Genomic DNA, 72089 nt, shown 5'->3' with positions numbered 1-72089 from the left:
TAACAACAGCGCTTATAATAAACAGCGTGCTATCGACCGTTGATGTGGATGCTAATATAATCATTCTTGGTATGTTTATAGTTATCGTTCTTGGTGTTAACAGGCTTTAGGTGTTTCAGAATCTACTCAAAGCTTTATCAAAGGCTATTTTTAATCTTTGTTAAAGAACATTAATTATATGGTTAAGAAAATGGTTAGAATAATAGTTTAATCTAATTTAAAGAAAACGTTAAACCTATCAGTTTATATACAGCTACAGTATATAATGCATATAACTAGATAAAGTGAAGTGACATTCAGCCAAGTATGGTGACCCATACTCGGAATTCGTGCTCTGCATTTAACCCATCCAACGTGCACACACACAGCAGTGAACACACACACACACAGCAGTGAACACACACACACCGTGAACACACACCCGGAGCAGTGGGCAGCCATGCTGCAGCGCCCGGGGAGCAGTTGGGGGTTCGGTGCCTTGCTCAAGGTCACCTCAGTCGTGGTATTGAGGGTGGAGAGAGCGCTGGACATTCACTCCCCCCACCTACAATTCCTGCTGGCCCGAGACTCGAACCCGCAACCTTTGGATTACAAGTCCGACTCTCAAACCATTAGGCCACGACTTCCCCCATAATGCACTTGCTCCCCCCCCAGCCCCCGCCCCGCTCTTTAAATAGAAAGGTGCTGTATGTCTCTGTGCACTCCCATTGGGAGTCGCCCAAATGTGTCGCTGCTCATTTTCGTTTAAGCTCACCCCAACTTGGTTTCTCATGTCGTCAACAGTATCTTTTGGTTTATGTCATCAGAATCTGGCGGTTTATATTGAAATTAATGATTCCCGGTTACTTTGATGCTGCAGTCGCTGTCAGTGCGAACCCTGTAACATGTGGATCATTGTTTTGTACATTTGCACAGCTTTAATTTTCCTGTTTCTGCTCTCTCATGGCACATTGTGACAAATTCTGATTGAGTTGGGCCCAAAGCAACATGTGCCAGAGGCTTGGATGACTAACTTTGCCCTGCCTGCTTTGTTTTCCAAACAGCTCTGTGGGATTTTAAGAGCTGACAGTTGCCTACCATGACGCTGTCTGGGATGGTTTGATGCTAATCTTACAAAGCGAATAATTGTAATATAGACATTGTCTTTTTGACCCATTTGATTACATTTACGTAACCCATTACATTAATCATAGAAGCACAGGTTTTAAAATGTCGGCCAACCTGTTTTATTTCTGGTAGTATATTTTTGGCCTTGTCATACTTAACTGGAGCTAGATTAGATAGATTAATGGAATCTTTAGATCTGTTAAAGTGGTATACAATACATAAATATAAAAAACAGTTAAATTAATTTACACTACAGCAGCATGACATAGTCATAAGTGTTTATAAGCTATACTAGAACTGCTCCTGTTTGTTTAGAGTGTGTGTCTGTGTACATGTGATGGAGGGGTGGAGTGATGATGGTGAAAAGATAGGGCATAGAGTCCTAGATACTTCGGCAGTATATTAGTGTTTTTTTTTTCCTTGATTTAAAAAAACGTGTTGTACTTAACTTACCAGTAAGGTATTAAAGGAACACTCCACTTTTTTTTTTTTTTTTAGAAATAGGCTAATTTTTCAACTCCCCAAGAGTGAAACAGTTGAGTTTTACCGTTTTCGAATCCGTTTAGCCGATCTCCGGGTCTGGCAGTAGCATAGCTTAGCATAGATCATTGAATTGGATTAGACCCATTAGCATCTCGCTCAAAAAATGACTAGAGTTTCAATAATTTTCCTATTTAAAGTCTTCTGTAGTTACATCGTGTACTAAGACTGATGGAAAATGAAAAGTTGCGATTTTCTAGGCTGATATGGCTAGGATCTATACTCTCATTCCGGCGTAATAATCAAGGAAATTTGCTGCCGTACTGTGGGTGCAGCAGGCGCAGTGATATTACGCAGCGCCTGAAAGTAGTCCCCAGCTAGGTAACTAGTTATGATATAGTTGGGGACTGCTTTCAGGCGCTGCGTAATATCACTGCGCCTGCTGCACACACGGTACGGTATTCGGTATTATTACGCCAGAACGAGAGTATAGTTCCTAGCCATATAAGCCTAGAAAATCGCAACTTTTCATTATCCGTCGGTCTTAGTGCACGATGTAACTACAGAAGACTCAAGCTTTAAATAGGAAAATTATCGAAACTCTTTAGTCATTTTTGATGACCAAATGCTAATGGTCTAATCCGATTCAATGATCTATGCTAAGCTAAAAGTGTTACCGCCAGACACGGAGATCAGCTGAATGGATTCAAAAACGGTAAAACTCAACTGTTTATCTCTAGGGGAGTTGTAAAATGAGCCTATTTCCAAAAAATGTGGAGTGTTCCTTTAAGCCATGCTATATTGTGAATGTAACATAATTGAATTAAGGACACAATTTAGTGATATTTTTTTTCAAAAACATTATTTTATCAAGCAAATTGAGTGTAATATAGAATAAAAATATACAGTAGACCCTGTCAGAGCTCCTGTTCACCTCTCTTTGTGTCGCTCCTGTCCATTAAAGCCGAATTTATTAATAAAAAAAAAAAAAATGAAGATAAATTTGCTTTCCAAAAAGGTGCTATGGGTCACTGTAAAAAAAATAAAAGAATAAAAAAACAGTATAACACTATAGTGATAATAACAATACTATAATATGCTGGTAATTGTTCAATGACAGATTTCCTTCCCATATACGGTAAAAAACTCAATCTAACAAGACATGTTTAGTAACCTACTGTTAACTGTACAGACTTTGGAAGAATTTAATAGTAACAATATACCAGTTAATGATATATATATTTTTTTTTTTTTTACTGTAAATTGAAGTTCAGTCTGTGAAACCTAAAATAATGCTACTGTAAATTATACAGCACAAGCTGTGGGAACTACAGCTGCCTTTTTTTACGGTAAATTTTGTGGATAAATGCTTTGGTGAACGGATGTTGTATCATCATTGCTGTCACTGTTGTCACTATATTATAGATTTTACACTGGGACAGGAACTGTGCTTTTTGTGTTTGAGGTATAAAGAAAACCAAAAGCAAGATTTTTTTATGGTTTTATTAAATTTTTGAAGGTGCTGTAAACTCAATCTTTAATATCTTCATAATATAATAATGTGGGATTTTGCACATGATGTAACTTGCCTTGTTTTATTATAAATAATAATAATAATTTAATTCCAACAAATTTAGCATCAGTAGAGAAACTGCATTCATTGTCTGCCATATTTTTTTACGGACACACCCCAACTCAGAAACTTAAAATAATCCTGTTAACTCATAAACACAATCTTTCTGACATGACTTGAACGCACCATTGCCTCTCAAGGTTTTGTCGCAATACAATTACATTGCTATTGTCCTCCTTTTTGTTTTTTAGAAGAATCAAATATTTGTTGGTACTTGCTGTAATTTAATTGCTTTAAATGTAGCGTAATAGGAAGCAGTTTGAGATCTGTGGGCCATCAGCACTCATTTGTGTCAGTGTATCTCCCTTTCAGCTTGATTCCAGTGAACAGGTGCTTCCCAGATCCTCTTATCAAGCCGTTTGCTCACAGAGGTCATCATCTGGTTTAGGAACTTGGGTCAGCCTGCAGTTTTGTGATCTATATGTGTTCTGTTATTTTGTAAAACCAACAAAATAAAGGTATTTGATAGCGCTTGGAACCTGTGGCTTCCACCGCTGAGAACAGGCAGCTCTTATTCGCAGCTATTTGCTCCAGCTGGTTGAATACGTGATGTGATTCCCAGCACTGCATAATGTCGCTGGAAGTTTCCACAGGCTCTGTGTACTCTCAGCCAAGAATATCTGATGTTTGGTGTGAAAGCAAGGGCTGTCTCCGGAGGGGGGCCAGGACGCACACATATATATATATATATATATATATATATATATATATATATATATATATATATATATATATATATATACACACACACATTGACAGACTCCCACATGAACAGGCGCTGCCGAGATGTGTAATTAAGCAGTTGCTTTTGAGAGAAAATGAGAAATGGGACACACAATTCATGATGAAGATGGTTCTCATGACAAGGTTAGATGATTGAAGACACTGTAAAAAAAAAAAAAAACGGCTGTTCGGAAGTGTCTTTTTTTTTTTTTACCCAATTGGGCTGTTATATGCCCAAGGCTCAATTAGTGATCAAGCTGACACGGGGACGATTTAAAGCTGTTTGTTTTATTTTCAAGGCCAGCTTATGTTTGGCTATTGTCACAGGGCGCAGGTGCCCACGGCAAATAGTCATCTGTTGCTCAGCTTTATCGTAAAGAACAGAGGGTTAGCCGAGGATTTGACTGCGTAGTTGCCTAATATGACACACTTTACATTTTTCATTTTGCACCGCATGCAACTCATTCTCACTCTTTTTTTCTTTTTTTTTTCTCGTTGATGGCTTTCTAGATTTGTTCTGTAATATTATATGCACACTTTTATGGAGTATGATGTGTTTTTAGTTATGCTCTCGGTCAGCCAGGTCTTTTGCTTTGTAAATTCTAGCCATCATCTTAACTCTCTATAATCTTCTTTAAAATCTCCTATGATTGCGTGGGCTTCAGGCTGCCTCAGAACAATCATCCACCCCACAGTGCATTAAACTTCCTCTATTCTTGGGGATCTTTGTGGTTTGGTACAAAGAAAAATGGTTTTTGGTGTTAGACTCTAGAATATGAAAATGGTAATTCTCTCATCATTTAGAGGCTGTTCACCCACAATGTGTTTTTGCATTTCACTGTGTTGCTTTTCCTTTGTTTTTCTATGTAAAGTTGTGCAGCATGGATGCCTTTGACCATTGAGTTCGAACTTGGCATCTTTTGCAGAAGAGATGATTTTACAAAAGGAGATGTTTTGCAGTATGTGCAAGATGCTCTTTTCCATACAATAAAACTAAATAGGGATAGACACTATAAATCTAAGTACTGTAACAGAAAATCGATAAATGCATTTTGTGATATATTCCCTGGCCGCTGTATGTGACCAGCATGACATTTATTTTTTGCAGTCAAATGGGTTTTGAAACACAGCTGAGAAAATGACCACATTGTCATAGATTAATTATCCTTTGTTATGGACATTTTTAAATATAAGCATAAATTGGCATATGCTATTGGCATACATTGGCATATTTGATCAGTCAGATAGTAGTAATACATATGCTTGTGTTGAAATAGGTTACATTACATATATTAAAACCTATTTTTCGGTACAAATAGGCTTGCTAAATCCTTTGTTCTTTAGGTTGCTGTCTTAAGGGTTTGTATTACCCTACAATTTTGAGATCTGAGGTTGTATTTTTTTTCCCTTTGCAATGGCACAGTGCTGTAATATTACCGCAGTAATGCGAAAAGAAATTCACTCTAGCTGCCTTCTTTCCATTTGCTTATTGCATTTTATAGTGGACTCAGTTTCAAATAGATACGCTTATCTCAGGTATCTTGATTCAGTGATGTCTGGAGATAGACCCTTCAATGTCCTTCAGTTGGAAACCATGTACCTTTTCAATGTTATTTTGTCATATTGATAGTTCTCCAATGTGAAAGGGTCTACGACAGAGGCATGACCATGACAGCCATGGTTATGTTATGCCATCTATCTGAACGAGAGCTCTTTCTACACTTTAATTACTTTATCAGCAGAGTCAGTTGCGCTCCCCTGTGGAAAGTTTCCATACCCCCTGCCTCCCCAACCGTGTGGAAAGGCCAGATTAATAGGCTTTAGAGTGATTTGATGTGGAAGGCTTTGAAATACCTTGTGCTGCGACAAAAAAACACCATGTCAAGCCTCTGCCTCCCATTCTCCCCCTGTCCCCCTTTTCATTAGTTTAGCCATGACATTTTGGATTAATGTCGTTCCTGAAAAATGCCACACTTAATCACTCACATCAGGGTGTTCCATCAAGGTCCCTTTCTGAAAAGCTCACAGCAGACTTTTTCCATATCGCTTGAACTATGATGACCTGGAAACATGTCCCTGGTGGGTAAAGGCCTTTGAGTCGGCAAGCCCTGTACACAGTCTAATTATAGTTAAACCCGAAATAGCTCTCGCATGAAGGAGGGGCAAATGCTCATTAACACTTTTTTAATAAGACGTGGTGTATAGAATGCAGCTCGTTCGGCATTTGTCAATGATGGCTTCAGTTCCTTATGGAGTTGGTTCTTCATCAAAGGGCTCTCAGCGGAGTGCACTGTGCAGTAATTCTGAAGCCGGCCTTTGGCCTGCTCTAGGGTTCTGAATCAGTGAGCCAGCCCTGTGCTGTGGCATAAGTCCCCTGCATGAGCACACGGCCTCTCTAAGCTGAGGGGGATGAGTGGTGCTCTGAAGATCCCAGCAGATGCCAGATCGTGACTGAGCACGAGCAGATTGTACCGTTAATCACGGCACCTTCCAGTTCAGATGGAAGCTGCGTTATGTTGGAGCTCAGGTTAGTTATTTATATAAATAGCCAGATGGACCCGGTTGCATCATGTATGTAGCAGTGAGCAAGTTGCTTCTCTAACTGTGTGGCTGTGTTATTCCTTAGGAGGCCTTTTGATTAAAATATTTAAAAAGGTGGCATATTTGGTGTTAATGCCAACAACGGTAGTTTTGAAAAAAGAGTTAGGATTAATTTAAAGGCTTACTCCACCTCAAAATGAAAATTTTGTCATTAATCACTTACCCCCATGTCGTCGGAACATAATTTAAGATAGGCCTATTTTAGATGAAAACCGGGAGGCTTGTGACTGTCCCGTTGACTGCCAAGTAATTACACTATCAAGGCCCAGAAAAGCATGAAAAGCATCGTCAGGATAGTCCATCTGCCATCAGTGGTTCAATCTGAATTTTATGATGTGATGAGAATACTTTTTGTACGCGAAGAAAATAAAAATAACCACTTTTTTCCAACAATTCGTCTCCTTTCTGTCTCTCCGCATCACTGTAGCCCCATTTTGGAGATCATCCACTGAACTCAAACTGTGTAGACTCCTCTGTATCAGCCACAACACAAGGATACGTATTCTACGTGTATTTACGCTTTGATTTGAACGAAAATAGAGCATCCTTGTGTGAAAAAAAAAAAAAAAAAAAGAGATTTTTATTTTCTTTGCATGCAAAAAGTATTCTCATCGTATCATTAAATTCAGATTGAACCACTGATGGCAGATGGACTATCCTGACGATGCTTTTCATACTTTTCTGTGCCTTGACAGTGTAATTACTTGGCAGTCAACAGGACAGTCACAAGCCTCCCAGTTTTCATCTAAAATATCTTAAATTGTGTTCCAAAGACGAACAAAGCTTTTACAGGTTTGGAATGACATGGGGGTAAGTGATTAATGACAAAATTTTCACTCTTTAATAAATGAATGGGGATAAAATTCACACACAATTCTGGCATGCAATGCATAACATAACATATCACAACACAGACAACACATAACACAATACATATGTTACAAGGGCTGCTGTACTGGACATGGATCGTTTTTCCATGTAAACGTGTACTAGATAGATGCATTTGACTGTTGTGCACTAAGAGCATTCTGAAAACTCAAGATAAAAGAAAAAAAAGTTAGTTTCGACCGTGATGTTTTTCCATTCCAGTGCCCTGCGTCTCACATGCTGTGTGAACACTTCTCATTAAAAGTGATAGTTCACCCAAAAGTATGTCTGTTATCATTTACTTGCACTTAAGTCATTCGAAACCTGAATGACACAGATGTTTTAAACTGTTTTTGGACCCAAATGAACTGTGATTGAAAGGACAAAATATTTTGCAAAATGTTCTTCAAGATATCTTTTGTATTTCACAGAAGAACGCAAGTCACACAGATTTAAAACTTCTTTGTTTTGTAGTGAACTATCCCTGTATTGGAGCAGACGTTTGAAGGTAACTCTATTGCCCCCTTAAGTGCTGAGGTTTGTTATCATCATGGTAACGCAAGAGCACACCTCAAGTATGCACAATAGGATTGCACTCTTGTAATGCTTTGGCCAAACATTTGCGTCTTTGTTGACGTACTTGCATAGAATGTCTTTCTGACCTTCAAAAAACAGGAAGACCTAGATTCTGCTATTGTTTGCTTTTGGTGGACAATAGAACGAAGAGTCTTGAACCTGAGATGTATGTTTATTAATACAAGTCTCAGTTTTGAGATCAGATGACCTCTGGTCCAGTTCAAACACACGATTGTGCTCAATCATCAGGTAAAGGGGAATATCCTAATCCATTTAAGGTATGAACACTCTTTATCATTTATCAGCCTTATTCGTCCCAACAGTTATGGTTTGCAGTCTTTTAATAATTTTTTTTTCTCCCCCAAATAATCCTAGATTATCTGGTACATCATGACATTAGTATTGCCAAAGCTATGATTTTTTTTTCCCAGGGATCACACAGACTGAAAGTCCCTTTGGCTAATGGCAAATGCATGTCTGCAAATTGTTTAATTATTTGTATCTGGGTAAAAACATTGTTCAAGCTGTGTTTTTCAGGTTCTGTATGAGCCATTTAAAAAAGTCTTGTGCATGGTTTGAGTTTGTTTTGTTGGTCATTGGTACCTCTGGATTTATATTGTTAGGTTACGTCATTGTCAAGTTAAATCTGCATTGCAAGTGTAAGCCGTTGTGCTTTCTCTGTCAGTTTTTCAATCTTTGTGTTCATAAATCATGTCAAACATTAGACTTGTCACATTAGATATTAGCCACATGATCGAGAGGTCAAGTCAGTAGCGAGCACCAAATTGGATTTATATTTTGGTCTAGAGACTCTTTTGAGCCTTTCATTTGTGACTTCCTTTCAACAGGATATAGTTTTTGAGAGGAACAAAAGCTCAACAGCTTGAACTCTATTGTAGATGAAAGGGATACTCCCGCAGAGCCGAGGGATATGAGAAATGCCATCATAGTTGTTTTTTCTTGATACTCATCCTCCTTTTCTCCTCTCACAGGATCGTCCCCGTTCATTCGATGGCTTCAACATGCATTCTCTGGAGAACTCTTTGATTGACATCATGAGGGCTGAGCAAGACACTCTGAAAGGTAAGATAAGAGTCCACGAAATGAGATTGTGTGTCAAAGTACCATATTGATGGCCAAAAACCTTTGTCCTTCAGCAGTTAGATTCATGCGGCTGCTCACGTGCATTAAGTTGCGTTGCTCTCTCTGTAATCAAATGAAAGCTGTACCTGGCTTGTACTCCAGCAAGGGGTCATCCACACAGAACATGCTTTTTCATTCTACTGCACTGCTTTTCAATTGGTGTTTTATGTAAACATGTGCTAAACGATCACGTTCGACCGTTGCGGTTGGTTTCGTGTTTGTAGTGCTCAAGTTATAGTTAATCTTAAAAAAAAAAAAAAAAGGCTAGAGACCCTTTTTTTTTTAATTTCACATTTTTGAATGCAGTAATATGTTCTGTGGAAATGGCTCCTAATAGTACCATCATGAGTTTGCTGATTTGATGTAGCTCCTGTTCTGTGTCCGGTGTCCCATTTTCGTGAAAGTTGGTTGGTTATTGCATCACTTTTATATTCCTCTTTTGAGGCAGCTGACAACTGATCGCAAGGCATAGTCCTGGAGGCCTCACCTTTGATAGCAGTTGTAAATGCATACATATGACAATTAATGAGCCCATGACGTTATTCCAAGCGTTTATTAGAGCATGTTCTGGAGCAGACAGTAGATTTAATCTTTTTTTTATGGTCACTGCTGCTGGCTACGGCCGCCTGTTATTTCCCAATTGAGCAGAACAGAATTATATTGAAAAAAAAAAGGTAAACGGACATTAAAACATTCTCTTTGCAGTCTTTTTACTTTGCACTATCCAGTTGCATTTTGCACCCTTTTCCTGTGTACTTCTGTAGATTTCTTTAACATCAGATGTGGTGTTACATTTTTGGTGTGAGAGTGAGCAGCTGTAAAAAGCTGCCCATTAGCGCTGAATCATTGCACACCCACGTACGCGTATGCACACACACACACACACACACAAACAGAGCAAGAAGAGAGATAAAGCTCTGTGTTGACCTACAAATAGCTGTGTCTGTGCAGCAGAGCCTAACCAGAGCTCCTTCCACAGCACTAAGCTACACTAGTCTTTACAAACACGTCAGCCTGGTTTTGTGAGATTGTTGACTTTCATTATGTGAACTCTCAAATTTGTAATCTGTGGCTCAAATCAATACGTTTCAGTGGAAACTCTTCCATTTTGTTTGCTTATTTATTTTTTTGTCATAAGTGTGATTCTGGACCTCAAAACCAGTCTTGCGTAGCACGGGTATATTTCTGGCAATAACCAAAAATACATTGTATGGGTCAAAATTATAGATTTTTTTTAATGCCAAAAATCATTAAGATATTACGTAAAGATCATGTTCCATGAGGATATTTTGTAAATTTCCCGCTGTAAATATATCAAAACTTAATTTTTGACTAGTAATATGTATTGCTTCATTTGGACAACTTTAAAGGTGATTTTCTCAAAATTTTGATTCTTTTTTTTTGCACCCTAAGATCTCACATTTTCAACTAGTTGTATCTCAGACAAATATTGTTACTATCCTAACAAACCATACATCAACTATATATTCAGATGACATATAAATCTCAATTTTGAATTTTTTTTTTTTGTGTTTTGTGGTCCAGGGTCACATATGTTAATAAGTATTATTACCTGCAATAAGGTAATCACTGCCATAGTCAACATGCAATCAAAATTGACCCTAATTCATTAGTGCATGGTAGTATACATGGTAGTTTTTTTTAGTATACATTTCATGTGTATTTTTAACTGCACGTTGTCATATGAACGGCAGTCAGCGCTGATTTAAGTTTCACAAACCTTGAAACTTGAAATTTTGAGCACTGATTGTTCAGTAGGTGAGTCAGATGTTGAACTGCTTGATGGTTTCTGTGTGTTCATTCATTGAACACAGTCTGACAGACTGATTTAAATCAGTAACTCGTGAGTTTGTGGGTGCTTTCGAATTGAATTTTTGTGTATCGGATTGTACTGTTCTCGCTGTATCTTTGTTTTTGCATACAGCCCACAAGGATGACTCGGTTCACTTGTTTTCTTGCTATTCTTGCTCGTACATTTTCTTTTCTCTCATCACATTTATTTCAGGCTGTAAGCTTACAACTTTGATAAAATATAATTTTGTTCTCCATAGCTCTGCAGATTCATGCACTTCATCTTTACTTTAAACGGAAGCATTTGATGTCACATGGTACACTTTCATGTTTTAGATTTCCACACATTTGGACCGTGATTAATGCAACCCCAAAATGGTTGGATGGTTTCTTGGAATCAAAGCTGCTCACCCCCATATACATAATAACCAAATTAGAACAACCCTCAGGGTCAGCTTCTCTCTAGCAGAGCATAATTTGACCACCAGAACCAGAAGGGTGACCCAGCAGACACCACCCCAGTGTGGCAGAGATGACCAAACAAGAGACGGGGAAGAGAAGTAGTCCAGTGTACAAGTTGCTTTGAATAGCTTCCAGCATTGTCCTTTGCCTGTAAAAGAGCTCTCTGTTCTTGCTAAAGCAACAAAATGGTGTGCTGGCCCTGGCCACCAGGCTGCTCTCAGAGTGAACAGTTGAAGGAGGGGGCTGCCAGAGCCATGTTAACACCACATAAAGAAACAATCCATACCAGCTGTGCTGGTTGTACTTGATGTTTCCTCTCATTCTTCTACTAGAAGCTGTTTTACACCCAAAAACCTATAGACCCAATTTCTGATGACGCACAACTGTGAACACATGCAAGTCTTGATGTCCATGAACAAATGACTCTTGAGAGTTTGTGATTTGAATCTGACTCCCTCCATCAGTTCACAGTTGACACCCTCACTGAAGCACGTGGCATTTTCAAAATGATCCGAGAACTGTGATGTAGACTATAGAATTATGAGACATACATCAGTCTATTCACTGACTAGTTGTCTATGTGAGTTGAGACATGCAAAATTTGAGGGATACATTTATGACCTTTTTTGTCTCTTGAGTGATTTAACTGTAATTTGTCTACTAGAAAACTTAACATATAGCATACATTCAAGTGGCTGCATAATCGTTGAAACTGGAGACCTGTTACTCTACTGTGTATTAATACAAATCACGTGTGGATACATATGTGCTGTATGTCATTCCAACTATCCAGCTGATTTATACCCTCCTCTCTCGAAGGTCGCCTCGGATTCACCCATACAGGAGGAGACAGCCCCTTGCCCATAAATGGTACGCACATGCATTTTATTGGTTTAATGTTCTGGTGGCTGGACAGGCCCAAGCTGTGTGTTGAAATAATCAGCAAGATGAACTTTGGGGCGAATTGTCTCACTGGTTCCTTTTAGCTGTAACATTCTCTTTGAATGCATTTGAAACATGGGATAATGCAAATATATATAAATGTATACAAATTAGACAAATATAGGATGTAGTTAAATGTAGAGAATGTAGTTATATCATAATATAGGTGTGCATGATCTTGTACTGTTGTGCAAAAAAAAAAAATCCTCTTTTTAGGATGGAATGAACATGGTTTATGAGGATATGTACAAAACCCACAGCTTCTGAGTCAGATGGTGATGAAAGTAAAACTGGCCCTGTTTTCATAGCTTGTTTTAAATCGTTCAGAGGTTTGAGAAGAAAGAACAGTTTCACTTACTCATAGGGCTAGCTAAATATATATATAATATATATATATATAATATTTTCTGAATGAGATGAAATTGTAGCTGCATAGCCATTGATTGAATTGATTGAAAGTTTATTTCGAACATGTAAATAAATAGTCAAAATAAAACAATAGCCCCACACATATGTAGCCTACGCAACCCAGGCAACGATTAGTTCTGTGAAACAAAGCAAAACCAATGTCGCGAGCGGCGCGACAAAATAATATAGAAGTCATTATAATCATGCTGTCTACACTGGATGCTGCGCGGCGCGACAAATCTCCCACAGAAAACTGCTGCCGCGTTCTGTTTATGAAGTGCTGACACAAATTTCAAAGGATTTTCAACGGCCGCTTTATCGCGTCCAGTGTAGGCAGACATTAGCTGTTACTCACCTATCGAGAAGAACCAAAGCAATCTCGGAGTCCGATCGCAGGCTTTCCGCTCCTTGAGTTCTCTCCAGCACTGGAAAGCTGATCCGATATTAACACGGGTCCTACTTCTTGCCTTATTGTTCCGCAGACATTTTCCTCTCTTGTTTTTTATCCATCTCTATCTTTCTGTCGCTTGGCTGTTCACTGATTGCTCTCTCCTAGGGCAGTCGCGATTTGTCGATTCGTCGCGACTAGTCGATTATTAAAAATCGTCGACTTCATTTTGCTCGCGTCGACTAACCGGCAACATACCGGAAGTGGCGCATTTCACGGACGAGAATCCATAAAACACATTATTGTACTATTTTCCAAGGCTGCATGATATATTAAACCCATTTAAAAATCATAATTAAGCATAATTGTGAACTCACAAACGCTACGATTTAATTAAATAATTGTATGCGATGCAGTTCACATAGTATATATCCGTTCACAGTAGCTCCACAGAAACTATCATTTACATGTGGAGCGTCTCATACTCATCTCTGCATGTTGTTGTGAGTTTGGGTTTATTATAATGTTCATCTGGGAACGCAATGCGCGCCATTTCATCAGATTTGTAAGGTAAATCATTTATAAATCTACACAAACACAGGAGAATACATCGAGATTTCAAAATAAAAGCTCAAACCCTCACTCTGAGTTTACACGGTTTGATGTCCACATATTCATTTAATTACAGTGACTATAGCATTTCTATCCTAAAGAAATGGTCAAATATTAAAGATTAAGTGTATGTTTGATTTGGTGCTTGGTCAATATTAAACAGTAATGTGTAAAAATAATCGTCAGGCCGTCGGCGCCCCTGCAGGCCTTTGTTGTTATGCGTAATCTACATTAACTCTATTGTTTATAATACATTATGTATTTGAACAGTTTTGTTCAATAAAACCATATGATTTCTTGCTTTTGATACTTTATTTGAACTAATTATTATTGCATCATTGCTATTATATATGCACTTTAAGTAATTTTAAAGGCTATTGTTCACTTAAATCCATTTTTATTACCACAAAAAAAATATTATAATTATAGGGCCCTATGAAATCCGTTTTATTTCCAAATTCATTTTTTTTTTTTTTTTTTTTTAATTAATCAAAAAGCCTGTCTAATTAATTGAGTTTTACAGTTTTATCTTTACCAAATTCTGTTTTCCATTATTTTCTGGATTCCATTTGAATCGTTCCATTAAATATTTATAATAAAAAGCATATCCAATTAATTCATTTTATATATATAAAAAAGTGTTTTTTCAGAAATACTGCAGATTTACATTTTTCACCTAAATAAATTCTGGTAAATAATATTTCTGCTAAATACTCTTTTAAAAAGTGTTTTTTGATTATAATTTTATTATTATTAGACTAGAGCGTGTGGATATGTTGTCATTCTTACACTATAATACTGAACTTTCAGTGATTTGGACTTTGAGATGGACACTTGCTTCTTGCACTCTGTTGCACTTCACTTTTGCTTCAAAAAAGGATTTCATAGAAATTTAGATTTCATTTGGTTTAATAAAATATTTTTAAGTAAAATTGTTGTTGTTTTTTTGCGGGAAATTAGTCGTTTAGATTAATCGATTAATCAAAAAATTAGTCGTTAGATTAATCGAAATAAAAATAGTCGTTAGTGACAGCCCTACTCTCTCCTCCACATCATGAGTCGACACGCTCCTTACTGCTGGCTACAAGTTTTTGGTACTCGGCCCCGACTCCGTTTTCTAAAGCGTTTTTGAAAAATTATATACCCCTCCTTTAAATATTATCTTCTTTTTTCATGCACCAATATAACATGTATTTTAATAAACAGCAGTATTTATCTTCAATATGTTTTTACAAAAACATAAAATACCACACAGAGATTTGATTTAAATGAAACCGATAGCTTGAATGGTTTCACTTGATGTTTAGATCAGAAATGCTATCACACATGCTAATACTCACTTTCTATCATTATAGTAGTGAAAAATATTTATTTTGAAAATATAGTTGAGATGTGGTGAGTAGACTGTTGATAATTGGCAAGGGTTGTTAGTGAATGTGCTCAGAATTCAGACCCGTTTGGACAGGTAGGTTGAATCAAACATGAGTGTCCTTAAAAATACATTCCACCAGTCTTCTATGAGTCACTGAGCCAAGAAAATCTAGGCCGTTTAGTTGCACAGATTAGTTTGAGTCTCGTTAACAGTGTTTAAGCACTTGTCCAACAAATCCAGGTAATTGTGTTAACTGTACTTTTTGAAAGATTTAGATTATAATCATACAGCTCTGAAATGGTACATACTTTTCAACATATTTTTAAAGTGTAAAATTACTTTAGTCAGAGAATTCACATTTTCATTGGGGATGTGTTACTTTACTTGTGATCATCTTATTTTACACGCAGCAAGGAATTATGGGAGGCGACGAGGTAAAGACAACTTTTAACAAATCCAAATGAGAAAAATAAAAGACTGTCAAACTATCATAATTATGGGTGGAATAATCCAGCATCTGCATGACATGTTTTGGGGCATTGTTAATTGTTTGCATGCATACGTGCAGCCTTCATTTCCATTTGTGTATCGATTATGTGCCTCTTTCCAGCTGTACTTCAGAGATTTTTATTTTATTTTATAATTTTTTTTGGTGAAGAGTAAATTTGATTGCAGCTTTTCTGTGGTCAGGGCAACCGTACACACACACACACACATCCAGGCCACAGTTGTGGCTAACTCCCTTACATAAAGTCTTGTAAAGCAGCTCAGGCCTGTGTTCTGTCACGTCAGGAGGAAATTTGCTGGAGTGGCTTGAGCCAGAGGACTAATACTACATCCTCCAGCCCTCGCCCTATGCTATTACTGCAGCTTTAGTGCAGAGCTACATGATCATGTGCTGGATGTTAACACTTACATTAAGAGATATTTTACAAAATATTCTCTTAGATAACCTAATTGTAGAAATGAGATTTATAGGCACAATGCAAAGCAGAGATCCCCGTTAAGATCTGCAACACAGCTTAATGCTTAAGTATAAAATTGGCCCGTGAACATACCATCCTACTTTCACACAGATATTTTAAAAATGGTAAAGTAGTTTTTAGTTTAGGAAACTAGATGTTCAAAATTAACTAATATAATATGGCAATTTAGCCTGAAATTTTAATCTAATGTAAATTTTTGTATTTAACAATGGGGTATGAAGTACTGTTAAATAAAGTACTGTTCAAAAGTTTGGCTTCAATAAGATTTATTCATTTTTTTTTTAAATAAAAGAGATTAATCCTTTTATTTAGCAAGGATGCCTCAAATTGATATAAAGACATTCATAATATTTATATTTCAATCAAATGCTGTTCTTTTGAGCATTCAATTTATAGAATCCTGAACAACATCACATTGTTCACAAAAATATTAAGTAGCATAACTCTTTTCAGCATTGAATAGTAATTTTGAGCACAAAATCATGACGTTAGAATGAGTTCTGAAAGATCATGTGACACTGTAGACTGGAGGTAGTCACCACAGACATTACATTAAATGTACATAAAAAAAGAAGTTACCTTAAATTATAATTCTATTTCACATTACTGTTTTACTGTATTTTTGATCAAATGCATGCAGACTTGGTGAGCACGAGATTTTTATTTTTTATATATTTTTTAAATCTTACCAAGCCTAAACATTTGAACGGTAGTGTAATTATCCATGCTTTAACACAACTCTCTGTGTAGAATATGAAAATAACCTATTTCATCATTGGGCCAAAACTGTGGGCTATAATTTGTTTGATTACAGGACAACAGTAGCCATAATTCAGAAATCCCTATGCTTTCGAAATTGCACAACCAAGATGATGCTATTGTCTGTCTTAGTATTTCTTGGGCTCAGAATAATCCATCAGTGTACTTCATTTTACTCTGTGGTGCAGGAATATAGTTTCAACGCCAAGAAAGGCACATATAATAACTCCTGCCTTCTTCCATTTCCTCAGGACACTCATCCCTGTTCCCGATGGAAGATGGCTTCCCAGACGAGGAGAGAGGCGATCAGAGCCTGCCTGGCCTGGGTTCCCCCCACTGCTTCCCTCACCAGAACGGAGAGAGGGTGGAGCGCTATTCTCGCAAAGTCTTTGTGGGTGGCCTCCCCCCTGACATAGACGAAGGTATTGCACAGTTTAGGGTGACCTCTACGCCGCTGCTTATAAAAACAAAAACAGGTTTCAAGGTTCATTCTTGGCTTTGGAACTGTGTCCACGATAGCCACTAGCTCTTATCTGCAATATTATCTTTCCTAGATGAGATAACTGCTAGTTTTCGCCGTTTTGGGCACCTGTTTGTGGACTGGCCTCACAAAGCAGAGAGCAAGTCATACTTCCCCCCGAAAGGTGAGCTAAGAGTATTAGTTGACCATTTTAAAGGCCATTTTAAACCATAATTTTCATAGTTTACACATTCCAATATTTTAGTTGTGGCTGGCTTGATCACCGTGAGAGTGCTTGAGTACTGAATTAAAGGGATAGTTCACCCGAAAATGACAATTCTGTGATGAAAATGAAACTAGTGACAAACCCATAAGACTTTTGTTCATCTTGGAAGTGAAGGAGACCTGAGAGATTTTTCTCTGCATTGGAAGTCTGTTCCACTTTAAAAAGTAATCCATACGAATCGAGCTGAAGAGACACCATCACTTTATATCTGTTATGCTCGACCAGTAAATCAATTTTATATGTGAATAAAAGCCTAAATTTAATTTGTTTGGCATATAAAAAAACGATCTGTCTCTTCACTTGAATTGAACTGCTCAGTTCATATGGATTACTTTTGTGGTGTCTTTATGAACTTTTTGAAGCTTGACAGTTTTGGTGGAATGGACTTTCAATACGACAGAAATCTCTGAAGTTTCATTAAATGTATTTTTGGGTGAACTATCCCTTGGGGTAGGTGCTGTCGGTTATGTTAAAAGACAGGAGTTGTTTTGGTATTGTCTTTTTTTTTTTATAAAAAAATTTAATGTACCATTTAGTACTTTTGCCAGTCCTACTGCTTGCTAACTCTGAAATAAATTTTTCCAAAGGTTACGCTTTCCTCTTGTTTCAAGATGAGAGCTCTGTTCAAGCCCTTATCGATGCCTGCATCGAGGAGGATGGAAAACTCTACTTATGCGTTTCCAGCCCCACCATTAAAGACAAACCTGTAAGGATCAATTACACTACTGCACCTCAGTTTTTATAGTGGATTTTCTTTCTTTTTTGTCTTTAACAGCTGCGTTTTCAAATCAAGCATTATTTGTCCTTGTTTATTCTGTGAAGACCTGCTATTTGCAGCAGATTTGAACTCTGAAAAAACTAGCTATCTGTTGTGGATTATTTATTCATTTATTTTGTTGACGTGTGGTTTTGTAACAGGTCCAGATTCGCCCATGGAATCTTAATGATAGTGATTTTGTGATGGATGGATCACAGCCCCTGGACCCGAGAAAGACCATATTTGTGGGTGGGGTGCCACGTCCGCTTCGTGCAGGTACGAGTATTTTTTTTAGTGACTGGGTGAGATTAAATACTTAATTATTTCAAAACTGTTTTAGAGTAGCTAGGGTTATTTTGTGCCAGAACAAGTCAATCCAGCTGCACTGGAATTCTATCTACTAAGAGCTATCTTAGTTGCTCCCCTACCATCTTCCTTGCTAGCAAAAATATTTTTATTGTACCTTTAGTAGTTATTAGGAGACCAAAAACTAACTTTGTTGTGACATATTTAAGAAGTACTGCTCTTTAAGTAACTTTGTTAATATGTTGTTTGTATGGCTACTTGATCAGAAGGGTGGCAAAACTGTAACTTGTTAATAGTTTGTAGCTTGACTAACTATTTTCACAGTAGCTTTTCAAAAATGTATCGGGAGTTGCCATTTTATCATGAAAGAGGTAGAAAGAATTATGCAGTCTGGTGTGTTTCTAAACTTTTAAGCATTAAATATATTGTCTTTCTGACAGTGGAGCTGGCGATGATCATGGACAGGCTGTATGGTGGCGTGTGCTACGCAGGCATCGACACAGACCCAGAGCTGAAGTACCCCAAGGGAGCAGGGCGGGTCGCCTTCTCTAATCAGCAGAGCTACATTGCTGCTATCAGTGCTCGTTTTGTACAACTGCAGCATGGAGAAATCGATAAACGGGTCAGTGCTGACTTCCACAAAAAATACACATGCACACTCCCCTTCCATGAAATGGCATTGATCCAGCAAGCCTCAAAAACACAAAAAAAAAGCAGAGTTTTGGACTATGCTCTAACCCTAGTTCTGACATTGCAACATGTTTTTGGCTGATGAACAAATGAATGTTTTGCATAGTTACAATTTAAATGAGTTTCTTTAATGCAGGACTTATTAAGAAACAAGAAAGATAGGTTTTTGGAGGTCAAAGTATTCAGGTTGTGGTTCTCAATAGTAAAATCCCATGAGCTCACTAAAAGAAAGACATTTTATTTGCCTTTAATATTTAAAAATATTACGATATTTGCTATTTTACTTTTTTACTGTTTTACGAATAATAGGAATTACTGAGAACTTGAATAGAAACTGTCCGTACTTACGAAAATACTGTCACAGTGCAAAAACACACGTGTAACAGTCTGCTGATATTTCTCGATCCAGGTGGAAGTGAAGCCATACGTCCTGGATGACCAGCTGTGCGATGAATGTCAGGGGACTCGCTGCGGAGGCAAGTTCGCTCCTTTCTTCTGCGCTAACGTGACCTGTCTCCAGTATTACTGTGAATACTGCTGGGCGGCCATCCACTCACGTGCCGGCCGGGAGTTCCACAAGCCTCTGGTCAAGGAAGGTGGCGACAGACCTCGTCACATCTCCTTCCGCTGGAACTAAAGCTGGTAGGCCAGGAGAAGACAGAGCGAAAGAGAGGAGGGGGAGAGTAGCCTAGGAGGAGTCGCAAAATCATCATCTAAATAAATGCACTTTTCTGTTGCTGGTTCCTTTTTAGTTTAATTTAAAACAGACAGACAAAAAAATATGATTTTAATTTGTCATATAATATATTAAAAAAATGGATGTGTATCCAAAAAAAGATTCAGGAAGAAAAAGAAAATGTCTAATCCATCTCTCTATTTTTTTATAACTCCATTATATTTCATTTTCACGTGCACAGAGATGTGAATATATTGAGTATTAGTATAATTTGTCAGTAAGTATCTGCATGACTTTAGAATTGGCTTTTTGTTAACATTGCGATTGGAAGTATTACGTCCTATTTTAATTGAATCGGAAAGGCGAAGGAGCAAACGTGAAAAGAAAAGGTGCGGGAAGAGTGCACTTATTTCTTTGCTACCCAGAATGCAGATGTGTGGTCTAAGATCTCAGTTGTTAACCAAAGCTTGGGATTTGAGAACAGAAGTGAATTCTCTCGACGCTCTGTTTCTTTTTCTTTTCTTTTCTTTTTCTTTGTATACTTTGTAATTTAAGACCATGCTAATCTTTAATGTTTCTTGAAGACAACAACTGATTCCACAACAGCTGTCTGGATTTGATCTCCATTGTGACATGCAAGAAAACTAATACCTCAAGCTTAGCTGCTAGTTTAAGTCGAATATATATATTTAAAACAAAAAAAACACAAAAAAAAATCAAGCTGGTCTCACCGTTTCCCCCAGGACCACAGAAAAAGGAAATGACATCAGCAAACGGCACATTGAGAAAATCTGCTCTGTCACTTCCTGATTTGAATTCGAGATTCAGCATCCTAGTGGGGAATGTATGTTGTTAAAGTTGCAGTAGTCTGCCTGCAAGCTGGTTCAAATGCAAGGAACTTGATTTCGTTTCTGGTCCAGCTTAGCAAGAAGCAGCCGTCGTTCTCTCAGGCTGTTAGCGGCAAGCCTTCGTTTTCATTTTTAACTCGCAATATGTGTCTCCTAAGCCTTTCCCCAGCCCCCAGAAGCCTAAAACACCAAAAAGAGGTGTACGTACAAGCAGAACAGCAGTGAAAGCTACTTAGAAGGGAGGAAGAACGATCGAACAATGTACCTCCTGTCCTGCAGCAGCCGTGCCCGCTCAGCCTGAGTGTGAAGCATAACTGAAGGTAGTCCATGCATCTCTCCGCTCACTCGGCCCCTTCCCCCAGCGCTCACCTGAAACATAAGAGGTTTTACTTTCAGACATTAGGGAACCAAAGATGGCTGTGTAGTAGCTAGCGAATCTATGAATGTTTCCTTTCTTTTGCCCTGCAGAATTCATTTTGGCTGATTATTTCTGCCCCCCAACCCGACCCAGTCCTCATCCCATTCAGTATAAAGACCAGATGGGCTCCAGCAAACCAAAGATTGGCCTTGAATCGATCAGCATGCAGTTAAAGTCCTAGTAACACTAGTGAAAACCACTGAACCTTTTTCGCAAGTCTACCCGCTTTAGAGTCGCACGGTCAGGAGTTTACGCCAGTCATCAGGATATCCAATTCGGTAGATTTCCGGCATTTAAATCGACTAGCGCAAAAAAAGTCAGGGAGTTAGTGATCAATTAAGACTTGATACACTAGTGAGAAATTTATCAGCTGTTCTCACCGTCACTTGAGCTGGTGGGTGTGGTGGTTGAACATTTACGAACTTAAACACTTTTTGAAGAATTTACTGTTAATGAAATGGCAAAAAAAGATTATTTTATACATGGCCTGCTGATTTTTGGTACAGTGTTTTCTAGCTAAATTATTTTGTCATGCACATATAAACATTTATTATGCACTACTTTTCTAAATACTTTTTTTTTTTTTTTTTTTCAACAGTCATTTTAGGCACATTTTTCACAAAATGGAAAAAAAAACCCTCCTTTTTGCAATACCTCAATTTTTCACATTGTGAAAGGTAGCTTTTGTACTTTTGTTACTGAGAGATCTGCATATATGGAAATTTTTTTTTTTTTAAGAGAAAACAAAGTTGAGTGAATTTAATATATATTATTTTCAATTATGCTTTTTATACATTTCAGTGCTGAGGAATCTTTAGAACTAAGCACGCACTTGTGTTGACGCGACAAATCTGCAGAGGAGAGATCAGAGTGTATATTGCTTAAGGTCTTGTACACTAGATTTTAATGGCAACCCTAGATTCGGATATGATCTGACAGCAGCATGGTAAGAACACGTTGTCGTTCATGTTAATATTGCGCAAAATGGCTAAAAGATAACCTCGTCTTTTTGGTTTCCTCTCCGTAGCTGGAATTTAAACTTATAATATAAGGAGAATGCTGGTTCATGTTTAGGCTGATCCTCGTATCACAAGAATGGATGTTTGATGTTTAGATATTTTAACATTTGAAAATATATATTCTTGAACTGCCAACTAGTTCCTATTGTAATCCTTAGCATGCATGATGAGAAAAAAAAGACGTACATGAATTAGCTATTGAAATTAATTGTTGTGGTTGTGCACCAGATGTTTCTAAACCTTTAATTTAAGGCCACCCCACACCCTGCACCCTTCCCATGTTATTCTCTATGCCTTCCCCATAATCCAGTATCGATAGGATGCACGGAGGGAAAAAAAAAATACACAGACACACGAACACACACACACACACACACGCACGCACGTGAAAAGAGAACTCTAAATGCCATTGGATGAATTTGCAGTGCAGGACGAAAGCATCTTCTTTAGCACGCTGTTGAAAAGACTTGAGAACTTCATCCCCACTGTCTGTTTGAAGTAAATCAAAACCCGTTTGGAGGAAGGGGAACTTAAGACTTGAATGTGGTAAATGTTGCAAGTTAACTTCGAGTTGTTATGTGCAATACTTTTTTTGAACTTTTTCCAGATAAAGACTCTTTGCAATGTAATTCTTTAATGCCATTTTTAATTGCCGACATTTAAAGAAGATGTTAATGTTTTTCACAGTCATTTTCTACTGTTATTGTAATCCTTTTCATGCTGGTGTTTGTAAAAAAGAAAAGAAATCAAACTATTTGTACTAATATAAATAATTGAAGTTATTTTTAAAACATTAAAGGTTTTGTGCTCATTTGCTTATTTTGTTTATTTCAAGCTACTGTGATTGATTGCATTGTAATTATTAGGTCAACAATGTATTTAGCTGTTTATTGGTCTATTTTTAATTGGAATGTATAATTAATTTTTATAATTTTGATCAGATTTTTGTTATATTTTTGAGGTGAAGCTTTTAATATGTTAAAGTGTCTAGTTTTTACTAATTGCTATATTGTGCTCCACAATATATGGTTCACATTTTCTGAAGGAAAATAAATATTTAAATATCTGTCTGTTAACGATGTTACTTAATGGCAAAATTTCAATAGTTTTTAACTGTGTATGGGAAGGTTGTTGTATTTATTAATAGCATTTTTTACTTAAGATATCACCTTAATTTTTATTGTCATTTCACTTTATAAGTTCCTATTTTTGTATTTTTCTTTCGAATTAAGTTATGTTATACGAAATGTCCATATTCTAGGAGTTGGTCTGTAAGTGCTAGTGAAACAAAAAGAAAAATCTAATGTTATTTAATTGTTTGCAGCCAACTATTTATAACAATATGCATAATTTTTCAATATTTGTAATGTGAAATGTTGAATGAATAAAACTTAACTGTGACAAGACGCTGGCTCTCTTGTATTTCTTGCGTTATTGGTGCCTGAAATAGTCTGGTTCTCTAGATATTCTCTGTATGCGCTTCACTTGTAGATTCTGGCAGATGCTACTCTGAATGCATTTGAATTTTTTTTCTGTGGCTCACAGCTCAAATGAATCATAATGACATGTAGGAATTCTGCTGTGGAATCCAAGCTCTGGATTTTCTGCCAGTTTTAGACTGACTTTTGCTATAATCACATTGCGAAAAAAACACATTTGCATTGCTTTAGAAAGCTGGGTGTATTTCTTTTGTTCTTATATCATGAGGTTTTATGTTCTCATTTATTGTGCTCTCATTGGCACCATCTGCTGTCTCTGAATGGTTCTATTGGAAATTCAGTTCTTTGTTACTTGATCTTGTAAGTGCTTTATTTGCTCTTTGGATTACATTTCTTTGTCTAAGTCATTTGTTTCAAATCCATTTTTTTAACGCTACTTTTCATATTCACATAAACCGTATTTGACACCCATTTCGCAGTGTCTTGTCTTCAATGATCAATTCTACGGTATTCTCAAAACAAAGTCATCTCGATGAGAGAAACAGAACAGATTTAAGATGTTTAGAGAGAAATCAAAAGCAGATGTCAGACTGAGGAGACATATACACTCGATAGCCCAATTTTTCAATTCCGTGAACACAAATCTGATTTTATCATTAACCACTAATTCAATTCTTGGCTTCTTTCACTCGATACTCCACAGGAGATCAGCAATTTCTTTGCTTTATAATTTTACCGGTCATGTTTTCATCAACTGTAATAGATCAGTGTGGCACTGTTTCAGTGAAACTTCTTTGTCTAAATTTCACAGTGGTCGATGCCATCTAGCTGAGGTAATGAAGATGATCCACCCTAATAAAACAGTGAACATGCCTCAGTTGTTCCCTGATATCTCTCCAGCTACGGGATCTGTAGAATAATAGAAGAGTGAGATGAGATCATCCTCATCTCAGACTCTGGAAACAAAGGTTGAGTACTGTGTGTAGTCAGGTCACAGTCTAATTATTTATTTCCCATGAGGCTGCGGGACAGGAAATGTAGGACATGGTGGTTCACTGGTGACAGGTTTCAATCACAAAACTCATTTGTAATTATTTGGATGATAAACAGATTGATTATCGGTTGAAGCTGTGCATGACGTGTGCATTGCCACACCCTTTTGCAGGAATTACACGATGAGTAAGCTTGCATATTTTTTGCTGGCATCCCAAAGAAGCACAACATACTATTAAAAAAAATCATTAGTACAGAAAGGCTAAAATACTTTAATGACTAAATCTACTTCAATGTAAACTGAATGTAATATTTTCAGAAACCTAATTGCATGTTATTTGCATTTAAATAAAAATGTATTATAGTTTACCTTTATATTAAATGGAAATTGCAGAACTTGAAATGAAAATTGAATTACACTACAAAGACATCCAATATAGTTAAATGCACTTCTTTTTTGTTTTCCAAGGGATAGTGTGTGTGTGTAGTTCATGTAGCTACAATATAACAAATGTGTGTGTAAAATCACTGTTGGTGTCGCACCCCATCCACCTTCAATCATTTTTAAATTGGGATGGGTGCCTTAAGTGCATGACCAGATGTATAATTATTAGTTCAATGGCAGGCATTGTAAACATATAATGCTTCACGCCCCCTCATGGCTGGAGATAAAATAGAGTAGGCCCTATGTATGCAAATCCGTTAGTAGCTTATTTTAGTTAGTAAAACACAGTTGCTTTGTTGGCGCATGGCGATTTTATTTGGCACTAGCCATGAAACAAATTAAACACAATATATAAGAATTCTATTCTTTATTCTCATTTAGGCTACTACGCTATATATAACTATAAATATATAATTAATTATCCTATAACTACAAATACATGTTAACTGGTTTAAATTGGTGGGCTTGCACAACATATAGCTATTGTGAGCAAATACTATTCTAACAGTTGTGTTTCTAAAATTGATTAGTGACAAATCAGTTCAGTTTTGTATTTTGTTTGGCAACTAAAGATCTTCTTGTTCGAACCTATAGACCAATTAATTTATTATGATATTATTGCATGCAGTTGTTTAATTAGCATTGGTGTCTTTTATCGTAATGATGTTGGCACATAAATATCCCCAAATAATAATAATAGGTACACTTTATTTTGATAGTCCACTTTAGACATTCCAACCATAACTTTGCAACTACATGTCAACTGCCACTCCGACTCTACAGCATGACTTCACGATTCAGTTGGGCTCATCAATGATTACACCATCAATTTCGGTCAGAAATCTTGGTGTAATCTTTGATGACCAGCTGACCTTCAAAGAGCACATTGCAAAGACTGCTCGATCCTGCAGGTTTGCACTACACAAAATCAGAAAGATCAGGCCCTTTCTGACAGAGCATGCTGCTCAACTTCTTGTCCAGGCCCTTGTCGTTTCTAGGCTGGACTACTGCAATGCTCTTCTAGCTGGTCTGCCATCAAACACAATAAAACCTCTACAAATGATTCAGAATGCAGCGGCACGACTGGTCTTTAACGAGCCCAAAAGAGCCCATGTTACACCTCTCTTCATCTCCTTGCACTGGCTACCAGTGGAAGCTCGCATCAAGTTCAAGACACTGATGCTTGCATACAGAACGACCACAGGCTCAGCACCCTCCTACTTCCACTCACTATTACGAATCTACATCCCCTCCAGAAGTCTGAGATCTGCTAGTGAGCGACGCCTTGTGGTACCATCACAGAGAGGCTCAAAATCACTCTCCAGAACATTCTCGTTCACCATTCCTGGCTGGTGGAATAATCTTCCCACCCCTATCCAGAACGCCGGATCCCTGGCAATCTTCAAGCAACAACTGAAAACTCATCTCTTTCGGCACTACTTGACTTCATCCTAAACTCTGCCAAATTACTAAATGTAAACGTCAACTATCAGTCATCAGAGTATTAGTAGACTGTCAGCTTAATAACTTCTAACACTTTATTTTGATAGGTCCACAATATACTGACTATGAGAAACTTTGCAAATATATGTCAACTTATTCTACTAACCCTAAACCTACCCTACTGAGAGTTAGTTGACATGTAGTTGCAAATTAATGGCATTAGTTGACAATTAAAAAGGTTAAGTTAGTCGAATGTCTAAAGTGTACTATCGAAATAAAGTGTAACCTAATAATAATTTTTGTTGGTGGTGAAAATAAGCCACAAAAAAGCTGTCTAAAACTCCCTTACCCGTGTTAAAATCACTGAAATGCTCAGACCCCAGTGGTCTATTGTTTATATGCCTAAAACAGAAATGCACAATGATAAAATGTTTTATTTAGGCCTAATTTAACATAGATTTTTAACATTACAATTAGTTATTTGTAAGTATCACATAGACAATTCCGGTACATCATTTATTATCCCGCAAGAATTAATATAAAACAGACGTTCTTTTTATTTGAATCGGAACTATGGCCTGTTATAAAGACTGTTCTTTTCATACTACTTTATTTGACATTAAATGTTGGTATGTACCCTAAATGAAAATGCTACTGCACTTCTCTCAGTTTTTCACTAGATGGCAAACAAGTCAGCTGGTGTGGGTAGGTATTGAGCTTCAGGCTTTGTAAGGGTCGGGCAAAACAAATGTATGGTTTCTTGTAGATCCCCCCTAGTGGCTTGAGTGTAAGTGAGGGTTTGGATGCTGCGTGAGGCCGTCAGTATCTGCATCTCTCGCATCAGCGCCACACACACACACACACGCACGCACACACACACACACACACACACACAGCATCTCCATCTCGACGCTCCACCTGCCTTCATCAACAAGCCGAATTTAAACTGTCTTTGAGCCCGTTTAAAGCGTGAAAGTTGACCGCGTTCGGTGAGTCCGTGTTTAAAAGCATCTTTTCATCTGGTGCGTGTTGTGTTTGGGTGGGAGATCAATTGTTGTGACTGGTAAACCAGCCATAAGAGGGGCGCGGATGCTTTATTTGCTCTGTGGCTGATGTTTCGGCACCTGGATTTTAGACAATATAGTTCTGCTGTGCTGTGCCTTTTCTCTTTCATCTTAAAGATCAATGCACAATCCTGTACTTTTATTTCCAAGCGCAATGTTTGCGTATTTTAAAGGATTCGGTTTGACACCAAGAGGGGTTTATCTAATGCTTTGATTTAAAAGGTGTGATGTAGCTCTGTATGATGTGTCAGAGGTGTATAGATTTTTTTGTTTTATTATTAAAGGTGGTCGATATTTGACTTGGAGCCAGGTTGGAATATTTTCAAATGCTATTTTACAAGTGTTTTTTAAAAATCCTCTACATTTATAGGCTGGTGAAAAGTGAAATAATCTTTTAAAGATGGTTAAACTGGGGAGTAATCTACAAGACAAAGGAGCAAAAGCTGTTAGCGTTGAGGACGGCTTTCAAAACGTCCCCCTCATCACGCCCTTGGATGTTACTAATCTTCAGTACCAAGCCCCAGACAAGGTAAGGAACATTGTTCTTCAGATCTTATATAATAGAACATTACCATGCCTCTTGTCAGGTCAGAAAAAAATATAACCTTCACCTATTGTCATAGCAAAATGTCAAATGGTACTGATGCCTAGACAGCATAATGTTGTATTAACCCTTAACTTAAATTGTCAGGCTTCTTTTTTTTATTACATTATCCTTTCATTTTATCTATGGATTATGTTCTTGTTTTTTTATTTAATATGATAAGCTTTCACTGTTTTCCCCAAACATGTCAGTACAATCTTATGCTTTTAAGGTTGGGTTGCCAACCAGTGTGCTTTAGGGTGCGAGCTGTGACACTTTCTGTGAGTGGTGCTTCAGCCCTCATTTGGGATTCTGCTGAGGAAGGCGCAATCATTCTTTGCACCTGCTAACTGAAGTGGCCTGTCACTCTGCCCAAACCTGTGCACAAACCAGTCATAAAAAGCAACGCTATCATATTTTAAGGAACGCGCAGCCCTCCACGCAAGCCTAAGCACCCCACGTCCATCTCCTTCCCAATCCTTTATTGGCCTGCATGACAAAGAGAAAAAGCCGGTTTATCTTTTATCTCAGATGTCATATGGAGGCTGCATACTCTGTTTAATGCCAGCTCAGAGGTGAAGAGGATGTGTTGGATTATTAACGTGTCTTTGTCACCTGGTGAGCCTTTTTTCTTCTATTGTGAAAACTAGAGGCACTCAGAGGCTATGCAATTTAGGGTTTTATGTATACTTGATCAAATGTTGCATAATGAAAATTATTGTAAATATAGTATTTATCATTTTGCAGCTTCACATTTTAGCTCCAATTGTGAGTGGTAGGCAATAATTACTATATGAAGAGGATAAAAGCAAAAAACACTGGTTTTCTAAACATTATATATTTCTAAAAGTTGCTGAAGAGATCTTGGATATGGTCAGTTAATATTTATTTCCAAAGACGTGTGCTCTGAGGCCTTGCAGGACAATGATCCTGCCCTGCTTACATGATAATACTTCAATATAGTTCTTATTTAATTAACAAAAATGGGATTGTAATCATGAAATTTTCTTGTAAAATGACAGAGATTAGTAATTTAACAGAAAGGCCCCGAGCCTCAATCGGAAGGAGGACTGAATTGGTTTTGTACAAATTATTTGAAAGTATTTAGCTCAAGTATGCCCAATTATATTTTGAAAAGAAGATCACTAATTATAGCTTCATGTATAATGTCAGTCAGTTCAAGAGTGTATTCAAAGACTGTTGATAAGTCTAATGATAAGCACATACAATTTTTTAATTGTAAATAATTAATAATGCTGAATCCAGTGCGTGAATTAAATGACCAACTTAATAATTCTGTGATTGTAAGAATCAAAATAAATAAATGAATAAAAAAATGAATAATTTGTTTGCATGGTCGAAAGCAAAGTAGAATTATTTTAAGAAGAGAATCATAGCATCTGAAGTTGCTGTAATCCATGCACTTGATGAAATTCTGTCACCTAAACTTGGACAATGTAATAACCATGAATTTTTCATGCTGACATTAAAGTGTTTAAGCAGGACAAGGATCAGCCCTGCGGGAAATCATTATCTTTCTCTAGAGGTCTGCAGATAGCAATCAGGCAGTAATGACTGCAAATTATTTGAAAGCTGTTTTAGCATTATTTTACATAAGCCAAGTTAAGAACACAATCTTTGAAGATTTAGGTTTATTTACTGTAATGAGGTGTTAATGAACACAATAATGAGTTTTTGTTAGTTGTTTGACACCATAACTGAAGAACAAAAAATATGGATTTCATTTTCTGATATTTGAGATGTTAGGTTGCAAGGATTGCAGCTAGTTTTGGGAGCACTGCAGATGCTCTTTTCATTTTTATTTTCAGCTTTTAAGTCTGTTTTCCCAGGGGGACTTACATATGGAAGCATTTGGCCAGGTTGTCTTGTTGTTATGCAGAATCTCGAAACCACTCCATTATCATCGGACTATCAAATTCATCATCTGCTAATTGCATGCAAATCACAAGCTGCATGTCATCACCATCTCATCATTATTCAGAGAATTTTTCAATGAAATAGGTTGTCATATCAGCACATCAGTACAACACTTATATTGGAGAGGATCAATCTAGTCCGATCCAGAGTAGTCCCTGGTGTTGACACTATCGATGGCTTGAATCAGCAGCAAAAAAGACAATGCGCAACCTTGCCTGGAGGCAGAGGTTGCATTCTGGGGGAGTGGAAAAACGAAATATCAATCCCAGCGATAACAGAGCAAATGGAAGCAGAAATGGAAAGAAATGGAAGCAGACAAGATGGTTATTCATGGGGAAAATGAAATGTCAGAGGGTTTGGGAAGGAGACAGATAAGCAGTAATTGCAGAGTTCATGACAAATGGTTGAGCTTCATCCAGTGGTCTACAGGGCATTAGACGTGACCAACCTCAGGGATTCTAGAAAACAAGGTGACAGGAACTGAGGTCAATACTGAGACGTAATCATCTAGAGGTGTCATTCCTCCATCTGTTACCACACATCTCACCTTCAGCGAGGGTTGGGCAAAATTCAAAGTTTCGAATTTGTACCCTCTCAATTCATTAGTTGGAATTTAAATTGAATGACAGGATGAGGAATTCACTAAATTGCAATTCAAGATATATATATATATATATATATATATGTATATGTATATATATATATGGCCTATGCAACTCAAATCCGCTCGAAATTTGAACACTTGAGTTGAAATTCAATTTTTATAAACCCTACCTAAACCACATACTCATGTGCTTTGAAACCAGATTAAAATTAGATTTTTGATAATCGGTTTGTATTTCAAGTAGGTTTTTTCATCGTCTGGGATGTAATGTGGTCTACCCTGTCAGATTTGCCATGACAGAGTGCCGTTGTGGGAATAGGCTTTGATTTTGGTAAGGCCAATTATGACAACTTTACTGGAAGTCCTGCTTACCTCAGCATGTCTGTGAGATCAGTGATTTTGAGCAGTTTAAAAACCAACATGAAGTTTTATCACGAGGAAGGCCTAACATGATTATGGTTATTATTGATTGGAAGTTACTGGCTTTATGGCGCAGTTATCAAACCCTCATGGAATTTACTGTTTACATTAAGTCAAAGTGTTGTTTTGATGAATAAACACTTTCTTCGCAGGTGGTGGTGAAGACACGAACCGAGTATCAGACGGAACAGAAGAATAAGGCCAAGCTGAATGTTCCCAAGGTGGAAGAGTTCACCATCAGTGTGACTGATGGAGTTTCTGAAAGGCTGAAGGTATGGCTGGACTTCCTTTAGGCAGGAATTCATAGAAAGTAAATGAACATTGAACACATCGAAAATACAATGATATGTTTGCAATCAGTTCTGTCAGTTCTTTTAAATTGGCTTTGCTTTCCACTCACTTGCTAAAAAACATCATGGTTGGTCAGCAGATGTTATGGGAAAAACCAGATTGACCAGCAAGACCACACTGGTGAACCTGTGAAACCAGTTCAAAGACCAGACTGTAACAGCATGGATATTCTTTTTTTTTTTTTTATTTATTTATTTTTTTTTTTTTTTTTAGCATTTCCCCCATCACTACAATAGGATGGTAATGCAAATATGTTCTAAAGATCTCTTCTTTTTTAAGTGTCATTAATGCTGTCACAAAAAAGTAGACATTCAGACTTTGTTTCAATGCTCTTTGCTTCAGCTATTTGGATTGAATCCTGGAAGCAGTTCTAGATGCAGTTGGGTGATAGAGAGTTGTTGGCAGAACTATTTTCATTAATGCAGACTTGGAGAGTCTGGAGGGACGTTTTACTGTAGCAGTGAAGGTCATTGGAGAGGCAGGTTAAGAAGACAGCATACATTGTTAAAGGATTGACTTCCTTTTTAAATGACACTTAATGAAACTGTCAGCTGCCTTGAAACCACCGTGCACTACTAAAACAATTATACATTTGACATACACAGAATATGTCCACTGACAAAATCTAGATGTTCTTCATCCTTCAAATTTCTGCTTGTTATTTTCCTTGGTACTGAAGGAAACATAGCGGAGCATTCTTGTATGAGCTTGTTGTAGAAAACTCTTCTCGAGGTTGTCTAGAATGAGTCATTCGGAGTACAGAAAGCTAACTGCAGGGTTATCTCTGCTGTGTGAAGCCTCCCAGTTGGATTTTTATCATATTCCCCGCTGTAGCTCCACCAGCAAGTAAAGAAGGAATGTTCCCCCTCATTAAATGTTTAAAACAAAAGAGAGTTGCGGTCTCTTGGTGTCTTATGCAGCCAAGTGGAACATATTAACATATCATAAAATAAATGTACTATTAAGACAACTTAATTAAGAAGGGAGGCTATATGATTTCTGTTTATTATTAGTACAGTTGGCTGGAAGGTTTGGCAGAGAAAATGTGGGGAAAAGCATGAGTTTGGCTCTGATTTCACAACTGTACTAAGTGCCACACATTTTCACACATAACTATGTATTTTATTGATGTTCAAAAATAATTACATTACTACTAATCTTAGATTTGCCACACTTTTCACTGTCTCCAACATTTGGATACAATAGTCGCATTTCCCGCCTATTGGCAGTCGCACAGAACTTTCAAATTTGTCGTGAAGCAACCGTTACTCTTGGCTTATTGTTATCATATGGAAATTTCATATATTAAATTTTAAAGAATGGATGTATAAATATATGCACGCAAAACAAATGACTCCCCTAATAAAAACACAGTAGGTTTTCTGGGGCTAATCAACATAAATAATGATTTAATAATTATAATTATTTCTGTCATAAATATTCATTACTGTTATTTTACAAAATAGTGTTTACATAATAATGTTAAAGTGGAAAAATATTAGTATTTCTAACTTCTCGCTCATGGTTTTGATTAGAATGCATCGCATCCGGACAGGCGGTCGGATATGGTCTAGCCACAGAAGTTGAATTCATTATTTTAACATGCCCGATGCTCAAATCGGATCCAAAATTTATGCATACGTATATGGTTGGAACTCCACACTGCTACTGAACTACTTTCTATTGGAAATGGGTAACTTCTGGTCTGTCACTTGTCTTTTGTCAGGTGGTTTAATTCTAGGTTTTTATTTTATTTCAAGAATTACGTAGAAATAAGTAAAAGTACTTACAGATTTTAACATGAGTTTAACATTTTAACACAGCAAAACAATATCATAGATCCATTACATTCCAAGAGGGAACCAAGCATTTTTTTAGTGACTTTGCTGGGCGCTTTTGGCTTGTAGCAATAGGCAACCACCTCCTAACAACTGTAACATGCTAACATAACAACAAAAATGGTTAATATTATTTTTCCATGCCTGTGTGGTTGCAAAATCAGAAACATTGTTTCAGAAATGCATTAAGTTCAAAATTATGCTTTTCTTTCTTTCGAATAATGTTTGTTGATGAATTGTGCTGAATAAGGTTTTAAAATACTGATGTAACAGACAAGCACAAACACATTTTTAGAAGAAATAACTTGTCAAACTCCAGGAATACACCCCTGCAGAACCATCAGGCAGTGCTGCAAACCAATTAATAAACTGCCTGAAAATAATAAAGCTTCTTAATGGGGAGCGTCTGCACACACAGAGACACACAAATTCTCATGCGCAGTGCAAAACAGATACCCAGCTAATCCTCAGACGTAGCTGCACAATCCTCAGTTCAGACACACATCCCATAGCTGAATGGATGTCAAGCCGACAGGAGACATGAGGGACGGGAAGAGAGAGATAGAAAAATAGAGGACATTGAGCTGAAATGCTGCCCCGTCAGTCTCGGCATCTCTGGGAGAGCAGCAGAATAAGAATGAAGGAGAAGGGTTGGGTGAGCGGCAGACGTGCTCGCTTGAAGAACCACTCACATCCTGGCACACCCACTGCCTAGGCCCTTCGGCTCTTGTTTAGCGTACCATTTTAACATCTCCAGAGAGAAAATGGGAGGGAACAAGAACTAAAAAAGAGAGTGAAAAAGACTGCTTCACGGGAGGCAGATAGTCAGACAGACAGAGGGGGAAAAAACACTTTAAAACACAGTTAAGCTTTAATAAGACCAGAAATAGAGTGAGCTTATTCTAAATTGTGCAGTTTTCATTGCACATTTCAAATAAAGCTGTCCACCTTGCATCTTTTTGCAATTTTAAAAACAATTGTGTATGTTCTTGTAAATCGTGTGGCTTTATATTCTGTATTATACCTTTAAAAACATTATATTATGATATTTTCATTATTTATTTTAAATTTTTTTTAATTGCACAACTTTATATTACCTTATGGACTTAAGTCTTCTTTTTGCTTTGATATTCACCTATGGTAATTAAGGCTTACCATATCCATGTACCCTGGCTTCAGTGATCAGATTCATGTGCCAGTGTATTTACATGATAATGCCATGATGTTCAAAAAACATGGTAATATCATGGCATTTTTTATTTATTGTTTTTGCCTAGTGTGAAGACAATTGCTTGCCATTTTCATATCCATGATTTTTGCATGGTTCTCCAAAATAATTCAGATAATACTGCCGTTACCAGATTACATACCCAAAGGTCAATGGTAATACCATGCTACTTTTTGTTACCTTTTCGTTAGTGTGAAGCCAGTTGATTACCATATTTATGTACCATGGTAAGCCATTAATGCACTGGTAGTACATGTGCAAAAAGGTAACATTTATGGGAATATGTTTTCAAGTCAGTGATTTCTTTAAAAAAAGCATTTAGCAAATGTCTTCTGTCCCTTTAAAAGTTTTTTTTATGTGAAAGTCTGCAAGCGTTCAAGCTGAAATACCTTTGTTGGTGCAACGTAACTCATCCTGCCATTGACAGAAAAGAGACCGCCATGCAGAGAGATGCATTTGAGGGCACACAATCCACTTTTGTATAACACTGCCAATCCATTCTCCCAAGTCACGCAGTAAACTCGATGACAAAATAAAGTACCCAATCATGTGGGAGTTCAAGTTCAAGTTTATTTGTATAGCGCCTGTTACGATACAAATCGTTGCAAAGCAGCTCTACAGCAAATTAATTTTCCACAATATATTTATATATTGCAGAACCTTAATATATTTAACTTATGGCCAAATTTGGTAATTCTGTATGTTGTCTGAGCATTGGCATCCTCTGAGGTCCTCGGAGGGGTTGGCATTATCTTTTGTAACTTTGCTATCCTAGGTACTACCAAAAGTCCAGAGTTTTGCGACCTTAGGGAGTGAGTTGGATTGTAGCGTGGTAGAAGACAAGTTAGGTACACAGGAGCTAAACCATTTAGGGCCTTATAGGCAAGTAATAATATTTTGTAAATGATACGGAACTTAATAGGTAGCCAGTGCAGAGACTGTAAAATTGGGGTAATATGATCATATTTTCTTGACCTGGTAAGAACTCTAGCCGCTGTAGCTTGTTTATTGAAGATGCAGGACAACCAGCTAGCAGTGCATTACAATAGTCCAATTTAGAGGTCATGAATGCATGAACTAGCTTTTCTGCATCAGAAACAGGTAGCATGTTTCGAAGCTTGGCAATGTTTCTAAGATGGAAGAATGCTGTTTTTGTAACATGGGAAATATGATTTTCAAAGGACAAGTCGCTGTCTAATATAACACCCAGATTTGTGACTTTAGAGGACGTAACAGTACATCCGTCTAGTTGCAAATTGTAATCCAAGAGATTCTGTGTACTGTTCTTTGGTCCAATAAGTAATATCTCTGTCTTATCTGAATTTAATAGGAGGAAATTATTGGTCATCCAATCTTTTAAATTTTTTACACAATCCATTAGCTTAGTTGAGAAGTTTCATCTTGTCTTGTTGAGATATATAGTTGAGTATCATCAGCATAACAATGAAAACTAATCCCGTATTTTAATATTAAATATATTATATATAATAATATTACGAAGGGGCAACATGTATATTGAAAATAGCAGAGGACCTAAGACAGATCCTTGTGGTACTCCATACTTTACTGGTGATAATTGAGATGACTCCCCATTTAAATGAACAATGTGGTAGCGATCTGACAGGTAGGATCTAAACCATCTTAAAGCCTGCCCTTGAATACCAGTATAGTTTTGTAATCGATCTATGAGTATGTCATGGTCTATAGTGTCGAACGCAGCACTAAGATCAAGTAATACTAGCAATGAGATGCAGCCTTGGTCTGAAGCAAGAAGCAAGTCATTTGTAATTTTAACAAGTGCAGTTTCTGTGCTATGGTGAGGCCTGAAACCTGACTGAAATTCTTCATAGAGATATTTTTTTTTCAAGTAGGAACACAATTGAGCAGACACAACTTTTTCAAATTTTTTTTACATAAACGGAAGATTTGAAATGGGTCTGTAATTTGCCAGTTCGTTAGAATCTATTGTGGTTTCTTAATAAGAGGCTTAATAACCGTCAGCTTGAATGGTTTTGGGACGTGATCTAAAGATAACGATGAGTTATTAATATTGAGAAGCGGTTCTTCTGCTACAGGTAACAACTCTTTCAGTAGTTTAGTGGGTACAGGTTCTAATAAACACGTTGTTGGTTTAGAAGCACTGATAAGTTTAATTAGCTCTTCCTGTCTTATAGTTGTAAAGCACTGCAGTTTTTCTTTGGGTGCGATGAATGAAGCTGAAATACTAGACGCAGTAGAATCTACATTTGATATCGTATTTCTGATGTTATCTATTTTATCAGTAAAGAAATTCATAAAGTCATTACCATTAAACTGTGAGGGAATATTTAGATCGGGTGGCGTGTGTTTATTTGTTAATCTATCCACTGTGCTAAATAAAAACCTAAATAAATACAACCTTCAGTGTACCGATGCTCTCGTCGCCCTTCAGGATCACGGGTATCTGCTCAGAAACATCGAGAACACGAGCACCGGGGAAACAGTGAGTGTGCACTTTACCTTCAGCTAACGTAGCACGGACGTGCCGGACGATGGAGTCTCCGACGATCACAGCGTCGCGTTCCGTCTCGCGGAGGGGAGCGAAGCGGTTCTGGGTGGAGAGTGCCAGGAAACAGAGATGATTGTCACCCACCCTGAAGTCAGGAGACCATGCTATGCTGCAGTTAAGCTGAATTGCTCGTAGCATCCCCCAACAGATGATGGCCATTCATTGAATTTGACAAATCGTTTGCTTGGGCAAAACCATGTGTTGTCAAGCAGTGACCCCGGGTAATGCAGGGGGCAGTCACTGTCAGAGTGATTGTTCGTGTTGAGCGATGGTGTTTATAGTCTCCAAAGGCAAGCTGGAAACACTCAGCCCCCAGTTTTTACATGTTGTCTGTCTAGAATGTTACCAAACATTTAATTTACAAAAATTAAAATCCTGTCATAATTTACTCAACATTATGTTTTTCTTGTTCTTCTGCAAAACACAAAAGAAAGCTGGTTTTTTTTCATGCAATAATAGTCAATTGAGTCCAAACGTCTTAAGCTCCAAAAAGGACATGAGATTAGTGTAAAAATACTCTAACAACTGAAAGGTTCTTCAGTTTTGTTCTTGTTTTTTTCTGACATGAAGGTGAGTAATGGTAACAGAATTTTCAGTTTCAGCTGAACTATCCATTTAAGATTCTAACCTTGAAAAACCCATATTGATTTTGGACACTTTGTGTCTTGTGTCTCACTTTGACACTTTCTCTGTCAACCAGTAGGTCATAAAATGGTCAGTATTACATCGCACTTATATCTTGTATCTGCAGTTGTCATATTCTGTGAAGCCAGAGACGCTATTAGAATTGAATGACAGGCTTAGGCAATTTACTGGAGTCATTTGTCACATTAAAATGCGACAGTGTATTTGAACTCCTGTGGGACGCGCTGTTCTCTGTTCACAACGACAGAGATGATTTATGACACCAGATGGCTTTTCCTCTGTTTGAACCCTGATTAATCTCATCTTCCACCACTTCTGGAGAATCACATTCATCTCTTTTGTCTATATCTTTGCAGATATGCAGAAATATCACCCACTTATTGACGTAGACAGGTAACGCGTGTACATGCTTGACTTAAAACTTACTCATCATTGTGTAAGGTCACATATGCCTTAAAAGGTTTTCTTTTAACATACTGTACAATTACAAATGTCTACACCAAAACTAGGCACACCTAGATTTTTTTTTGTCCATTTCCCTTATTTCGCTTGGCATGTAAACATCTTTTTCTGGGTGCTGATGGATTTTTCAGTGTGTACATGTTGTGATGTGTTTTAACATCAAAACTGGAGAAAAATCAGAACTCAACTCAGTTTTGCATTGCATTGTCAGGTTTATTGAATAACCTAGTGTTTTTGACAGTTGTCAGTGTATTGTTTTGCATGTGAGCTGTAGGAAAGTTTTTTTTTGGACTGTGGTTAAGGTTTGGGAAGGTTTCCCACCCAATTGATTTTTTAAATGAAAGCATTTACATTTTTCTCATTAAATATAAGCTTCAGTGTCTACATGCCTACCAACATAATACATAAAATTAATAAATATATATATTTTGATTACTTAATTAAAATGACACCTGCTTTGTTTTAATATATAATTAGTTGTTCTAGACATGGAAATAATGAAATATACCACAACTTTTTGCAATTATGATTTTGTCTTCACCATTTTATAAAAGTACTTCGTTCAAAACAAGACAACAGGTATATATTTAATACATCTCCAAAGATTAATTGTTAAGTACAATTTAAAGAGTGATGACATCGACACTTGAGTTTGAAGTTTTGCTGCGGTTCCTGTTTCAGAATAGCAGTGTTTTCTCCTGCCCAGCTCTTATCTGGAATCCACTCTTTGGTCCAGGGTATCACAAAATAAAATGCATGCAAATGCAGTCTGCTTCTCATTTTTGATTTATTAAAAAAAAACAAAAAAACATTGCACTTCAGCAACAGAGTTTTACTCACCAGATGAGCAAGTTCAGCATAATGTTAACACATTGTGAGCTTGCATAGAGCTATGACTAATGAATCTGGATTGTGCCCACACTATAGTGTGATCTAATACAAAATGCAAATTACTTTCTCTTGAGTCACACACTTTCTGTATGTGCTGTCCTAATGGAATTCAGGCAATGCCCAGATAAAATATGTATATGAATACCAGACATTATTACTTATATACCTGCATTGGTAATAGATGAGCAAATGAATCACAACGAAACATATTTCACTCTAAAATCAAAAGAAAGTTTTGATTAAAAATACACTATATTCTTTGATACCATATGACATTGTACATTTTGACAGCCTTCATTAATTTTCATTATGATACAACTTTACAGGACATGTCCAGAAAATTAGCCAACGCTGGTAAAAATTTTCCAGCAGAATGGCAGAACACGCATTTCACTGTATCTGGCTACACAGCAAAATGAGTTCATGTTATTCTATGACACTGTTGCCTCTCTTGAGCAAAAGCCTCTTGTAGGGTGCTTGGGGAGCAATTAGTAGCATGGAGCAGCTTTCCCTATTGCACAGTTCCTGTCTTTCTTTCTCTGTCTTTCAGCACACACTGTTAGCAGGGCTAATGGCCAAAATGCCCACAGGCTCACTGGTGTGAGAGACACGGCCCTGGAGAGGCAGTCTTGTTATTCTGCCATGCTGTTGATCACCCCCTACAGAAGCCTTCTAGCTCTACATTGGATCAGAGAAGCAGTTAGCACATCGCAAGTAGACGACACTTGAGAGGAACTTCGATTAACACTGCAGTATAACTGACAGATACAACTTCCCTGTAAAAAAAAATATTTGTGCATAATAGGCCTATATATATATATATATATATATATATATATATATTTTTTTTTTTTTTTTTTTTCTGTTTAATTGAAAATGTGTTTTTCTCTCTGCTCTATTAAAAGCATGAAAGCAAAACATGTAGGCCTACCGAACAGTCATTGGCTAAACCCATAGACTTGGATGTCTCGCTGTTAAAAGCTAGGGCTGCCAATAAAATAGTCTTTAATTTAATAATTTCAACCAGAAATCATAAACAATATCATCACATTTGGTAAATGTGTTAACTGCATTAAACATGTTTAATTCATATTTTGAGGTAACTTTCCCATGTTGGTTTCAAGTTTAAAATCTAGCAAAGCTGGCTCAGGATTCTAGTTTATAAATCAAAACAAACTTCAGCACATCTGCAGCTGCAGGTTTCTCACTGGTGTGATCTTGGTCCAGTCTTCTTCCACTCTCTTCCATAATTTGGTAACTGTAACTGGGTTTTATAGCCATAATTTTGTCGCCACGGATTTTCCAGAGATTTTCAGTCGGGTTTAGATGAGGACTCTGGGTTGGTCATTTCATTATTTCAGTGCTCTTAGCTTAAAGGTACTGCTTTACCTGTTTTGCAGTATGACAGGAGCATCTTCTTGCATGAAAATTGCAGGCTGATTGGGAGATGTTTGTAGGGAAGGATTGCATGTTGCCGCATAATGTTCTGATAAACATTTGTACTCACCCTACCGTGTATCTATATAAGAGGCCCAACTGCTTCTGAAGAAAACATCCCTCAAATCATTACATTTCCTCTTCCACCTTTTACTGACTTCTTTGCACACTTGCGATACAGTCTTTCCCCAGCTTGAACAAAATGTTTTCCTTCGAACCCAAATAAGTTAAACTTACAAGCAATTCCAGCTGCAGTGTTGAACCAATTCCCCATTGAATCTCTGCGTTATCCTCTCTTCTCGTGCCTTTGTCTTTCTTGGATGACCAATCTTTTTGGGGGACTTGAATTAGTGTCATTGTAAAGCTGAAATATTTGAGAAGTCACAAATCACAAACTTCTCTTGCAATGGCTGAAAAAGTCATTCCTTTGGCCTTCATCTGGACAACCTCCTGTCACAGGGTTTCAGGTTTATTATATAATTAAGGAAATTTGCACCAGGTACCAGATTAACACCAATAACCTGGAGGTATCTGCAAGTGTACTCTAATTTTGACCAGAGTTCATTTTCAGATATCTCATTTAAGTTTTTATACTGTGCTTCACAATACAATTAATTTATGAAATATGCTAAAAAACGCCCTTCTGCTCCTGTTAGGAGTATGAAGTGTTCAAACCAAAATGAAAATCAGTGCTCAGTTGATACTCAGAAAGACCAAAAACTATGGAATTTTTGACGGTTTTAATATTTCTCAGAGCTGTTTCCTCTGTTGCAGTTAAATAATATTAATAATAATAAAGAGAAGAACATAAAACAAACAAGATCAGTAATTAGTGTATTTAGCATTTTATACACTTGATGAGGAGTGTTACGAACTTAAAAGTCTAGAGTTAGTTCGCAACACTTAGAAAAAAAGATTATTGCTGGGTAGATTGAACCAAGCAGAGAAATTACCATAAACAAGGATGAAGCTTGATTGTGAATAATTTATTTCATAAAGCCGAAGCCACAAGAATATGAATGGGATGCACTATTTACAACTGCTGGAATGAGTATAATAATAGAGAGAGAGAGAAAAAAAAGGAAATTAATAGAAGAGAAATTAACGAAAAATTACCAAAACAAAATTACCACTACCATAGGGAAAAGGAACTTGAGTGGCGCCCAAATCAAAAAACAAAAATAGAACTAAATTCCTATAAAGCTCCGCAAATCCCCTAACCTAACTAACAAAAGAAAAATGTCAAAAAGAAACCGAAAGCTTCAGCGTATATCGACGCTCTAAATTTCCTATTCTCACCAATAATAACCAAAGTACAAGGATGGCGCACACCACTTCCCTAATGTATCTAAACACTCATCATTACTACGTGCAAAGTGTATATCGCGCAATATGAAGTTAAGTGACATACTGCCAAGTATGGTGACCCATACTCGGAATTCGTGCTCTGCATTTAACCCATCCAACGTGCACACACACAGCAGTGAACACACACACACACACAGCAGTGAACACACACACAGCAGTGAACACACACACACCGTGAACACACACCCGGAGCAGTGGGCAGCCATTTATGCTGCGGCGCCCGGGGAGCAGTTGGGGGTTCGGTGCCTTGCTCAAGGGCACCTCAGTCGTGGTATTGAGGGTGGAGAGAGCGCTGGACATTCACTCCCCCCACCTACAATCCCTGCCGGCCCGAGACTCGAACCCACAACCTTTGGATTACGAGTCCAACTCTCTAACCATTAGGCCACGACTTCCCCAGGTCGTGCTTACCTGTTCTCTTTTCCCTAATCAAAGAGAAAACAAACCATAAATGAAATACACAACCAACTAAGTGTTAAACACATCACATCAAAGAATAAGATACAAAAGACTTAATTTCAGCAAAACAAAGCGTTCACAGATGCACGGCACCCCAATCAAGCACAAACGAGCTCCCTTCCCAAGTTCGCGGGAGGACCTTTAAACCAGCAGGGCGAAAGCAGATTGGACGAAGAGGACGACGTCACACCGATGATCAGCGGGCGACACGTCTAATCAGGAACCTAAGAGCAAGCAGCAGAGCAATAGCAAAAGAGGGAGGGCCGAGAAAGAAAACACGCACAGACACCTATGCGCATAGCACGTAACAAGGAGGATCAACTAATCCTTTGCCACCCAATAATGTTTATCACAAAGCTGAAGATGTCAAATGCTCAAATTATGATAGTATTAAATTATTTATTTTTTAATTATTTATTTATTTTTGAAATGACCGATCGTTTCGCTAGATAAGACCCTTATTCATCGTCTGGTATCGTTTAAAGCCCTTTGAAGCTGCACTGAAACTGTCATTTTGACCTTGAACCGTTTGGGTCCCATTGAAGTCCATTATATGGAGAAATGTTTTCATCAAAAACCTTAATTTCTTTTCGACTGAAGAAAGAAAGACATGGACATCTTGGATGACATGGGGGTGAGTAAATTATCAGCAAAAGTTTTTTTAAAAGTGAACTAATCCTTTAAGTATTAATTTAGGCATTAGTACATGATTATTCATGTACCCTTATTGTAAAGTGTTACCCATTAATTATTTAATATAATATATGTATATAAACATCTTGGATTTAATTTATGCTTTGCATTCTGGAATTTCCTTCTCTGTGAAGGACATGTGATTTTGCCTTTACATTTCTAAAACAAGCTATATGCTGTCTAACATATGGAACAATATTCACATCAGGTATATCCTTAAGATGGTGCCTTAGTCCAGTGGTTCCCAACCACGTTCCTGGAGGCCCCCCAACATTGCACATTTTGCATCTCTCCTTTGTCTGACGCACCCATTTCAGGTCTTGGAGGCTGTGTCCAAATTCAGGGTCTGCATCCTTCGGAGTACTCATTTGAAGGATGTTACGTCACAGCGCCGCGACGAAGGCTGTCCAAATTCGTAGGATCCTTCAAATGCGGCCCACAAATACGTCCTCCTTTTCCCCGAATTGGAAGGATGGGTGTGGTGGATCCTTTCCCGTCCTACCTATCCCATAATTCTTTTCGGCAGAGCGTAATGGCGGACGAAGCGAGCGGTAGCGGAGTGGGAGAGGAGTTTCTCTGACAAAACAAGCTAAAGTTTATGCTTCGGCTCAATGAATTTGTAGGAGAAATTAGTAGAATACTTAAAAACAAATAAAAATAGGCTATAATGGCTTACCTGGATGTGATTGTCTTGTAGTCTGATATAAAAAACTCTCCGACAACGAGCAAAGAAAGTATTTAATTTATTTAATTGCTTTATTTCTTCCAAAAAAATTAAAATGAGGAGAATAACTCTTTGTTTGTCCATTTTCCCACTTCTTGCTTGGCGCTGTCACGGTTGCTAGGCGACAGGATATGAGCAACGGGTAAAGGAGGGAACTGAAAGAAGGGTAGGCTGTCCAAATTCACAAACACCGACTTCCGGGTTTTGCGGACGTCGGAGGATCCCTCCTCCTTCAACCGGGTAGGAAGGATCCTAAGGAGGATGCAGACCCTGAATTTGGACACAGCCGGAGTCTCTACTAATGAGCTGACGATCTGAATCAGGTGTGTTTGATTAAGGAGACATGGAAAACATGCAGTGCTGGGGGGCCTCCAGGATCGTGGTTCAGAACCACTGCCTTAGTGAACAGAGCGAGGCCATACAGACTGGCATTGGTGCTTAACAAATACTGAATATACACCCTAGTCTTTTCTGTTCCCTTGATGCCTAATGCGTCACTGTAATTTTCCCCAGCCTCTCCTCACCCTGTTTCACCGCTGTGTGTCTGTAGCAAATACTTAGGAACAGATGAAGCTTAAGATAACAAATCCCACAACTGTTTTCTTTTTTTTTCTCAAAATGTCTGTGTGCTTTTCCTCAGTTAATCTTAAGCCCGATTTGGACGGTAATTATTTCTCATATGGACGTCTGTAAAAATAAATTTACATATCACCTCAGTGATAAAACTCATGGATTCGGATGGCGATTTATTCACAGTGGAGGAGCGAGTTCTGTGATCCTGCGAACCAGAGAACGCGCTGCTCACGTGGCCAGCCACATGATTGTCTGCTGTAAATAAAACTCATTTTATTTACAAATTTATTCTTATTATTGTGGAAAATGTATTTTAAAATACTTCTGTAAAATGTATTCTTATTATTCCAAGCATATTTTATAATGTATAGCCCTATTTATTATTTGATTATTTAAATCTCCTGTTTAAAAATAGGAAAATATGCGCTATAGTTGTATATAATTATACGCAATATATATCCGTTTATAATACACATTTTAAAATTGCATTGCATACCTGCTGCTGCCATAATAAAGACCCATTTTGAATGTTTACGTGCTTTTCTTCTTTTTCTGCTCCCACATGCTGTGGTGGAGCGGTTATGAAGTATTGTTCTTTTAAATAGCCTACTTTCCAGCATTTCAGAAATAAATATGTAGCCTATGCAAATTACACAGAAGTACAATAGTTACCGTACGGTGTTTGGGAGTGTTCAAAAAGGGTTAAACGCTGAATTCTGAATCGATTTCTTCTCGTAAACTCAGAGATGTGGATTCGGACGGCAATTAAATTACCACACGACCTTGGTGTTTGTCAAAAAACAGTAGGTAATTCAGCCGGGGATTTTTACGGGGGTGATGAGAGAAAAAAACCCACGTCCTGGATTCGGGTGGCAATTAAATCACCAACCCTGTATATGGTGAAAATCACTTACATCCCCCTGAGATACAATTACCGTCTGAATCGGGCTTTAGATGCTCAAAAATACAAGGTGGGAGGAGTGGGTAATTTGGAAAGCAGATGTCTGAGGTATTGTTCATCTAATAAAAATAAAAGCTGGATATCTTCTTTAATGCTCTGTGGTTAGCCTTGGCACACATGTCATAAAAGAGTTACTCTTGGAAAATGAGTCTTCCGCCATCTGAAGCTAAGGGATGCATTGATTTACTTATTGACTGGCATCACACTGCTTCGTGGGAACCGTTGTTATGCGGCAAGAGTAGATGAAACTGAGAATCTCAGAACCCCTGAGGAAATTGTGACGGATGAGCTGCTCACATATATGGAGTGGAAAGTGGTCTGGCTGTGTTTGTAGGTGATTGTTGAAGTTGCAGAGACAGCAGGACAATGCCAGGAACAAGGGAGACTCATTGAACCACAACTACAGTATCCCAGAATCATCATAATGAAAGCACAGGGATGCTAAGACAGATTCCTTTTATATTGATTGCAAAAAAAAAAAAGACAAATGAGAATTTAATTTTTTACTAAACCGCACTGACAGTGGGGAGCAAGTGGCATATTCTTGCTTAAGAGGTCTAGTCTTTAAATGTATGTGCTGAGAAAAAGTTCTGATGTTGCACTCACGCAGAAAAAAATACAGAAGGCAGTTGCAATATGTGCAAAGAAAGCCATTTGATCGTATTTTTATTAAATGGGAAATTAATGCATTGTTCGGCTCCATCCACTATAGAGGGTCATAATGGACCCTTTTCATGATGGCGCATTTAACGGTCATCAGCATCGTAAATCCTCGAAAGTTTTATATACAGTGCCCTCCAAAAGTATTGGAACAGTAACATCAAAATTGCTCTGTTGGCTGTGAAGTCAAGACATTTACAAATATGATTAAAAGATGAATATGAGACAAAACAACAGAATGTCACATTTTATTATTGGCTGATTCAACACATAAATGTTTTACCAGCTAAGAAGATCAGCACTTTTAGAGTTTCATCCCTCTATCTGATGTGAGCATAAGTATTGGAACAGTTGCCTCACAGGTCTTTCTAAGTGATCAGCTGTGTCCTGTTGCATTAATTCTTCAGATATTAAAAGCAGGGAATGTGTCGTATCAGTTATATCCATTACTTCTGTATTCTGAATCTTGCATTCGATGATGACACAGAAACCAGGATGAAGACGAGGGAGCTGACTTTGAGAGAAAAGCAAGCAATTTGGATGCTAAAAGAAAGAGGAAGTCAATTAGAGCTCTAGCAAAAACAAAGGGCATGGAGAAATCAAGAGTTTGGAAACCACCATTGACACCAGCAACCAACAACTACCTGATTGGCTGAGAAAACAACAGTAGTTGATGACAGACAAATCATAAAAGCTGTGAAAATAAACCCTAAAAGACATGTTTGTAAAATTGCCAACAACTTCCAGAAAGCTGGGGTGATGCTCTGACAATCTACTGTCCTCAGGAGACTTTGACACAGAATTACAGATGCTACACAGCAAGATGTAAACCTCTGACCAGCACCAAAAATAGAAAGGCAATATTAGAGCTAGCAAAAAAGCACAAAGTTGAGCCAGAAGAGTTTTGGAACTGTGTTTATGGACCGATGAGACAAAGATGAACCTTTATCTAAGTGATGGGAAAGCAAAAATGTGGAGAAAAAAAGGGAAATGCAAATGATCCCAAGAATACAGCCTCATCTGTAAAGCATGGTGGAGGTGGTGTCATGGCATGGGCATGCATGGCTGTCTCTGGAACAGGCCCTCTCAACTTTACTGATGACTTAATGTATGATGACAGTAGCAGAATGAATTTGGAAGGGTACAAAACCATCTTGCCTACCAATATTCAAGAAAATGCCACCAGATTCATTGGGAAGTGCTTCATATTGCATCAGGACAATGACCCAAAACACCCTGCCAGTTCAGTCAAGGAATTTATAAGGGCAAAGAAATGGAAAGTCTTAGATTGCTCAAGTCAATCTCCAGATTTAAATCAGATTGAACATGAATTTCACCAGCTGGAGAGAAGAGTAAAGGAAGAAACTCCCCAAAACAAGCAACAATTGGAATTGGCTGCATTAAAGGCTGGGAAAAGTATTTCAAAGGATGAGACCAAGAGTCTGGTGATGTCTATGGGTCACAGACTCACTGCTGTGATTGTGCGCAAGGGATCTGCAAATAATAATAGCTTTTAATCTTTTATATCTGCTTTATGTTCAACTGTCCCAATACTTATGCTCACATCAATGAGTGGGATGAACTCTAAAAGTGCTGTTCTTTTTATTTGGTAAAACATGTATGTGTTGAAACAGCTAATAATAAAATGTGACATTCTGTACTTTTGTCTCATATTCATCTTTTAATTATATTTGCAAATGTCTTGACTCCACAGCCAACAGAGCAATTTTGTCTTTACTGTTCCAATACTTATGGAGGGCACTGTATATATATATATATATATATATAATTTGTTTTATTTTTTTAATGTATGCACATTTATAACACTATAATTCATATTATATCACCTTTGCATCAAATTACAAAAAAACTAGTTAACGCTAATGTGAGGATGTTTCTAATGCAGCGTCTATGGGGGGATGATAAATTTGACATTGTTGTCTCTTCTGACTGCCGTTATCAGTCTCTCTCTCTTTTTTTTCCTTTTATTGAAAGTCATGAAAACACTATCGTGGAGTTTTTTTTTTTTTTTTGCTCTTTGAACAAATGGGAATGCAAAAAAATATATTTGTGGTACTCTCCCATTCACTGCTCTTCAAGTTAACCCAACTATGATGACTTCCGCTGCCCAGAAACCCGTAAATGTGAAAATGTCTATTGTAAATACGTTCCTCCACCTGCATTTCTGCGTAACTCAAAAAACTTACCTATAAGTAAGAAGTTTCCAGTTGTAATGAACGCTAGATTGTCTCTCACTGTTTATGTAAAAAGGTGAGAGTGAGGTCAAATTTTGGATCTTAAAAGGGTGGTTGACTTTTTTTTTTTTGGCTTGATTGTGTTGATGGGGTGCAGTCTAACGTGTTCATGCTTTGTTTTTTTTTAAAAATGCGCGTCTAAATGTCCCGCCCCTTGCCTCAGCAGCATGTGCTTCGGTTGTATTGTAAACAATGGCGTCGTCAATATTGCTTATAAATTTGAGCTCGATTGAGACGCAGAGGATAGTAGTGAAGAGGATCGCGCAGAACCTGTGCAAGCACGGCTCTTAATGGTATGTTTGCTTGTTGTTGTCTCATACATTTACATACGCTGTTATTTGTGAATGCTACTGCTTCTGGTAGCTTTTAATACACAGTTGTATCCTGATTAAAGCTTTAATACAGTACGGCAACCACACGCGTGTCCATGTATAACGCTTCTCATAGCTATGTGAAAATAAGTGTATAAATGGAACAGAGAGCTGATGATCTGAATGAGAGAGAAAGAGAGAGAGAGAGAGAGAGAGAGAGAGAGAGATGCAGAGCAGGGGATGCGAGGAACAGTATTTAGTGCCACTGCTTTAGAACATTGATTTTGAAACTTGTGAATCCATAAGAATCATTAGAAGACATATTCATATATGAATAGATTTTTACGCACACCCCTAGTTTTCTCTTCCTCTTCTCTAAAGCAGCGCAGCATGGCCTTGCCCCCTTTGCTACGTGTTCCCGGGGGCGGGGTTTACCTGAGTTCGACACGAACCTGGGAAGTAACTCATTGTAGTCCCTACAAACCATTTTTGTAGGCATTAAACTGCCATAATTTTAAAAGACAATATCTCAGTTTGCACTGAACTTTCAGCTTAGTAACTTTGCAGATTTTGTGTATGCTCAAACAGCAACATTACACAGTAACGTTAACAAAGTGAAATCGCAATCAACCACCCCTTTAAAGTCAAATTTTTTTTAGTTTTTTTTTTATTTGATTTAAATAAATAATAGTTCTATGAGTGATACTAACACTATGAATGAGTGAATTGAATTTTTTTTTTTTTTATCACCATCAGAGGAGGTGTCGGTTGTTAGTTAGCCATTCTGCAAATGATTTGCTGCCATTGTTTAGCATAGTCTATATATGGACCTGGACAAACAAGCATACATTGTGTAGCGAGATAGTGGACCCTTATGACCAGAAGTACCTGGTAGTAAGTGAGACTTGAGAAAAAAGTTAAATTTGTGGTGTCAAAGAGTAGACAGGTTTGTTCATTCAGCATGAAAATATGGCATGATATGTTAGATATTGATCTTCTGCCTTTGACACATTAATTTGTGTTCTCAAATTAATATAGTATTCCCAAGAAGTCAATATGACATGGCTACAGCATGAAATGATGTGGCTGTGAAAAAAAAGTTCCAAATATGTCTCTTCCATAAAAAAAATAATTTTTAATTATTAAATATGAAAGTTAAGCAGCAGTGTATAGACCCGAATATACTTCCTTTTGTAAAAAGTAAGGCTGCCCCCTAATAGTTGACTAACCATTAGTCGACCAGAAGAAGCTCGGTATTAGTCGCTTAATCGCAGAAAAAAAAAAAAGAAAAATCCACATTGGCGAAGTTACGCAGATCAATAACGGCTGGTCTGTGGTAGTACATCAGGCAGGACATCTAAATGCTCGCCTATCATTCATCGACCTCAAATATAACTTATCATCTGAAATATGTTAGTAGCAGCAACTTTACATGTCTGCTCAATCTAATTTTAACCTAGAAAAATGTGCACTGTTGAAGTGTCTGTGCGGAGTTGAACAGTAGCGCGCTCTGCTCACTGCATGACAGATGGAGGCACCAGTGCGATTACCTGCTCTTAAAACAATATATCTATAGAGAGTGAAATGTCTACTTTCTAATAAAGCAATTCAAATGACAAATATTCTCAGATTATGTAATCCGTATGAAACATGCATGCAGGCGCATCACTACTGTGGAGATGACGAGTCAGTTTTGCCAACTTCATCTCTTAAACCGAAAAAAAGCACTAGTTTATCAATGAATTATTAAAATGTTAATGCAGCCTCCTTACTGTTTTTCCCTGGCACATTCACAATCATTGCTTCTGCTGGTGTGCCGTGGCAAGCTTTATGCTTGAGCGCTTATTAGGCAATGTAGGCAAGCACATTATTAGGATTTAAATAGTTTATTAATAACGTGTGATTAGTCAACTAATGCTTCAAATGAACCCCTACTAGTTGACCAGAAAAAATCTTTAGCCAAGAGCAGCCCTAGTAAAAAGTATAACTTAAAAGTTCATCTAAACTAATTTCCAGCAAGAACATGTTATTTAGACTGTCCTTGAAACATTCCAGTTAAGCTCTTTATATATAGCCATGGCTTGTTCAGTTTGCAAAGCTAGTACAGTAAACAAGTGCCAGACATATTATAAGCTGAAAAAAAAAATCAGTCCTGGCCTTGTGCATCAATATACAGTGCCTAATAGACATGAAGTAAATTAAATTGTGCCATAATTATGGTAATTATAAATGCATCAATCAAAACCATTAGCAAGGTTCTAACAACGAAAAGCTCTTTCAAACATGGAGTCACGGAGGCTGGCAAATGGTGATCTGAGCTGCAGAACATGCAGGTGGGTGAAGGCCATGCAGTATATATTAAAAAGCAGTTGAGAGGCAGGGAGTATTATAGAGGGAGCATGATGGGCAGACAACAGCACTATTGATGCAACAGCACTATTTTGTAATGTTCTTGGTGTCTGGAGAGAAGAAAGACGAATATCTGTTTTGTGGACTTGGTGCGTGATATCAAGTTTTTGGGCATAAAACATGGTGCTATCACAGCATTCTTCTAAATTCATTGGATTATAGTGGATACCATATAAACATCAATAAACATGGGATTTTTTTAAGGTTGTATTTTGTAATTTCATTAAAGTAAGAAAGTATGAAATAAGGTCAATTGACCCTTCACAAAAACAAAATAGCCAGCTTTCAAATTTTGTAATTTTTTTAAAGAAATTCAAACAATAAATACTGTTTTGTGGCTCTTTAATGTGTCATGACAGATCACTGTTTCCTCAGTTGAAGCGACACCTGAACCGGTCATCTCTTCCTCTTTACTAGTTACAGCATGAAATAAACATGACTGAACTTCAGAAGGCATCTGGTTTTAACCATTGAAGGGTGTCAATACACGCCATTTTTCAAGTTTAAGTCCACCGAAGTTAATCTACTCTCCTGTCTGATTTGATTGTTAAATTTTGCTTGCAGTATGCATCAGACATTCAGTGGAGTGAGACTAAACTGGAATAGGGAAAAGTTTTTTAATATCTATGGGTGTAATATTGGCTTTCAGATTTGTTTTTTCTTCTGTACATCTTTGCATGCTATAATTTTATTTATAATAAAGGTCTGTAGCCTCTATAGTACTGTACATGCAGAATCAGCATGAAGCATTAATATTCCCAGCACTCCAGAGAAGATGAGCTTTTGAATAAATCCACCCTGGGGATTATGGTTTTCTGGACACAGATTAATCTGACCCCCCCAAAAAACAACACCAGGGACCAAGAAAAACAACAACAAAACACCCTACAACCTTGAGGCTTGTCAGTAGGGCACAATAATGATGAATAAACTATGTGGGGGTGACAAACATGAAAGCAGATGGTGGTATGTCTTGTGTACCACAAACACATTGACATTTGAGTCAGAATGACCTCATTTTATGCCGATTCTGTCCTCTGTCTGGATTTGATTTGTCAGAATGAGATTCTTTGTTGTTGGTCCCTATCTTTCTTTAATTGTGGATGGGAATGAAAAAATATTCTAATGTCTATGAAGACAGCATTAATAATATGCAAAAATAATGAATAATGAATAATTATTAATTTATTTATCCTGCAAACAACAGCAGGTGCTCAGATTGAAGCAAAAAATACAATTCAAGTCTTTCCCCATCAAACCATAGCCAAATTTAATGCAGGATTAAAAAAAAAAAAAAACTTTTTTGAAAATGTCCCATCAGGGGGTTGCTTTAAACACTAAAGTGGTTCAAATCTAGATGCTACTCAGAGCGTGAAAGGCACCCAGCCATTTTGGCACTAGTCCCACCACTTAGCAACATGGTACAAATGGGGCCAATTTTGGCCAAGGACATCAGGCTGTACACTTGTTTAATCTGTAATAAGAGAATAAATAAATGGAGAGAGAAAAACAGATAACGGTCATATGATTCTAAAATTAATCCAGCTCACATTGTGTTTTGCATTGGTAAAATAGTCCATGTGACATCAGTGGTTCAACTGTAATTTTACGAATCTATGAGAATACTTTTTGTGCACAAAGAAAACAAAAATAGCGATTTTATTCCCCTGAGTTACTGTCTTCCACCTTTATCGAGAGTACCACAACACAAATTTGTGTTACAAAGATGAACAAAGGTCTTACGGTTTTGGAACAACATGAGGGTGAGTAAATAATGACAGCATTTTCATTTTTGGTGAACTAACCCTTTAAGGAGCTTCGTACAGTGACTGACCTGGCTCTCCGCACTACAAAGACCACTGTGCAATCAATCGACAAGGCCGTGGCCAACCTGGTGGTTCTGAAGTGCAACCTTTCATTGAATCTAATGAAGATCAAGGACGCTAACAAGGTTGCCTTCCTGGATTCCCCAGTTTCCCCCATGGGACTGTTCGGCCCTGCAATGGACGGATTTCCCAAATATTTCACTGCAGCACAGAAGTTATCACAAGCCATGCTTCACTTCCTGCTAAAGCAGTCAAGCTCGGAAGCTGGTCCAATTCCAACAGCGCCCTCAGATGGCTAAACGATTCCCGTTTCGTAAGTGCCAGGGAGCCCGCCCAAGAGTGACATTGGACTTTAAGCTGCAGAAGCCATCCTGATCTCAATGCAGAGAGGAAGAGGAGAGGGCAAGGTCCCACCGAGGCCGGACTGCCCTCAAAGAAGTCTCGCACTCACTCTCCATCCCCAGCTTAGCTCTGGGCAATGGAAGCTCTGCTCAAGCAGGGGCCCATCCTTTCAACTCAGCACACGCCCAAGCTAACTTCCACTGTGATAGCAGACCCACAAACTCGAAAGAGCACTTCTCCTTTTCTCATTACCATGAATGTCAGTGGCCCGCTTCCTCAAAGACTCAGACTGCTTGCCACCCAGCTTCAGGCTTTGAAAGCCAGTCCTGCAGACCGTAGAACAAGGATACTCCCTCCAGTTCGCTCACAGACCCCAGAAAAACGACTCTCACGTCCTCCGGGCCAAAGTGCAAAGTCTGCTCGCACAAGGGGCTGTAGAGATGGAGTCAGGTTTCCGAAAGAGTCAGGTTTCTATAGCCACTACTTCCTTGTTCTCAAGAGAAAAGGCAGGCTCAGGCCGATCCTCAGTCTCAGACAACTGAACTACACTCTAATGAAAAGCCCATTCAGGATGCTGACTTCGAAACACATCCTTGTGCAAATATGCCCCAGGGACTGGTTTTTATTGGTGGTTCTAAAAGACGCTTACTTTCACATCCAGACAGCCCCTCATCACAGACCTTTAAGGGGTTCACATTCGAGGCTTATTAATATACAGTCCGTTCCATTTTCTCTGGTCCCGCACACTTTTATGAAGTGTGTGGATGCGGCTCTTTCTCCTCTGAGAGGTGGATGGGAATACGCATTATGAATTACCTCAACGATTGGCTCATGTTAGCCAGATCGGCCAAAGCAGGAACTTCTCACTCACAGGTCGCTACTGCTCAGCCACATGGAGTGTCTTAACCTAGTCATTAAGTTCTTAAGGGCAGCTCGGAGCGCAGAGATCGAATCTGCCTCATCCTCATACTGTGCCAACATGGGACTTATCCACAGTTTCCAGTGCTAGAAAACAAATAGTTTCGCTGTTGAGGTTAATTTATGATTTATATATTTGTGTGTGCCTTAGATTTTGTCTAAAATTATGTATTTTAGGAAGCAGCATAATGTTGCTGTCTATTTTGGAATAATATTTGTATCTGGTGCCATCCAGTTCAGAATCACAATATCTGTAGAAAAATTTCCATTAATCTGATATTGTTAGGATTTCGGACTTTAGTTTTGTCTGTTTTATCTGCCTTTTTCTGTTTCCTTATTTGGTATTGTTCCTGTTCAGTTTAGGATTAATTTGCTCATTAGTCTTGATTAGTTAACTCCCATCACCTGTTCATCCCTCGTCAGCTGCACTATTTAAGTCATCCTTTCTGTTCAGTTTGTGCCCGTGATTGTATATGTTACACCATTCTTTCTCTTTGAACGTAAAGCTTATTATTTTGATATTCTTGCCTGCCTTGTCTTGTTTACTGACCTGGATTACAACGTAACAGATATTCACTCTCAAACATACAGTTCAGTTATACACCCTCGGTTTTTTAAAATCAGCTACACCAGTGTCACAAAAAAAGTGTCCACAGTGCTGTGGATTTAGTTAATAGTAATTTTTATGCAAGATGGCAGTTTTTTTTATTTATTTAGCAGAAGGGTTGCAGCATTTTCTGACAGCACAGGCATTTTTCGGTATCTTGGAGAGATCTGAAATATTCAGATGTCAACTGGTTTTCTCTCATTTATCTTTCGTTCCAATTTGCATAATTCTAATTAGTCAGTCCTCAAAAACATCCATTTGATGTTTCTTGGAGTAAAAAGCTAAAAGTGGCTGGAATTTTTATAGAACTAATCGCCCCTGACAAATTAGTCTGGTCTGGTTGAGAAATGGCTTCTTTAAGCCTGGGATTTCTAGATTGGACCACAGATTGTTTTGTATGAGCTGAGATAGATGTAGTGTGACAGATTGAACTGCATCCTGTGAGGTGAATGTACTTGAAGATGACAGTGATGTGAAAAAAATTAGCACTGATGGGAAAAAAAAAAGACAACAGAGCTCTGCTCACACTGTGGTCTCCATCTGACTGTTTAGCCCAAGTTCTGTCTTTGCCTTTGCAGAGAGCTCGAAATGGGAAGTTGTTTTGCATTTGTTTCATAATTGACGCCCATGCAGTGTTGATGTATGGCACACTTTTGAATTCATTTATAATATGTGAGAACAACATAAATGTATATCTTTCATTAGGCTATCATGTATCCAACTTAGAAATATTTCTTATCACGTTTAACAAACATTGGACATTGAAAAGCTACGGTTACTAAATTCTGAATTTATTTTCACTGAAATTAAACAGTGAAGTTAGGGTGTATTCACACCTGTAAAGTCCGTTAGTTCACATGCTTTGGTCCGGACCAAATACAATGTTGACTTTGTTTTTGTTTGGTACGGTTCGCTTTCACACTGCCCTTTTTGCAAGTGAACCAGAAATTGCAAACAAAACCACACGTGTGCCAAGGTCATCCATTCATTGGACAGAAATTCTCAAGCAGGGAAAACAGGAAGTGCAAAAACAGGCTAATCATGGAGATCTTTCGTAGTGCAATTTTTATTCTTTTACTGATTTGCTGTTATGAGATACTAACGCAATATGAAGAAACTTATGTGCATCAAATGAGACAATGTCATACGATGTAATTACGACTTGCAGAAAATAAAATCTATAGATTTAAAATACTTAAAGCATATCAAAATGTTAGTTTAAACATTTAACCTAGATAATGGTTACGAAAACTCATAATTTGCACGCATTTTTAATCATTGTGGTTTAAAAACAAGTGATTTAAGCGATTGAAATGCAAACAACAGCACTATATGCGCGAGCTGTGTGTTTCTGAGCATGCTTTGTGCGATTGGGTCGGATCGAGGCCGGTTCATATTCATACCTTAAACGGACCGTACCAGAGTTCGTTTGGAAGCGGACCGAGACCACCTCTTCAGCTGGGTCTTGGTGTGGATGTTTGGTGCGCACCAGAGTGCGATTGCTGTATTCACGCCTGCCCAAAAGGTCCACACCAAGAGGGGAAACGAACTTGAGTTCGTTTCAATCGAACCAAACAAGACGTGTGAATACACCCTTAAATTCAATTGAGAAGCAGATTCACTTGATGTTTTAAGACTTTGCAATGTACAAGGTTATGACCATTTGATCAAGACTTATGCAGTTGGCAAATGCTTTATTACAATGTGACTTGCATTGCATTTCTTGCTTTTCCCTCTTGACCTTGGCATGGTCCACTGTTTGAGCTACAAGTAAAGGGTCAATCTTAGGGTGCTTTCACACCTGGCCCGTTGTTTTGGAACCTGGCGTGTTTCCCCCGTTAGCTCGGTTCGTTTGGGCATATGTGAACACGGCAATCGTGCTCGGATCCGCGCCAAAATAATCGGTCCAAGATCGCCTGAACGAGGTGAAACTTTGACCAATGAGAGAACAGTTTACTCACGCATGACTTGTATTAACAAATTTGGTCCATGTGAAACTTTGCCGTGTGAAAGCGAACCTCACCAAGAATAAAAAGCAATATTGTAATAATTTTAAAGGTGACATCATGTCAGATTTCTCTCCCTTGGTGACGTGGCAAAGGGATCTCATTATAATATTACCGCCCCTTAATCTGTAAATTTCTACCCGCTGCGCCGTCATTTTGATTCCGAAGCGACAACGGGGTAGCACAGGGCTTCTCAAATCTTTCCCTGGAGGTCCAATCTGCTGCAGAGTTTAGCTCCAACCCTGATCAAACTCACCTACCTGTGATTTTCTAATGATCTGGTGTAGCAGTTCTAATGCCATGGTGAAAGTCTGAGCAAAACATACTAACTGTACTGCCTTTGGCTGCACAGACGAGCACAGAACAACACTATTTACGTTAGTCCCAGCCTCAGAGAAGACGAGAGAGCAGTGGATTTATTGATTTATTTACTGTATGCTGCTGCCACACAGATATAAAATAATCACGTGATTTATTTCCCAGCTGTTCACAGACGTAACTGACTGTATTTGTAACTTGTGTGTTTTCAACGTAAACTTGTGTGTGAATGAGAACGTACTCGGTTACTATCGTAACCTCGGTTCCCTGAGATACGGAACGAGTACTGCGTCTTGCTAAAGACGCTATGGGAAAAAGCCTTTTTTCTCCTTTACTGAAGCCTTATTCAATCACGCAGTGAAACTGCACGATCATTGGTTTGTGCAGTGTGATAAAACGAACCAATGTGTCGGCAGCGGAGCTGCACGAGCCTATGGCGACGGAGCCCGCCAGATCCCGCCAGAATGGGCGGGGTTATCTGGCTATATAATCAGCCGTCTCGCCATAGGATCCTCAGGTTTACTTCGACTGAAGCGACGACTGAGTCGTGCAGCTACCTGGCACGGCAAAGTACGCAGTACTCGTTCCGTATCTCAGGGAACCGAGGTTACGATAGTAACCGAGTACGTTCCCTATCGATACTCCACTCGTACTGCGTCTTGCTAAAGACGCTATGGGAACACAATTCAATCACGCCGTGCTATGGTAGAGGAACGACTGTGTAAAATATCTCCATAAGCATTACATGCTCAGAGGGAAGTATAATAGTATACTCGGGCTAAAGCGAGCTGAGCTCATAGAGGTCACGCTCGGCCCGGGTCATTCCATGTATTCCTCGCATACTCAGCACTTTCAGGGCTGAGATATGTAAGGAACCCATCAGAGAGCTTGAGTGCCCATGCAGTCAAGAGATCTCCGTTAGGGATGTTCCCACAACATAAGTCATACTCATCTAAGCAGATAGGACCTTGGCCTGTAAGGTCGGTACATCCAACTTATAAAACTTTGCAAATGTGGACGGCGAGGCCCAGCCGGCCGCCACACAAATGTCTGTAATGGACACACCGCTAGACCAGGCCCACGACGAGGCAATGCCTCTAGTCGAATGGGCTCGTACTCCAATGGGGCATTGAAGGCCCAAGGAAGAGTAAGCCAGCGTAACGGCATCCACTATCCACTTAGAGAGTCTCTGCTTCGTGACCGGAAGCCCCTTGGCGCGGTTACCGAAGCTAACAAAGAGCTGTTCCGTGCGCCTGAAGGAGGCGGAACGCTCAAAGTAGATCCGTAGGGCTCTAACAGGGCATAACAGAATGAACTCCCGGTCCTCCTCAGAGGGAGGAAGCGCGGAGAGTGTGATGACCTGAGCTCTGAACGGAGTGGAAAGTACCTTAGGTACGTATCCATGCCTTGGTTTTAGGACGACCTTGGAGTCGTTTGGCCCAAATTCCAGGCAGGCAGGGCTCACAGAGAGCGCCTGCAGGTCTCCTACTCGCTTGACTGACGCTAGTGCTAGTAGCAAAGCAGTCTTCAGCGACAGCGACCGAAGGTTCGTAGACTGGAGCGGCTCAAAAGGAGGGCCCCTCAGGGCCCTCAGCACAGTGGGTAAGTCCCACGTAGGGACAGTAAGGGGCCGAGGCGGATTCAGCCTCTTGGCACCCCTTAGAAAGCGGACGATAACATTGTCCATGCCCACTGATTGGCCCGCGATAGGGGCGTGGAAGGCCGCTATAGCCGATACGAACACCCTGAGTGTGGAGGGAGAGCGTCCTTTATCCAGCAGTTCCTGCAGGAAGGACAGAATCACCGCCAACTCAGATGTAAGGGGGTCCTCACCGCGGTTTAGACACCATTCGGAGAAAACCGCCCATTTAAGGGCATAGAGGCGTCTCGTAGACGGGGCTCTAGCCTCAGAAATGGTATTTAGCACTCGCTCTGGGAGGCTGGTAGGCTCCCGTTGAGCGGCCAGAGGTGAAGCGCCCACAGTTCGGGACGAGGGTGCCACAATAAACCGTTCGCCTGAGAGAGGAGGTCTCGTCTCAGGGGCACGGGCCAGGGGGCTGCGGTTAGCAGCTGGGTCAGCTCTGACATCCAAGGCTGGTTCTCCCACAGGGGGGCCACCAACAAGACCTTGTGTCGTTGTTCCCTGATTCGCCTGATGACCTGAGGAATCAGAGCGATCGGAGGGAATGCATAGAGGAGGAGGTTGGGCCAGTCGTGGGCCAACGCGTCCTTGACCTTCGAATAATAGGCTGGGCAGTGAGAGTTGTCTTTGGAGGCGAAAAGGTCTACCTCGGCCTTGCCAAAGATTCTCCAGATCATTCGAACCGTCTGCGGGTGGAGCATCCACTCTTCTGAGGGGACGTTGCTCCGTGATAACATATCCGCTCCTTGGTTCAATCTGCCCGGCAAATGTGCTGCTCTCAGCGAGCGCAAGTTGAGCTGAGCCCACTCCAGAAGTCGCTCTACCATAAGGAAGAGGCGCTTCGAGGAGAGACCTCCCTGGTGATTTACGTAGGACACCACTGACATGTTGTCTGAGCGGATCAGCACATGTCGTCCCCTTAGCTCTGGCAGGAAAAACTGGCAGGCTCGACACACTGCTAGCATTTCTAAGCAGTTGATGTGGAGGTTCTGCTCCGCCTTCGACCAAAGGTCGGTTTGCCTTCGCACAGCGCCCCCAACCCATGTTGGAGGCGTCTGTTGTGACAACTTTCCTGCTGCAGACCATCCCTATGGCCACACCCTTTCTGAACCATCGTGGGTTCTTCCAGGGGACCAGGGCTGTTACACAGGCCTGGCTCACCCTGATATGTAGGCGATCATGTCGCCATGCGTGGGGTGGAACCCGTGGTTTCAACCAGCGCTGAAGGGGCCGCATGCGAAGCAGGCCCAACTGTAGCACCGGCGATGCTGTGGCCATGAGGCCCAGCATCCTCTGAAACGCTTTGACGGGGCGAGCGGTGCCGCTCTGGAAGGAGGCTGCGAGCTTTTAAATGGCCAGAGCGCGTTCCGGCGCTAGCACAGCTCTCATCTGAGCTGAGTCCAAAACTGTTCCCAGAAACGACACCCGTCGGCTGGGAAACAGCGCGCTCTTGGCAAAATTGACCCTGAGCCCCAGGCATTCTAGGTGGCTGAGGAGGAGGGCTCTGTGTGAGAGTAGTTGTACCTCTGACTGGGCCAGAATGAGCCAGTCGTCGAGGTAATTGAGAATGCGGATTCCCATCTGCCTGAGAGGGGAAAGAGCCGCGTCCATGCACTTCGTAAAAGTGCGTGGGGCCAGGGACAGTCCAAAGGAAAGGACCGTGTACTGATAAGCCACTCCCTCAAAGGCGAATCTCAAGAATCGTCTGTGATGGGGGGGCTATCTGGACGTGAAAGTATGCGTCTTTCAGGTCCAGGGAACAGAACCAGTCCTCTGAGCGAATTTGCGAGAGGATCTGCTTCAGTGTGATCATCCTGAACGACCTCCTCACGAGGGCGCGATTCAGGCGTCTGAGATCGAGGATGGGCCGGAGGCCGCCATCCTTCTTGGGAACGAGGAAGTAATGGCTGTAAAAGCCTGATTCGCTCTGAGCTGGAGGAACCATTTCTATGGCTCCTTTTTTCAACAGCATCATCATTTCTGAACGTAGAACGTGAGCGTTCTAGCCGTCTACAGAAGAGGAGACCACGCCGCTGAAGCGCGGGGGTCTGCGAGCGAATTGGAGTGAGTAACCTCGTTCTATTATCCGTATAACCCATTCTGACACTCCGGGGATGGCCCTCCAGGCCTTGGCCCGCGTGGCAAGGGGCTGGATAAACTCGAGTGGCAGGCCGCCAAGCGGGGACCTGAAGCTCGTGATAAGAGGGAGAGGAATGTGCTCCCTTTTGAAAATGTTTGTGTCTTATTTCCTTGCTATAACAGCGATCAGTTGTGTGGGCGCTTTTTGAAAGGGCCCAGTGTTCACAACAGTATTTACCACAAACTCATTGCCATCGGCACCCGGAGCTAAACGGGGTGTTTGGAGGCATGACAGAGGCCATTTGGGCCGTGGGCACAGCCCAGAAGCGTCAGGAGTCTGAAGCTGTCAGTTATAATCATAGTGACAACTTGCTTTCGATCTGCCTAAAAGGATCAACCACTCTTAGAAGAGGGGTATTAATTACCATTGTGTAAACACACCAGCAGATCAAAAGTGCCGCGCGCATCCTCTCAGATCCGCTCGTAGCGGACGAGGGGAGGGGCCATCTTCACTGAAGAAGGCGAGCCGAGATCAAAGAGTGAAACGCGGGGCTGCCCTGGCGTAAATTCACTCAAGCTTGATCGCGCGAACCCTGGAGCTTGCAGTTTCTTCCCCGAGATAACTGGGAGAGTAGAAACACTAGAGCAGGGGAGGCGTGGCCACCTTCATTGAAGAAAGGGACCGTGAGCGCGGCAGGGACAGACTGAAGCTTTCATAATGAAAGTAGCGCTGGCAGATCAAAGAGCTGCAAGAGGCGCTAATACTTAGTGTAAACACACTGGCAGATCAAAGACTGTATGCAGAGTGAAAAACGCGGGGCTATGCCGGCGCGAAAAATCACTCAAGCCTTTTTTTTTTTTTTTTTTTATCCGTCTCCTTCTCCGAGGTGACTGGGAGAAGAGAAACGCGAGAGTCGGGGCCGCCCAGTGCAGCATGTTACAATGTGCACAGAAGGATTGAGCCACTCAATGTAATGAGGCGCGCTAATCCACACGCGCTGGCAGAGCAAAGCGCTGTATGCAGAGTGAAACACACGGGGCTATGCCGGCGCGAAAAATCACTCAAGCCTGAACGCCCAGCCATGCGATTTTACCGTCTTTTTCTCCGAGGTGACTGGGAGAAAATAAACGTGAGTGGGTGGCCGCCCAGCGCAGCATTTTACAATGCGCGCAGAAGGATTGAGCCACTCAATGTAATGAGGCGCGCTAATCCACACGCGCTGGCAGATCAAAGCGCTGTATGCAGAGTGAAACACACGGGGCTAAGCCGGCGCGAAAAATCACTCAACCTGATTGCTCAGCCTCACTCGCTGTTCCTGTCTCCGAGGTGACTGGGAGAAGAGAAGGGGGGAGGCGGGGCCTGCTACATAGAGGACCGCGAGCAAATCAGAGTAAAGCCCGGCTTTCGGTGAAAGCAGGCTGCCTGTGTGAGCGCAGTCTCAGTGACGCACACACATAACTTTCCACTCCGGTCCGCCAAAGAGAATAGAGCCGCCCAATGAAGGAGGAGCTCTGATTCTCACGTGTGAACACCGGCGGATCCGAGCGCTGCAGGAAGCTCCGTGGCTCTGATGTTTCATTCTCCGAGCTTTGCTGAGAGAGGGGAAACGGGAGAGCGGAGCTGCCTCCACAGAGACGGACAGCGAGCGGGAAGAGCGAGACTCATACTCGAACGAGCTGTCTCAGTAAGCGCGCAGTCAGTGCGTGGGCGAGACCCAGACAGGCGGCACGCGCTCACTGCTCTTTTGCATCGTGCAGGATCCCCTGCACGAGCCACACTCGCTGTTGCGGCATTTGCAACAACGCCGATAAATATGCATTTTTATAGCACTCACCGGATGGCGGCAGCGAACAGACCGGGGCTTCTGCGGGGCTGGAGCGCGGTGAAAGCGGCGTCTCAGCTGGCAGGAGGTCTCTGGCTCAGCTGCGAGGCGTGTCAACGGCGAGGCGGCTTCTTGGGATCAGCGAAGGCGAGATGTCGTCGCTGAAGGAGAAGAAATCTGAGGATCCTATGGCGAGACGGCTGATTATATAGCCAGATAACCCCGCCCATTCTGGCGGGATCTGGCGGGCTCCGTCGCCATAGGCTCGTGCAGCTCCGCTGCCGACACATTGGTTCGTTTTATCACACTGCACAAACCAATGATCGTGCAGTTTCACTGCGTGATTGAATAAGGCTTCAGTAAAGGAGAAAAAAGGCTTTTTCCCATAGCGTCTTTAGCAAGACGCAGTACGAGTGGAGTATCGATAGGGAACTTAGTTTACTCACATGCTGTGACAGCCGCTTTCTGTCTGTGTGCTTCGGATTTGTGCAAACTAATAAGGTTTACGAGACTTTATTAATTAATAAGTTTTAAAACGCATGATTTCAGTGCATAATCAGAACCAAAACAGATGTTTTTGGCAGGTATGAGCTGAAATTGCGCAGCTCTATTCTGGAAAGGGGGCGGGAGCAGCAGCTCATTTGGATTTAAAGACAACAGGCACAAAAAAATAACTAAAACTAAGCATTTTCAAAATCATATAATAAATGATCTGTGGGGTATTTTGAGCTGAAACTTCACAGACAGATTCTGGGGACACCAGAGACTTATATTACATATTGTAAAAAGGGGCATAATATGTCTCCTTTAATACCTGTTTAGGAACAAAGCAGTCGATCTACAGGTGTGAAAGCACCCTTTAAGACTTGTAGAATAGCTAAAAAGGCATAGTAATGAACTTTGTGTCTTTTTTTTCCACATACAGGTGACCATCCTCATCATACTGGCCTTGGCCTTTCTGGCCTGCATAGTGTTTCTGGTGGTGTACAAGGCGTTTACCTATGACCACACCTGCCCTGATGGTTTTGTGTATAAGGTAAGTAGATGAACACAAAGGGCCTGTTTTACTAACAGCTTGCGCCAGTGCAAACCGTCTTTTGGCATTAAAATAGTACTGTCAGGTTTTACTAAAGACGCAAAGTGACGAATTAGCGGTGAAAAGGCGTGGACACAGTTATTTTTGCACCTGACCTTATTGAATATGCATTTCTAGTAGTTTCCATTTCAGACGCAAAAGTGGGAGGAGAGTATTCAAATGAATCACGCAACGAGATTTACTAACGTTTGCTCTCGTCAGATTACTGACATTTGCGCCATTATTTAACGGCCAGAAAAACATTTCTTAAATTATTTTGCACTTGAAATGGATGCAATTTGTTGCTAGGAGAGGCACCACAGAGAACAGAGAGAGGATTTTTTCCACACATATTAATTTATTTTGAATGCCAGAACAACACATTATCAGAACATAACGTTTACCAGGCCATGCTATTTTTCATTTGCTTCAGGAAATAAAAGACGACTTGGAACGCTCAACTAGGAGTTACGCAATACCAACTCTATCAAAAAATTTGTTGGCCTCTGGTTCTTTTCGTGCCTCATTTATTTCTTTATTGTTTATACGCGACTATGCTAATTTTCTCTGCGTTTGGTATATTGCGTTGGTCGATATGTAAATGAGATGTCTGTGTTCTTTAATTTGCGCATTTTTAGTAAATAACCCGCAGAATAAATTTCCCCTCCCATCGGCGCCGTTTTGGAATTTTGCTCTCGTGCTAATTTGCCCTGTTTTAGTAAAACTGGCCCTATATGTTTGGGAAACATTTTTAGAGTCATTAGCCAATTAAACATGCATTGTTTCACTCATTATTACAAGACTATTTAAGCAATGAATTAAATTAAATACCTTCGTAATGGTTATTTAATTTGACTAAACTACTAAAGACTAATCTAACAAACGTGCTAACTCAATTATTTTTGTTGACTTTACATAAAGTGCTATTGTTTGTTTACCTTACTGATGTAGATCTATTAAATCTTACTATTAGTGCTAAAAGTCCTAGTTACTGAAATGTCCCTAGTTAAAGTTACATGATTTGTTTGAGTGCTGTGCAAGCCATGTGACCACTGACGATCAACGGCCATCTTGTTTTGCGGAAGACCTCGGCTGATAAACAACAAAACTGGTGAGTATTTATACATTATAAATTTGAGTTTAATGTTAAGGAACTTGATTATATGATATTAAAGTCAAAGTTAATTGATGCACATGTTTTGTCGAATATAAAGTGTCAATATATATTTTGTTACGTCATCTATGAAATATATCTGCGCAGTGTTCGGTGTTCTGTTTCGCGGAATTTGAATGAAATAAACAGAGATATGTAAATACCAATCTTTCTTAGTATTCACATAAACACAGTTGGTTATGTCTAAAATGAACGTGAACAGTTAGAAGAAAACGTCTCAGGTTACGTATGTAACCATGGTTCCCTGAAGGGAACGAGACGCTGCGTCGAAACGCATATGCGTTTCGGCGCAGCTCGAAGTTCCTGGAAGGGAACAGATGTGGATCAGTATATTAGATTCTTTCTTCTTAAAGTGACAGCAGCCTAAATAAACCTGCTTATTAATGTTAATCAAACAAAAGATACAGAGAAAATAACTCTTTAATAAATAACTGTCCTTTACTAAATAACTGTTGTAGCTTGAAAAGACTCTAATTCATGGAGTATTCTTTAATGGAATATATATATATATATATATATGTGTGTGTGTGTGATTTTAATGTTTTATTTCTTTATCTATGCTTTTGTTTTCCTTCAATCCGGTTAATAATTGCTATCCTTGTCTTTTTTAGGAAAGAGATTTTTGTGACAACTTTGCACAACAGTTTGGAGATGTTAACACATCACAAAAGTAAGTACTTACAGTCTTTTAGGTATATATTTATGGTCAGTTAGGTTTTATCTGCTGTTGTTCATGAATTAACCGAGTTGTTTTTATCTGCATCATCATATTACAGACCCGTGCCTGCTGGATTAATATGCATTTGAGGAGATACCAAAGGTGATTCCAAAGCAATGCGTACATATATGAGGTTAGTTTCTTTAATATAATACAAAGTGCATGAGTGAAAATTATGCTAAAGATATTAATCATTAATGTGTTTTTTTGTTGTTCTTCAACTAATAAAAGTTATTTTTCTCTAAATCTCTTAATCCTGGCAGGAAAAACAGACAACTTGGTGAAGGTATGTGATGACTTTACTTGGCAGAAAAGGATGTTATAAAGGGATACTCTTCCCAAAAATCTAAATGATCTGATCATTTATTAATTCTTATACTGTCCCAGATGTATTATGAGTTTTTTCTTCAGATAAACACTATCTAAAGATTTTTAGAAAAATAATCCATCTATGTGAGACCATATAATGAGGAAAGGACCTTTAAATATAATGCTTCAAAAATGAGAGAGATGTTGTGAAGATGTCTTTAGTAGATATATATTCCTCCACTGGGCTCATATGAATTACTGTCACAATTGCTGTGTGTGTTTTTTTTTATAAAGCATCAAATATGGACTCGCAGAGATTGATTATTTTTCTAAAAATCGTTGTATTTATCAGAAGGAAGTAATATACATGGAGGTTAGCATGAGGGTGATAAATGATAAGAGAATTTACATTTTTAGAAGGACTACCTCATTAAATTAAATGGATTGTCAGCAAATTAAAAACAATAAATAAGGCATTCTTTACACATACAGAATAACACGGAATCTCATTTTATATACTCTTTTATAAATATACTCTTTTATACTTTTTCAGGAAACTGAGGAATACTCTTCAACACACTGCAGTTCTCCATGGCATTCCTGTCCTGCTTGGGTACAACACGGAGAGGAAAGGTCTTGCGTGTTTATTTTCATGTTTTCTCTTGATTCATCTATTGTGTTTACTTGATGACACAAGTTGACATTGCAATACATGTCAAAGGAGTTAGACAGTATGAGCAAATGTTTTTGTTACTATAAGTTAAAGTATATTGAGTGTGCATTCTTTTTTTCTTTTTTTTACGTGCTCAGGGAATATTATTCTTCTCAAATGCTCTTTTGTTGGTTTTGATTAATTCTATTGTTCTCATTTGTAAGTCATTTTGGATAAAATCATCTGCTAAATGACTAAATGTAAATGTACAACTCTTAACATTTAATTTGGGATTTTTTTTCTCATTCGAGCATTGTTAATGAACAACTATTACAAATTGCCATGTTGCTTTACATTATTTTTCTGCATTTTGAAAAATAAATGTTTTGAAATGTGAATGGAGAGCTGTGTTTTTTTTTAACTAGGTATAGCTATTCTCAGTGTTCCTCATATCACAGATTAAATTAAGTTAACTAAACTTAAATGGCTTAAGTAAATAGGACTTCAAATAAGTAAGAAATACTTTTAATATATTGGTAAATAAAACTTAAATTACACTTAATTCAATTAAGTTAAGATGACTTAATTGAATTAAGGCAACGAGTTTGCACAATGCAATTAAGTAAACTTAACAAATTACTTTTTACAGTGTCAAATATTACATGCATAATAATAAATGCAATTACTTAGAGAAATACTGTAAATACAGTGGAAAAAGGTTTTGCCCCCTTCCTGTTTTTTTTTTTTTGCATATTTCTCAATGATTCAGATCATCAAAATAATTTGAATATCACACAAAGATAATGCAAGTAAATACACAATGCAGTTTTGAAATAATGATTTCATTTATTAAGGGAAAACAATAGTCCAAACTTGCCTAGCCCTACGTGAAAAAGTCGCCCCCTAAATCTAATAACTGGCTGTGCCACTCTGCAGCAACAACTACAATCAAGCATTTGCGATAACTGGCAATGAGTCTTTCACATCGCTGTGGAGGAATTTTGGCCCACTCTTCTTTGCAGAATTGTTTTAATTCAGCCACATTGGAGGGTTTTCGAGCATGAATGGACTGTTTAAGGTCATGCCACAGTATCTCAATTGGATTTAAGACTGGACTTTGACTTGGCCACTTCAAAACCTTAATTTTGTTTTTCTTGAGCCATTCAGAGGTGGACTTGCTGGTGTGTTTGGGGTCATTGTCCTGCTGCATAACCTAAGTGCACTTGAGCTTGGGGTCACAAAATGACGGCCAGATATTCTCCTTCAGGATTTTCTGATAGAGTGCAGAATTCATGGTTCCATCAATTACGACAATTTGTCCCAGTCCTGAAGCTGCAAAGCAGCTCCAGACCATATAATGTTCTTTTTATGAAATGTTTTGTTGGTTTAATGCCAGATGTAACGGGACACACACCTTCCAAAAGGTTCAACTTTTGTCTCATCAGTCCTCAGAATATTTGCCCAAAAATCTTGGGAATAATCAAGATATTGTTTAGCAAATGGGAGACGAGCCTTTGTGTTCTTTTTGGTCAGCAGTGGCTTTTGCCTTGGAACTCTCCCATGGATGCCGTTTTTGCCCCATCTCTTTCTTATTGTTGAATCATGAACACTGACCTTAATTGAGGCAAGTGAGGCCTGCAGTTCTTTAGATGTTGTTTTGGGTTCTTTTATGACCTCGTGGATGAGTGGTCGTTGCGCTCTTGGTGTAATTTTGGTAGGCCGGCCACTCCTGGGAAGGTTCACCACTGTCACAAGTTTTCTCCATTTGTGGATAATGGCTCTGACCGTGGTTCGCTGGAGTCCCAAAGCCTTAGAAATGGCTTTAATAACCCTTTCCAGACTGATACATGTCAACTATTTTGTTTCTCATCTGTTGTTGAATTTCTTTAGGTCGTGCTATGATGTTTTGCTTTTTAAGCAAGCTTCACTTTGTCAGACAGGTTCTATTTAAGTGATTTCTTGATTCAACAGGTCTGGCAGTAATCAGCCATGGGTTTGACTAGTGAAATTTAACTAAAATAATGTGGTTAATCGCAGTTCTTTCATGATTTAACAGGAGGGAGCAATTCATTTTTCACATAGGGCCAGGTAGGTTTGGAAGGTTTTTTTCCCTTAATAAATGAAATCACCATTTTAAAAACTGCATTTTACTTGCATTATCTTTGTGTAATATTAAAATTTGTTTGATGATCTGAATCTTTTAAAGGGGACCTATTATGCTCCTTTTTACAAGATGTAAAATAAGTCTCTGGTATCCCCAGAGTGTGTATGTGAAGTTTTAGCTCAAAATATTAATTTTTAAATTATACATTTTTTATAGCTTGTTAAAATTGCCACTTTTAGTGTATGAGCCAAAACGCGCTGTAATTGAGTATGTTGCTTTAATGCAAATGAGCTGGTGCTCCTGGAGAAGAGGGCGGAGCTTCAAGAGCTCAAGCTCTGGAATTAGCAGTGCTAGCCTTTGCAAATAAGCATTTCCCTGTTAGTACAAGCCTGTTATCTTTACAGAAAACATACTCTGTTTAAAAGTCAGTCATCTGATTGTACTGTGCATAATAAATTGACGTTTATGAATTACACAGACAGGGAGCACAGCGCGATAAAAATAACAACATAGCTGGTCTCATGGTGCATGGCATGCTATCACAAAGTCCCACTCATGATTATGAGCGCAACAAACTCAAGCGATCGACTCCCATTGCTTTCATTTGCAACTTTTAACTACCACATTCCTATTCACGATCATTCATGGGCAGCACCAGTGAAAACAGGCAGAGACGATGGTAGCTTTAGCATCATTAGCCTTACAGAGTGCCAAGAAGCTCTTTCAGAAAGGCAATTTGGAAAATAAACATGTGATACTTACTTTGTCTGGAGCTGACGTTCGCGCACGAAGTGTTGGTATTGATCCCTACTCGTATTGGGGACTTTACAGATTTTTCCCAGGACATTTCCTTAGACAATGAAACTTAACCACAGTGTCCTCAGCGGGACTTTGTCCATGTGTGGGACTTTTTCCCCTCGGTGACGTGAACAGAGGGCGAATATGAAACTGCTCATTCTGAGAGACTGTTTATGATTTTTTTAGATTATAAAAAAAATGAGTGGATTTTTAACATTTATATACAGTTTTTTTTTTTTCACACACTGCTGCCACACAACTGTGTTCAAATATGCAAAAAAAAAAAAGAATCAAAAGGCCACTTTGTACACTTTCATAACTATAATTACGCTTTTAAAAAGTGCACTATGTGATAATGGTAAATTAAAAGTTAAGTTAATTTAAAATCATGTTTTAATGTCGTTCTTGATTATAATTTAAGTATAGTATTTTACAGAACATTGCATTTACAGTTAATATTTTGAAATGTACTTAATTGCATCTTCATAATTACAGATGTGTAATTACAAATGTATATAAAACATGACATGTATATAAAAACATTACAAATTTAAATAAAAATAACATTTAAGTATATTTTAGTTTACCATAAATGTAGCACATTTGTACAATATTTCAAACACACATGAAGTAATAAAGAAATTACATATAAAGATACTTAATAAGCCTTCTTAAATGATTGATGCATTAATTTATGACGATGACAGAATAATAGCGTTGTGTGTGAAGCACATTTATCACATTGAAGCATTTAAATGATAATCTTGAAATAATAATAATGGTCATATGCTGACAACAAATATGGAGATATAATTCATAGCTCTGATGTTATATAATTCCTATTTTTTCCAATAGCACAAGCGCTGCATCCCTGCCTCACTGGAGGCCTACTACACTGCCCAGGACGCCAACAGCCGTGGCCGCTTTTACACCATCATCAGCCATTACAGCATGGCCAAGCAGACCACCTCCCGCTCCGTTTCTCCATGGCTTCCCGCTGGAAGTGCCCAACATGATGTCAAGCCTCCCAACACAGACAGCCAATGAGATTTCCATGCTGCTTTTTAAAGATTTGTCATCACGTCCACCTGCATCACGCAATTCCCTAGCCCCCCCCAATATTTCCACCAGCTCATTTGTTTCTTTTTTGTCCAGTGTTTTTTTTTTTTAGTTACGTAGTATTAATCTTATATTCATTTTTTATTATTATTTATTTTTGTTGTACCTTTTTTTGTATTTAATGCTCAACTATTGTTTGTACAAAGGCATGACTCTGCAATCTTGTCAAGCGGTTTCCCCACAATGTCTGTGAGTGTCAATGACCCATTATGGAAGCAGAATATACATAGTAGTTAGGTAACAACAATCTTGAAAGGCATGATAAAACATGGAGTTTTGTACTTTTATTTCTGAAACAGCAGAAAATATACATACATGCTCTCACGTTAGAAGATGAAATCAGACACCCTACTTGTTAGACTCATTTTTATGTACAACCTATTACAACATATTATTGAAATATTGATATAGGCCAACAATAAAATGGCAAAAGAACATATTGTAAATGTACAGAATGTTATGGTTCCTACTTTGAACCTCGATGTAAATAACTCATGAGAGCAATTACCCATGGTGTGTATGTTCGTCAGACACATTGTAATATTCTCACTGTTTCTCAATGGATGGAGGTGTTTAGAGCTTTGCGACTTGCTTTAGCTGGTGTCTATACTTGCATTTAACCGTAGGCGAAACCTTGGACTATTGAGATGATTTGGTGAAATGTGTCATCTGAATTCCTGCCAAAGCTTGATTTTCTGCTATGTTTGGTCTCAAGTCTGCTCTTTTTCCATTTTTATATTTGTTGTCAGAAAAAACATGGATTTTTGAAATCTTGTGCTGTTGTTAGTTGAGATGTAGCAAAGCCTTGAGTATTTTTGATTGTGTATCCTTTAGGTTCAAAATAATAAAGACATACAAGGTATTCAATTGTTGTGTCTTTTTACTCTTTTTGGGTCTTTTGGTTTTTGTTGAGCACAGTGCATGAGTGTGTGTGATTAAAATCATCTTCAGACAAACTGGGACATTTCAGCAACACAAATCTCATAAGAAAGGAAAATAACAATGACATATTTTCGACATCTCAATTGTTTCTTTTTATTCTGTTTTGACACCAATGAAATGAATGGAAAGCAAAATAAACATTTAAAATTGTCCTCTTTTTTTATATAAAAAGGCCTACTATTTTGAAAAAGAAGAGTGCTTGATTGTACTGAATGTGCACTTCTAGTTCACATCAAACCTTAAAAGTATATTAAAAACTACACTGCAGATTAAGTCACTTAGATGTACTCAAGTTTCATTCTTTAAAAATGTAATTATGGAAGTACTTGTAAAGATGGACCTACTTAAGTGGGTCAAAACACATTCTAAAGTTAAAACACATTTTAAACTATAATACACTTTATTTAATTGCATTAACATGGAATTAAGTGTCCAAAATCAGTTAGTACAAGTGTATTTTTTCCACAAGGGCAAGCCATCAAAAGAAAAACACCTTGAGAAAGTTAATAAAACAGCTATCCATTTAAGTCTTCTGAGCTTTAAAAAGAGCAAACAGATACCCGA

The 72089-nt window shown here is 38.8% G+C and overlaps 2 protein-coding genes across 4 annotated transcripts in view; both read left to right on the top strand.

Moving 5' to 3' along the window:
* Window positions 1–20737, top strand: part of LOC306862072 (cytoplasmic polyadenylation element-binding protein 4-like) — a 23694-nt gene extending 2957 nt beyond the window's left edge. The window contains exons 3-11 of one of the 3 annotated variants that reach the window (XM_079404677.1): window positions 8980–9070; window positions 12224–12274; window positions 15537–15560; window positions 17123–17293; window positions 17426–17515; window positions 18205–18323; window positions 18536–18650; window positions 19121–19302; window positions 19780–20737. In XM_079404677.1, the coding sequence (XP_079260803.1) occupies window positions 8980–9070; window positions 12224–12274; window positions 15537–15560; window positions 17123–17293; window positions 17426–17515; window positions 18205–18323; window positions 18536–18650; window positions 19121–19302; window positions 19780–20007 (1071 nt within the window). In that variant the 3' untranslated portion in view covers window positions 20008–20737. The remainder of the gene's footprint in view (window positions 1–8979; window positions 9071–12223; window positions 12275–15536; window positions 15561–17122; window positions 17294–17425; window positions 17516–18204; window positions 18324–18535; window positions 18651–19120; window positions 19303–19779) is intronic. The other 2 variants (XM_079404678.1, XM_079404679.1) reach the window with 2 other exon arrangements.
* A 6697-nt stretch (window positions 20738–27434) lies between these two features.
* LOC306862071 (neuronal vesicle trafficking-associated protein 2-like) lies at window positions 27435–71448 on the top strand. Its single transcript, XM_079404676.1, has 5 exons — window positions 27435–27640; window positions 28086–28244; window positions 31413–31532; window positions 63560–63670; window positions 70320–71448. The coding sequence occupies exons 2-5, from the start codon at window positions 28116–28118 to the stop codon at window positions 70509–70511; spliced, it is 552 nt and encodes a 183-aa protein (XP_079260802.1). The 5' UTR covers window positions 27435–27640; window positions 28086–28115; the 3' UTR covers window positions 70512–71448.
* The last annotated feature ends 641 nt before the right edge of the window (window positions 71449–72089 follow it).

The sequence above is a fragment of the Barbus barbus genome, assembly GCF_936440315.1.
Source record: "Barbus barbus genome assembly, chromosome: 43".
NCBI classification, from domain to species: Eukaryota; Metazoa; Chordata; class Actinopteri; order Cypriniformes; family Cyprinidae; genus Barbus; species Barbus barbus.
Note: the sequence above shows the minus strand (reverse complement) of the source record. Positions and strands in the feature narration are given on the sequence as shown.

Excerpts from the sequence above, each read along its gene's own strand:
- LOC306862071 (XM_079404676.1), top strand. The coding sequence starts at position 28,116 with ATGGTTAAACTGGGGAGTAATCTACAAGACAAAGGAGCAAAAGCTGTT. Across the intron at positions 28,245-31,412 it reads AGTACCAAGCCCCAGACAAG|GTGGTGGTGAAGACACGAAC; the intron begins GTAAGGAACATT and ends CTTTCTTCGCAG. Across the intron at positions 31,533-63,559 it reads GAGTTTCTGAAAGGCTGAAG|GTGACCATCCTCATCATACT; the intron begins GTATGGCTGGAC and ends TTCCACATACAG.